The sequence below is a fragment of the Nicotiana attenuata genome, chromosome 1 (genome assembly GCF_001879085.1).
Source record: "Nicotiana attenuata strain UT chromosome 1, NIATTr2, whole genome shotgun sequence".
NCBI lineage: Eukaryota > Viridiplantae > Streptophyta > Magnoliopsida > Solanales > Solanaceae > Nicotiana > Nicotiana attenuata.
The window spans coordinates 104,482,402-104,545,311 of NC_031989.1; the positions used below are offsets into that span (position 1 = coordinate 104,482,402).

Here is a 62,910-nt window from a genome sequence, read left to right on the forward strand (position 1 = left end):
ATCCACTCAATCATTTTCTTCTGGATGGCAAGTCTTTCGGTTTAAAAACTGCTCCATCTTCATTTCAAAAGGCCATGATAAAAATATTTCATCCCATCCTCCACACATCACTTGTTTATATTGATGCTATTTTACTATTCAGTGATACTTGGGAGGAGCACATTAGTTTGCTCAATCATTTTGCATCTTTAGTGCAAAAAAAATGGCATCATGCTTTCAGCCAAAAAAAAGGCTTTTGCAAAAAAATGAAATTGAGTTTTTGGGGAATTTTTCCCATGGAAAATAAACTCCAGGTCCTCATACTTCTCAAGAACTTCTAAAGTTCGCCGATACTGGTTTCACGACGAAGCAAATCTAGCAGTTTTTGGGAATAATAAATTATGTGAGAAGAATGCCTCGCCATGGGGCAAGGAGCAAAGTGATGCATTTAGAAAAATAAAAGAGTTGTCCAAAAGTGCAAATCTTTTCACATTCCCTTAATAAAAAAAAACATTTGCAGACATACGCCAGCAATGAATATTGGAGCGTGATTTGTTAGTGGAAGAAAATGGTCAGAGAAAAGTATCTAGTTACGCCAGTGGAAGATTCAAGGATGCTGAACAACACTATCATTCCACATTCAAGGGGATTGTTGCATTAAAAAAAAGGGATTAAAAAGTTCAATTTTTTCCTAATTCATTCAGAGTTTCTTATTGAGATGGATATGAAAGCTTTTCCCAGGATGCTCCAACTGAATCCAAAGATCATTCCAAATTGGAAAATTCTTATATGGGCTCAGTGGTTATCTCCCTACAAGTTTTAGGTCAATCACTCGAAAGAAAAAGACAATTTTCTTGCTGATTTCCTTTTAAGTCCAGGTGAATGTTCCAAAAGGTTTCAAAAATAAAAACACAAGAAGAAGAATAAAACAGCATTTCAAATTTTCATGTTCTCACGTGTGCCACGGCCAGGTTCTTCATCATTACATCACCTGCTGGAGTTATTTTAGTTTCCGGATCCTCTTGATCCGTCCATCTTATTAGGGCAGAGGGTATTTTATGAACTCCAGGTTTTTTGAAACTACAGAGGTTCCATACTAGCACCATTCACTGTTAATCCGGAATATCCATTTTGTCAGGTGTTCATACCGCAGGCCAAGAATTTTCCAGCAAAATAAGTACCTTCCAGAGGAAATATAGCCAGGAGAGGAAGGAAGTTGGAATTATTCTTCCACGAAACCGTAAAGCCCCGTGAATTTCTATAGCTAAATCGAGCAATTTCGAATTTAGGAATACAATTTAATGTAGACCCGAACAGTGTCAGAAACTACTGGAGTGTATAAAGTTATTTGGATACTTGGGGATAATTATTTTATTAATCTTGAGTGTTGTAATAATGGGGAACACTTGGATGATATTTTCAAATCAATAAAACTAAAGAAAATACAGTGAGCTATCCCCCCATAGCGTAGCTATAGCAAAGGAGAGAAGCTGAAGATTTTAGCAAAGTAGTGAGCTAAAGGCTTATAGAACAGGGATAGCACTAGTGGAAAAATATTGTACCTAATTTTAGCTAAGCAGTGAGCTAAAGCCTTATAGCACAGAGATAGCATCACTAGAAAACTATTGTACCTAATTTTAGTAAACTAGTGAGCTAAAGCCTTATAGCATAGGGATAGCACCAATGGAAAAATATTGTGCCTGGGCCTATAAATACCTGAGCGGGGAGAGAGAAAAATAAAGGGATTTCAAGACTAGGGGTTTTCTCTCCATCACCCATCCGGCCAAGGCTTCCAATACACACTTAAGGTGAGTTTCTAAGTGTGTTTTTATGATGATCTCACTTCTCAATCACTAGTTACAACAAGGTTTTGATTGGATTCAATAGGATTTCTTCAAAATCTCAAGAACACCCCAAAAATTGACATTCAAGATTTGGTCTACAAGAGGTAATCTTTCACCCTTAAACCTACATGCATGGATTATTAGTGAATATATAAGAAGGAAATAAGTACTATCACTAATGAGATGGTGATTGGAAGCCATAAATACTTAAACTAGATTATTAGGTGTTGTAGAGATTTTGTAATGAGTTAATTAGTGAAATTTGGTGGATGTGAGTTCATTGGTTATTATAATGGCGCTAAAGAAGGCAATTAGTAGTCAGAGGATGTTGTGTTATATCTTGTTATTGGAAAGCAAGGATTGTTGGATGAAGGAACACCATTACTAGAGGTAGTAGAATGCTATGCACTATAGGTTTTTGATGAAATGCCAAAATGACCAAAACCCTGGAAAGTTTTACTAATATTGGTTCAATTGAATTATATTGATGTAGATTGAAGCTGTAAGAGTAGTAGGAGCTGTTAATAACACTAAAGGGCTGAATCCAGGTATGTTGGCTAAACTCCTTTCTTAGAATTGAATTCCACGGTGTTCGTGTAAGTTAAGTAAGACCCGAGTTGACCATTATGAAATTGGCTATTCTGAGTAAACTTGTGTTGAAAGATATAAATATGTGTTCCAAATGCTTTTATCATGCTATGTTATCAATTGAAAATATGTTCAAAATATGGGTTGTGTGTTTTAATTGTTACGACTTCGAGTCAAGTTTTGAATGAAGATTATCATGAAAAATTATGTGAAAAATCTATGTATGTCTAATACTCTTAATTGCTCACATGTTTACCTAAAGTCTTGAATTAAAAAGTCTTGTTGTTGATAATGATGATGATGTGTGAACGTGAAAAGAGGAGCATGAAATATGGAATACGTCCAAGTTGACATGAATGATATTATAATTGTGGCCACTAGTGCCAATGAATTGAAAAGATGTGAAAGAAGTAAGAAGTGAGATGATTGATAGAAAAGGATAATGTCTCCGGTGAGACGGCCTAGCCGATCGGGCCGTGATCAGACGCCATGCCAAACACATGGTGGTGATTGTGCTGGAAATTATAATTGAAATTGTGATTGTGGGTGATGTATCAAATGAGGCGGTCTAGATGATCGGGCCGTGATCGGACTCCGTTCAAAGGTACGGTGGTATTGTGAATGATGGTATATCGGTGCTAAAGATCTCCCAACCTAAAAACATGAAAATTTACTTGAAAACTTATGTGGTTCTTAACTTGATGTTTTGGTATTGTTTGAGGCTCCTATTGATTTCATGATTGTTCCTCCTTGTATTACTATTTATTCTATTGAGATGGTATTTAATTATACATACTAGTGTTATTCGACAGCACTAACGTCCCTTTTGCAGAGGCGCTGCATCTTTAATGGATGCAGGTGGTTCCACAGCAGGCAGCATCAATCAGTGATAGTGGTATACCCTCCTCCCAGCTGTCACAACCCAAATTTTCCACCGTCGGGACCGTGATGGCGCCTAACATTGAACCCGCTAGGCAAGCCAACATTATTGATTATTCACCCTTTCTACCTTTATATTTAACAATTTACTAGATTAAAACAAGTATACAGCGGAATTAGAAGTGTGGAAGAACAAAATTTAAAATTTAAGCTAATACCAATACGAATCCATAATAATAAACCACCTAGAACTGGTGTCACAATCTCATGGACTATCTAAGAAAACTACAAATAGGGTCTGAACAAAGAAAATACATGTCTGTCTCTGAAATAGAAAAGAACAGAAAGAAACAAGATACGAAGGGGACGCCAAGGCCTGCGGACGCCTGCAGGACTACCTCGGGGCTCCGATGGACTAACGGTAGCAACCCCTAGTTAAGGTCCGTATGCTCCAGTACCGGGATCTGCACAAAAAGAGTGCAGAGTGTAGCATCAGTACAACCGACCCCATGTACTTAGTAAGTGTCGAGCCTTACCTCAGCGAAGTAGTGACGAGGCTAGGACACAACAACAACATAACCTGCAGTTAAACAATATCTAACAGAATAACAGTAGTAGAAGCTAAACAGCGATTAACGCGAAAGGGCAACATGCTATAGGGGATAACAACATAAGGAAACACAGAGATAACGAAATGAAACAATTAAGGCGCTCGAACCAATAGCAACAAGAAATCACAACAAGTAAGCAATGAATGCACGGCATCACCCTTCGTGCTTTTACTCTGAATCCTCACTAAGCATTCAATAAAGAAAATGTGCACGGCATCACCCTTCGTGCTTTATCGCTCTTTCCTCACCAAATGAATATTAGAAATGTGCACGGCATCACCCTTCGTGCTTTATCTCTCTTCCTCACCAATCAATATCAATGTAAATGTGCACGGCATCACCCTTCGTGCTTTATCACTCTTTCCTCACCATATGCATAAGTATGAATGTGCACAGCATCACCCTTCGTGCTTTATCACTCTTTCCTCACCCAAACAATAGCAAAAATCAATATCCCGGCAAGGGAATCAACAATAAGAATAAATACATCCCGGAAAGGGAATCAACAATAAGAATTAAATACGTCCCGGCAAGGGAATCAACAATAAGAATTAAATACGTCCGGCAAGAAAATCAGCTATAACCAATCTTTTTCCAACAATTAACTTTACAATTGAACCTCAACTAGAGCCAATGCTCAACAATAGATAGATATTACGAAAAATCATCATAAGTCTTACTCAACACGTGTAACCGACAATTTAGGCTTTTGTAGTACTTATCAAGAATCAAAACGATCACAATTTAAGACTAACGGGCATGCTTGAAAGCAACGTATAGATACTCGTCACCACACCTATACGTCGTACACTACACTAGCACATAGCAAATAAGGCACAACACCTATTCCGTCAAGCTAAGGTTAGACCAAACACTTACCTCGATTCCACGGCCACAAATCAAGCCTCAACTATCGCTTTCCCTCTACAATTCACCTCCAATTCACTTGTATCTAGTCATAATTAGTTTAATAACATCAATAAAGGCTAAAGAACTCATACCCAATGTTTAATTATGGTTTTCCCAACATTTTCCCCCAAAACCCAAAAATTGACTCCGGGCCCGCTCGGTCAAAACTCGAGGTTCGGACCGAAGCCCGATTACCCATTCACCCCCGAGCCCGGATATCAAATTGATTTTGGAATCCGACCTCAATTGAGGTCTAAATCCCCAAATTTCGAAATACCCAATTTTCTCCCAAAAACACCCAAATTCCCATGAAAATCCCTAGATTTTGTGATGAAATCTTGTAAAATGATGATGTAGATTAAAAGAAATGAGTTAAAAGTTGTTTACCTATGATTTGGGGAAGAACCTTACTTTGAAAAATCGCCCAAGAGAGCTTAGGGTTTGAAAGAGTTTGAAAATGAGGAAAATCCTGTCTAAGTTTCAATTTACCCAGGCGCAGTTAACGCATTTGCGATGCCAGGTTCGCAAATGCGAACTCGCAAATGCGGCCAAGGCTTCGCAATTGCGAAGGTTGGACTGGCCTGATTTCTTCGCAAATGCGAACCATCGTTCGCAATTGCGATTACTGTTGGAGTCGCATTTGCGATATTGAGCTTCGCAAATGCGAAAGTCCCCCCCCCCCCTGCCCAGTCATCGCAAATGCGATGGTTATTTGCAAATGCGAGCTTGCATTTGCAAGCTAGGCTTCGCAATTGCGAAGCCTGCAGACCTGCAACACACCAGATGCTGCTCCTAAGTTCAAAACACTCTGCGGCCTATCCAAAACTCACCCGAGCCCTCGGGGCTCCAAACCAAACATGCACGCAAGTCCAAAAACATCATACGGACCTGCTCGTGCGATCAAATCATGAAAATAACATCAACAACTATGAATTTAGCATAAAAATTAATAAAATTCTCAAGAACACCTAAAGTTACTATTTTCACAACCGAGGGTCCAACTGAGGAGCCATCTACTCCAGAGTGCAAGTAGCGGGAGTCATTGCTCCTCCCCCAGCCTAAGAGACGCCTGGTGCAACAGGAAGTAAGCCTGCTTGGGCGACACTCTCCATAAGGCCCACTAGACGGACCAGAGCATCCTGGAGTACCGGGGTAGCAATGAACCCCTCTGGGACCTGAGTTGGGCCCACTGGAACTGTCTAGGCCGCAACCGCATCATCAAACTCTACCTGAGGCTCCGCCGCTGGTGCTGCTGCTCTGGGCTGAGCTTTGCCCTTGCCTCGGCCTCGGCTTCGTCTTCTGCCCCTCCTAGGAACTGCTGCCGGGGGCTCGGACTGCTGATCGGCTGATGAAGCGGTATGTGTTCTCGTCATCTGCGAAAGAACAGAGTAGATGTTAAATTAGCATTGAGAAACCAAACCGCACGACAGAGATGAATAAAAGTGAAACTATTCCTAACTTGGTAGCCTCTGGGGATAATCACAGACGTCTCCCTACCGATCCCTCAGACTCTACCAAGCTTGTCCGTGAATTGTGAGACCTAAGCAACCTATAGCTCTGATACCAACTTGTCATGACCCAAATTGCCCACCGTCGGGACCGTGATGGCGTCTAACATTGATCCCGCTAGGCAAGCCAACATTATTGATTATTCACCCTTTTTACCTTTATATTTAACAATTTACCCGATTAAAACAATTATACATCGGAATTAGAAGTGCGGAAGAACAGAATTAAACATTTAAGCTAATACCAATACGAATCCATAATAATAAACCACCCAGAACTGGTGTCACAATCTCACGGACTATCTAAGAAAACTACAAATAGGATCTGAACAAAGAAAATACATGTCTGTCTCTGAAATAGAAAAGAACATAAAGAAACAAGATAGGAAGGGGACGCCAAAGCCTGCGGACGCCTGCAGGACTACCTCGGGGATCCGATAGACTGAAGGTAGCAACCCCTAGCTAAGGTCCGTATGCTCCAGTACCCGGATCTGCAAAAAAGAGTGCAGAGTGTAGCATCTACAACCGACCCTATGTACTGAGTAAGTGTCGAGCCTTACCTCAGCGAAGTAGTGACGAGGCTAGAACACAACAACAACATAACTTGCAGTTAAACAATATCTAACAGAATAACAGTAATAGAAGCTAAACATTAACGCGAAGGGGCAACATGCTATAGGGGATAAAAACATAAGGAAACACGGAGATAACGGAATGAAACAATTAAGGCGCTTGAACCAATAGCAACAAGAAATCACAACAAGTAAGCAATGAATGCACGACATCACCCTTCGTGCTTATACTTTCAATCCTCACTATGCATTCAATAAAGAAAATGTGCACGGCATCACCCTTCGTGCTTTATCGCTCTTTCCTCACCAAATGAATATTAGAAATGTGCACGGCATCACCCTTAGTGCTTTATCTCTCTTCCTCACCATATGCATCAATATCAATGTAAATGTGCACGACATCACCCTTCGTTCTTTATCACTCTTTCCTCACCATATGCATAAGTATGAATGTGCACGGCATCACCCTTCGTGCTTTATCACTCTTTCCTCACCCAAACAATAGCAACAATCAATATCCTGGCAAGGGAATCAACAATAAGAATAAAATACAATTTTCAATAGAAAAGAATAGCCAAACCAACCCAGCTGGCTGGTCAATCTCAGAGATCTACCGGCAAGGGAATCAACAATAAGAATTAAATACATCCCGGCAAGGGAATACACAATAAGAATTAAATACGTCCCGGCAAGGGAATCAGCTATAACAAATCTTTTTCCAACAATTAACTTCACAATTGAACCTCAACTAGAGCCAATGCTCAACAATAGACAAATATTACGAAAAATGATCATAAGTCTTACTCAACACGTATAACCGACAATTTAGGCCTTTGTAGTACTTATCAAGAATCACAACAATCACAATTTAAGACTAAGGGGCATGCTTGACACCAACGTGTAGATACTCATCACCACACCTATACGTCATACACTACACTAGCACATAGCAAATAAGGCACAACACTTATTCCCTCAAGCTAAGGTTAGACCAAACACTTACCTCGATTCCACGGCCACAAATCAAGCCTCAACTATCGCTTTCCCTCTAGAATTCACCTCCAATTCACTTGTATCTAGTCATAATTAGTTTGATATCATCAATAAATGCTAAAGAACTCACACCCAATGCTTAATTATAGTTTTCCCAACATTTTCCCCAAAAACCCAAAAATTGACCCGGGCCCGCTTGGTCAAAACTCGAGGTTCGGACCAAAACCCGATTATCCATTCAACCCTGAGTCTGGATATATAATTGGTTTTAGAATCCGACCTCAATTGAGGTCTAAATCCCCAAATTTTGAAATTCCCAATTTTCTCCCAAAAACACCCAAATTCCCATGAAAATCCCTAAATTTTGTGATGAAATCTTGTAAAATGATGATATATTGAAAGAAATGAGTTAAAAGTTGTTTACCTATGATTTGGGGAAGAACCTTCCTTTGAAAAATCGCCCAAGAGAGCTTAGGGTTTGAAAGAATTTTAAAAAAGAGGAAAATCCCGTCTAAGTTTCAATTTACCCAGGCGCAGTTATCGTATTTGCGATGCTAGGTTCACAAATGCGAGCTCGCAAATACGGCCAAGGCTTCGCAATTATGAAGGTTGGCCTGGCCTGATTTCTTCGCAAATGCGAACCACCGTTCGCAATTGCGATTACTGTTGGAGTCGCATTTGCGACATGGAGCTTCGCAGATGCGAAGGTCCCCCCCCCCCCTGCCCAGTCATCGCACATGTGATGGTTATTCGCAAACGCGAGCTCGCATTTGCGAGCCAGGCTTCGCAATTTGCTCGTCCTAAGTTCAAAACACTCTGCGGCCTATCGAAAACTCACCCGAGCCCTCGGGGCTCCAAACCAAACATGCACGCAAGTCCAAAAATATCATACGGACTTGCTCGTGTGATAAAATCATCACAATAACATCAACAACTATGAATTTAGCATTAAAATCAATGAAATTCTCAAGAACACCTAAAGTTACTATTTTCACAACCGAGGGTCCAATTTATATAAAATCAAGTCCGTTTCCTACCAAATTTCATAGATTAGACTTAAACATTATTTTAGACCTGTACCGGGCTCCGAAACCAACATACGGGCCCGATACCATCACATTCAAGCATTATTCAATTTCCAAACTTTCTATTTTTAGTTAAACAATTTTCTTCAAAAATGCATTTCTCGAGCTAGGGACCTCGGAATTCAATTCTAGGCATACGCCCAAGTTCCATATTTCTACGGACCTCCCGGGACCGTCAAATCACGGTGTCCGGGTCCGTTTACCCAATATGTTGACCGAAGTCAACTTAAATTCAATTTTTTAAAGGCAAAATTAGCATTTTCTGAAATTTTTCACATAAGGGCTTTCCGGATATACTCCCGGACTGCGCACGCAAATCGAGGTGAGACAAGAGGAGGTTTTTAAGGCCTTGAAACATAAAATTGACTTTTAAATCAAGTGATGACCTTTTGGGTCATCACATCAGCAGACTTGGTAAGCCCCACTTCATTCCATGGTCATGTATCTTTGGTTTATTATATTATCACGTTTTAAGGTATAGCTGGAGACTTGTTGCTGGCACTGTCATTGTACTCTTCTGTATATATTAGAGGCTCCGTAGACATAGTGTGGGTTGTATGTCTGTGTTGGGGAAAGTCAAACAATTCATGTTATATTTGTATCACTTGTTCCACTTTAGACTATGAGAATGTGCGTATTTTTAGACTTTAGAAATGAAGTAATTAAATGGAAACGATTTGGTATTGTGCACATGATCTCCCTATTGTTTAATTAATGCGAATATGTCTTCTCTTTGTTCATGAGTGAGTTTGGGTAGAAAGTATCTAACAGGCTTGCTCCGCCGGATTCACTAGGTTGAGTGCCGGTCGCGCTCCCTGATTTGGGGCGTGACAAACTTGGTATCAGAGCCTAAGGTTTAAAGTGACCTAGGATGTCTCGGAGCCGTATCTAGTAGAGTCCTTCTTATCGGTGTGTTGTCGACCATATCTATAAGTTGGATGCTACATGGACATTTAGGAATGTTACCCTTCTTAAACACTCCAGATCATGCAATAAAGCTTGACTATAAGATTGTCTTCTAACTCATGCTTTAAGGTTCAAGGTAAGTTTAAACGCTCTTTCGTCTATTCCAACTAATGTTGTTATATGACATGACAAATGGGCAAAGGCCTAAATATTAAGGAGATGGCACATGTATCATGTTAAACGAATGGTATGGACATATAAGATAAGTACATAGTACCATGAGCATACTTTATATGAGGAAAGTGTTAAAAGTGATAACCCATCTCCAAAGAGACATTGACTTGATAAATGAGACATAAGCTTAAATATCACATGTGGGTAGTGTGGGAAGAATGTATATGATCCTAAGGTGTAAAAGAAAATTTGTTATATAAGCATGTGATATATGGAGGGCATGACCAGGAGATTAATGATGAGAGTGTAAGTCTCTCACGTGAAACAAGAAATTATGAAAGGAGAGCCAATTGAACCCACAATGAGAAGACCCTTGTACTTTGAATTTTATAAGAATCCAGAAATGTACAAAGTTGTGGTACACTCCTAAAGGATATTGACATGAGGAATTAGAATCCCAAGCCTGTGTGGCCGTATAAGACTAGAGCACTCATAGGATTAATACCATGGTGACTTAAATCTCCCTAATAGTCGAACATATACATGAGGGCTAGAGACATGAGACATATGTCCCTCATGTTGCTAAATTCAAAACTTGTGTCGAAATCCGGACATTCACCCTAAGTGGGAAGGAAGGGCCATAGTGAGGCTACTTAAATACAATGAAACAAGAGTAAGTCCATGTAGTTATGATGTTTGAATATTTTGTTGAAGACATGTGTAATCTAGAAAAGTGATAATGGGTAACGTGATTCTCTGAAAGGATATACTAATGATAGACCACTAGTATTCCAAATAGGTGGAGGGTTAATGAAGGTAAATTCTTCATACATGGAAATGTAAATGACATGTTCAACATCCTAGAAACTAAGAGTAAAGTATGTAAAGGGATTTTCTACTTGTTAGAGGGTCACGGACAATGGAACCCAAGGAAGTACTATAGGTCAAATATGAAAGGTTGCGAGTTTTTCGAATGGGCTAATCATGGATTTGTGATTTAACTAAAGTTCCAAGGCTTTAAGAAAGGTGGAACGAGTGGGAGAAATAAATGTGATGCTATAATAACCCAAGAGTGCATTTGGACTTGATGGAGATCCTCTTAAGAATCTTACAAGCAAGGAAGTGTTAAGTGATACCGGATGAACACACTTTCCCACGGATATCCCAACAAGTGCGAGAGGTGAGCAGGATGAATTCCCAACTAAGGGAAAAGACCATCTAACATACGGAAGAGTGCATAGCTATTCACTAAATAGGAAGAATGAGGCAAGAAGAAATGGGAAGGAAATCTATAAATTGAGATGGTCATGGTTATCGTAAAATAGTTCATATCAGAATGGTTGACTCGCCTAGAACACAAGAGTTACTAGAAGGTATAAAGGACTAATCGTAATGCAACCGACTTGGGTGATCCTGAATATCAACTAAAAGATCTAGAGGGAGTTCATGTCTACATATGATAATGGAAAGTGAGACTACTGGTGGTGAAGTGGTGGTATGTTAAGCTCACCAAACCAGGCACAATGATCCTACGAGTTCATGGGAGGCAGACAAGTGTGTGGCACAATAAGGCTATCAACTATGCACTATGAGCAAAATGGAATGGGAATGAATGTTTCAGTTAGAAAGAAAAGATGGTACCAGTATACTGTCCAGGCCAAAGGGCAATCAAAAAGGGAAAGACAACACAATCTACCCAAAGGGCAAAGGAAAAGGTTCAAAACAGATTGAGAGAGGATGAACACTTGTTACGGACGAGACATGTTTAACATGGTAGCTCTTAAGCCGCAATACCAGGAAACTCTATTGGTAGCTACAATACTGGGAATAAGGTGAGTTACTCATCGAGGATGGAATCAGGTGGACTAAGTCTTACACTTAAGAGGAAAACCAAAATTCGTTGTTGAAGAATTTAGGAGGATCTCAAGTTTGAGAGAATTCCCTGTTCGGGCCAGTGACTCTTCCTGAATTGTATATATATAAAGGGTGTTGATATGTGTTTTAGGAGGTGTTTAACAGTAAAGAGGGATCGCGAGAGTGTTCACAAGGGAAGTAGAGTGGTTTCTTAAATTCTATAAGGCACATAAGGGGGAAAGAGGTTGGCTAAGAAAGGTCTGAGCACAATGTTACCTTACATTTGATGCAATGTCATGCAGGTTGATGTTATCAGAGTGTGTGCGCAAGCTAGCAGATGTTATTCATTTGAAATGGAAGGTCCTATAAGAAAACTATCCAGTAATGTCTTTTTTTTGAAAATTGGGAAGAGCAAGTTGCAAGTATTCACAGAAGATTGTAACCATATCAGGGAAATTATTGTAGAACTCAATTCCTAGGAGGTCTTATGTAAGAGAAAAGTGATAAAGATGTTCCACTAATGATGCAACGTGGTAAGGTTATAGTTTATGCCTCTAGCCAAGTCAAGAATCATGAAAAGAACTATGTGGCACAAGACTTAGAACTTGCGGCGATGGTATTTGCATTGAAAAATTGGCGTCACTATTTATATGGGGTCCATGGGAATATATTGACGGACCATAAGAGCCTTCAATAAATTTTAAAAGAGAAGGAATTGAATTTGAGGGAGAGAAAATGGCTGGAGTTACTCAAAGATTATGACATTGATATTCTACATCACCCGGGAAAAGCCAATGTTAGGGTGGATGCTCTTTTCCAAAAATCTATGGGTAGTTTGGCTTAGTTGGAGGCATATCAAAGGCCGTTGGCCAAGGAGGTTCATCAGTTGGCTAGTTTGGGAGTTTGTCTTGCAAACTCTAGTGAAGGAGGGGTAATTGTTCAAAATAGGACTGAATCATCGCTTGTTGTGGAAGTCAAAGAGAAGCAATACAACGATCCATTGTTGGTACAATTGGAGGGTATTCATAAACATAAGACTATGGCTTTTTCTCTTGGCATGGATGATGGTACACTAATGTACCAAGGGTGGCTATGTGTTCCAAATGTAGATGGTCTCCGGGAAAGAATCATGATCGAGGCTCACACTTCTAGGTATTCCGTGCACCTAGACTCTACAAAGATGTATCATGATCTCAAGGAAGTCTATTGATAGAATGACATGAAGAGAAATGTGGTAGACTTTGTGGCAAGATGTCCGAGTTGTCAGCAAGTAAAGGTCGAACACCAACGGCCCGGTGGGTTGGCACAGAACATAGAAATTCCAATGTGGAAGTGGAAAATGATTAATATGGACTTTGTGGTAGGACTACCGTGCACTCCGCGCAAGTTTGACTCAATTTGGGTCATTTTGGATCGACTCACAAAATCAGCACACTTTTTGCCAGTTAAATCTACCGACACAGCGGAATAGTATGCTCAGTTGTATATCAAGGAAATAGTCAGGTTGCATGGTACTCCATTTTCTATCGTTTCTGATCAAGAGGCACAGTTCACGGCTAATTTTTGGAAGAAATTTCAGCAAGGTTTGGGTACTTAGGTGAATCTCAGTACAACCTTCCACCCACGGACTGATGGGCAAGTAGATCGAACTATTCAGACACTTGAGGATATGTTGCGCGCTTGTGTTCTTGACTTCAAAGGTAGCTGGGATGATCATTTTCCGCTCATAGAATTTGCCTACAACAACAATTACTATGCTAGTATTCAAATGGCAGCGTTCGAGGCTTTGTATGGTATAAGATGTAGATCTCCCATTGGGTGGTTTGAGATTGGGGAAGCAAAGTTGATAGGGCCAGACCTCGTACATCAAGCTATGGACAAGGTTAAGATCATTACAGAACGGTTGAAAACTGCTCAAAGTCGTCAAAAGTCCTATTCGGATATGCGTCGCAGGGATTGGAGTTCAAAAAGGATGATTGGGTATTCTTGAAGGTCTCTCCCGTGAAGTGTATAATGCGGTTTGGTAAGAAAGGGAAGTTGAGTCCGAGGTATGTCGGACCGTACAGAATCATTCAGAGGATTGGCCGGGTGGATTACAAGCTTGAACTACCTCCGGATATGTCTTTAGTGAACCTCGTGTTTCACGTATCCATGTTGAAGAAGGCTGGAGATCCATCACTTATTTTCCCAATTGAGGCTGTTGAGGTTAACGAGAACCGACTTATGAAGAAGTTCTAGTTGCCATTCTTGATAGGCAAATCCGAAAGCTGAGAAATACAGAGATTACCTCTGTGAAGGTGCTTGGCGAAAGCAGTAGGTTGAAGAGGCCACCTGGGAGGCCGAGGAAGAGATGAATAAGAAGTATCCTCATTTGTTTGAATAACCATGTAGTTGTGTTCTACGAAAATATAAATAGCTTATCTTCTATAAATTGTGTTCCACTTATGCAGTTTATGTTAAGGATGCTCTTTTTGGTAATATAACGCTTATGATGTTATGGTCGATGTTGTTTTCATATTGTAGTATATCATTGTGTTATGATATATTAGGACTGGTTTCTGGGATTCTCTGACAGGTGGATAGACCCAATTACAGGGGAAACTCTACCGAAATTTCTGGAGATTTGGGATTTAGCCAAAATTTAGGGGGCTTGAGATTTGTGAAACAAGATATGAATTATGTGGGGTAGGCGGACTCTAGTCCTAATTTGAGGAAGAATGATCCTAAGCAGGGGAGGATGTAAAGCCCTGTGAATTTCTATAGCTAAATCGAGCAATTTCGAGCTTAGGAATACAATTTAATGTAGACCCAAACTGTATGAGAAATTGCTGGAGTGGATAAAGTTATTTGGATACTTGGGGATAATTATTTTATTAATCTTGAGTGTTGTGCTAATGGGGAACACTTGGATGCTATTTTCAAAGCAATAAAACTAAAGCAAATACAGTGAGCTATCTCCCCAGAGCATAGCTATAACACATAAGGGAAGCTGAGAAATTTAGAAAAGCAGTAAGCTAAAGCCTTACAGCACAAGGATAGCACTAGTGGAAAAATATTTTACCTAATTTTGGCAAAGCAGTGAGCTAAAGCCTTATAGCATAGGGATAGCATCAGTGAAAAAATATTGTACCTGCTTTTAGCAAATTAGTGAGCTAAAGTCTCATAGCACAGGGATAGCACCAGTTGAAAAATATTGTGCCTGGGCCTATAAATACCTGAGCGGGGAGAGAGAAAAATAAAGGAATTTCAAGACTAGGGCTTTTCTCTCCATTACCAATCCGGCAAAGGTTTCCAATACACACTAAAGGTGAGTTTCTAAGTGCGTTTTTATGATGATCTCACTTCTCAATCACTAGTTACAACAAGGTTTTGATTGGATTCCATAGGATTTCTTCAAAATCTCAAGAACACCCCAAAAGTTGACTTTCAAGATTTGGTCTACAAGAGGTAATCTTCCACCCTTAAACCTACATGCATGGATTTTAGTGAATATATGGTCAAGAAATAAGTACTATCACTTATGAGATGGTGATTAGAAGCCATACATACTTAAACTAGATTATTAGGTGTTGTAGAGATTTTGTAATGAGTTAATTAGTAAAATTTGGTGGATGTGAGTTCATTCGTTATTATAATGGTGCTAAAGAAGAAAATTAGTAGTCAGAGGATATTGTATTATATCTTGTTTGTGTGAAGGAAGGATTGTTGGATGAAAGAACACCATTACTAGAGGTAGTAGGAATCTATGCACTATAGGTGTTTGATGAAATGCCAAAATGACCAAAAACCTGGAAATCTTTACTAATATTGGTCCAATTGAATTATGTTGATGTAGATAGAAGTTGTATGAGTAGTGGGAGGTTTTAATAACACTAAAGGGCTGAATCTAGGTATGTTGGCTAAACTCCATTCTTACAATTGAATTTCATGGTGTTCATGTAAGTTATGTAAGACCCGAGTTGACCATTATGAAATTGGCTATTCCAAGTAAACTTGTGTTGAAAGATATATGTTCAATATATCTTCCAAATACTTTTATCATGCTATGTTATCAATTGAAAATATGTTCAAATTATGGGTTGTGTGTTATAACTGTTACAACTTCCAGTCAAGTTTTGAGTGAAGGTTATCATGCCAAATTATGTTAAAAATCTCTGTATGTCTAAGACTCTTAATTGCTCACATGTGTACCAAAAGTCTTGAATTGAAATGTCTAGTTGATTATAACGATGATGATGTGTGAACGTGAAAAGGGGAGCATGAAATATGAAATACGTCAAAGTGCCAAGAATAATATTATAATTGTGGTCACTAGTGCCAATGAATTGAAAAGATGTGAAAGAATTATGAAGTGATTTGATTGATACAAAAGGGTAATGTCTCGGACGAGACGGCCTAGCCGATTCGGCCGTAATTGGATGCCATGCTGCACACATGGTGGTGATTGTGCTGAAAATTACAATTGATATTGTAATTGTGGGTGATGTCTCAAATGAGGGGGCCTAGCCGATTGTTCCTCCTTGTATTACTATTCATTCTATTGAGATGGTGTTTAGTTATACATACTAGTACTATTCGACAGTACTAACAACTCTTTTTCCGGGGGCGCTGCATCTTTAATGGATGCAGGTGGTTCCACAGCAGGCAGCATCGATCAGGGATAGTGGTACACCCTCCTCCCAGCAGACTTGGTGAGCCCCACTTCTTTCCGGGTTCATGTATCTTTTGTTCATTATATTATCACGTTTTGAGGTATAGCCGGAGCCTTGTTTCCAGCACTGTTATTGTACTCTTTTGCATCTATTAGAGACTCCGTAGACATAGCATGAGTTGTATGTCGGTGTTGGGGAAAGTCAAACAGTTCATGTTATGTTTGTATCACTTGTTCCACTTCAGACTATGAGAATGTGTGTAGTTTGAGACTTTAAAAATGAAGTAATTAAATGGAAATGATTTGATATTGTACACATGATCTCCCTATTGTTTAATTAATCTGAATATGTCTTCTCTTTATTCATGTGTGAGTTTTAGTAGAAAGTATCTAACAGGCTTGCTCGGCATCGCGTTCACTCTGTTGAGCGCCAGTCGCGCTCCCCGATTTGGGGCGTGACAGCACCCCCATTGGCAAATTGTTAAGGCAGCACATAAGGAATAAAGGGAAATTGTCGAAGACTCACCAGACCCTTATGACATTCATCCAACAGAAATTGCGAAGATCAATTTAAATGTGGCTACTGGCCCTTCGTCGCAGAAGAAGAAAGGTAAAAGAGTAGGGATTATAGAGGAAGATCATTCGCAGACAAAGAGATATTTCACAAGATCTAAAAAGCGAAGGCTAGAAGGGTTCAAGATAAGCATAATGCGTAATCACGAGCCAAGAAATAATTTGCATAAGTCTTCTAAACCATTTTAGCCAACTACCCTCCCATAATTCCCCTTTTACCTAAAAATAAAAATCTGCACAAGTGTCTTAAACCATTTTCAACCTCTTAAGTACCCATTTGAAAAAATAAAATTATGCACACCTTCTTTTCCCTTTTCACCACTCTACCCCACAAGAAATTACAATGGAAAAAAATTCTTCCTGAACTACTAGAGCAATCTTCCTCAACTACTAGTGCAATCTTCGTTAACTACTAAAGTATTTCGAGACTCGGCATCAAGAAAACTCATTCACGGCCATAGCACCAATCATTTGATCAATGTTTGGGAATGGGAAAGAGTCTTATGGGCACGATTTATTCAAATCCTTATAGTCTACGCACACCTGAATTCGTTATTCTTCTTAAGCACTACTACTATGATAGCTAGTCAATCCGATTACTTTACCTCTCAAATTGAATTGATGTTAAGTAATTGGGTTACCTTTTCCTTAACAAACCTGTTTCTAACCTCTACTATCGGTCATTGCTTCTGCCTTACCGAAGGCAAGTTTGGATACAGACTCAATTTGTGGACCGCCATCTCCAATGGAATACATGTCATATATGAATGCGGCAAAGCAAAGCAATCAACTTTAGATTTAAGAAAATCTATAATTTTTAACCTGAGAATACCTGAAAATACCTCGGCACCTAATATAATTCTGATGACTCCTCGTCTTTATCATCTTCAATTGGAAAGGCAGAAGGCATCGGTTCCTATAATAAGTATTTGCTGGTTTCTTTGCCACTGCTACTGGAAACTGTTACTGCATTCATCTCCCTTGCAGTCGGTTGATCACTTTTGATCTGCTTAATCCCTTATAGTGTCGGAAACTTCAACAGTTGATGGTAGGTTGAAGGCACGGACTTCATTTCATGTATCCACGGCCTCCCGAGGATTAGATTATAACCCATGTCACCATATACCACTTTGAACAGGGTAGCCTTTGTTACACCTTCGACATGGGTGACAACACAATTTCTCCTCGGGTTGTCACACTTGTTAGATTGACGCCAGCTAGGAGCTTTGTTGACGGAATTATGTTTCTGATTAACTTCGCTTGCTCCAGGACTCTCCATTGTATGATGTTGGCTGAACTTCTTCGATCAACAAAAACATGGTTAATTTTGAAACCTAAAACATTAAGAGAAATTACAAGAGCATCATTGTGCGGTAGAAGAAGTCCGTCAGCATCTTCCTCAGTGAAGGTGATGTCATCCTCTGAGATTTCTTGGATCCTCTTGCCATGAGTCAATGATATCATCATCTTCTTTGCTGCCAAAATTGTCACCCCATTGGCTTCATTTCCTCCGAAAATAATGTTGAATGTCATGCTGGGTGACCCTGCTACCGGTTTTGATGGCTCTACATTATGTGGTTTCTCCCGTAGTTGTTTTTGGCGCTGTCTCTTAAGAACTCTCTATGGTTACCACTCTTACGCAACATTGCCACTTCTTCTCGAAGATGTCGGTAGTCCCCAGTCCTATGGCCGTGAGTCCCGTGGAATTCACACTATAGATTAGGAGCTCTTTGGGTAGAATCCGAAAGGATAGGTTTCGGGAACCTATCTTCTTTAATATTCCTCATTGCCGACACCATTCATACAAAATGGTGAGCATCCTTGTCAAACTTCTAGCCTACCAAATAACAGGTGACATGCATCTATGTCTACCACGTTGCAGTACACTTCATCTTTGTAGTTTGAGAAAGAAAATATGCATCTTTCTGTTACTTGGATATTTCCTACTGTTTTGATCCATCCAATGTTGTAAGGATTTGGATGCTTCTCCACTGGTAATTGTAGCATCTATACTCTTTCCAGTGATAATCTTTTTACTACCACCATCAATTATAAAGTTACAACTGTTGTCGTTGATTGTACACCTAGTGTGAAAGAGTAAGTGGCGCTGAGTCATCTCTTCCTTCTTTGGGACTAGCATCGTATTTTGAACTACATAGATCTGTCTTTCATCAAAATCCTGGCCATCATTGTCACAATCAGGCCTACATATGAATTCTTCACCATCTTCTATATGTTCTCCTCGCTCTATTATGTTGATTTCCTTCCTCTGTGGACAATCACTAGAGTTATGCCCAGTTTGATGACAACCGTAGAACTTTCCAGTAGTTGGTCTAGCATATGGATTCACTTGTGTTTGCTTGTGTGCACCATTCACTGGTCTTTTCCCAGCAGCTCTATCATTAGCAAATTTTTCTGCTTGTTTCTGGGAATTATAGGCGGGAGCATCCTGGTCAACAAACATTGGTGCGGACGTAAAGTGATTCCTCCTGCTCCAATCTTATTCTTCTCTTGCATCATCAGCTCAGCCTTGAATGCCATATTTCGTTCTACAGCAACATTTGCCAACATCTGTACACCAATCCTTTCTTGGATTGCGGGCTTTAATCGATTAATATAACTAGCTACTTGTTGGTTATCAAACTCTATCAGATTGTTGCATTTAGCAAGCCTCGTGAATTTAGTAGTATAATCATGTACAGATCTGTCACCTTGGCTGCACTGTTGATATTGCAGGAAAAAATATTGCTCATAATCTGGGGGCGAAAATCGGCCCTTGAGCAGTTTCTTCATTAGATACCAAGTACGAACTTGACCCTTTCTGTTACGCGCAAGGATCGAAGTAATTTGAGAAAATAAAGGGATGAACCCTATTCACGAAGAGAGAGAGAAAGATGAAGTCTTCTTTCTGATATTTTCTAATATGTTCATTACAGATAAAAAATCTAAATCTTCTAGAACTATATACTTTGTATATCACTAATAAAGAATGGCTATCTCTATCAAAGAAAGTGGCTACACATGTAAGTTAACTTATATGTACAACTGAGTAGTTCAAGTTGGGCCTTCAGCTTTGTGTTGGGCCGCTGAACCATTTGTAACTTCAACACCCCCCCGCAAGCTGGAATGGGAAACCAGGCCAAGCTTGGACAGGAAAGTACAATGTTGAACCCCTGGCAAAGACTTAGTAAACACATCAGCCAATTGAGAAGTAGAAGAAATAGCATGCAGACTGATGAGACCAGAGTGAAGCTGCTCAGGCACAAAGTGACAATCTATTTCAATGTGCTTGGTGCGTTCATGAAATACAGGATTTCGAGAAATATGTATGGCAGAATGATTATCACATAAAACAGGAACAGGAGACAGAGAAGAGACCCCAAACTCTCCAAGTAATCTAACAATCCAAACAATTTCAGCAACCAATTGTCGGAGGGCTCTGTATTCTGCTTCAGCAGAAGATAGAGCAATAGTGGCTTGTTTCTTGGACTTCCAGGATAGAGGACACCCGCCTAATAATAAAACATAGCCACTGACGGACTTCCGTGAATTAGAGCAACTTGCCCAATCAGAATCACAATAACCAGTCAAAGCAAAGGAAGGAGAATCATTAAACAACAGCCCCAAATCAGGTGTACCAACAAGGTACCGCAACACATGCAAAGCTGCCTCAAAATATGGGACCCTCGGCTGTGCCATGAATTGACTAAGGTGTTGCACACTATAAGAAATGTCAAGGCGAGTGTGTTGAAGGAAATTTAATTTCCCAACTAACTTTCTGAACAAAGAAGGGTCAGGTAGAATATCACCAGAATCAGCAGAGAGTTTGAAATGAGCATCCAAAGGAGAGACCACAGAAGTAACATGAAGACAATTGAAGTCAGCAAGTAAATCCAAGAGAAACTTTTGTTGAGTGACAAGGAGACCTTGAGGCTGCTTGATGATCTGTAGTCCCAGGAAGTAATGAGCCTCCCCTAGGTCATTAATTTTGAATTGCTCATCCAGAAATTGTTTTAAGGCTTGTATTGCAGACAGATCATCACCAGTTAAAAGAATGTCATCCACATATACGGCTACAATGGTAAGAGAAGACCCACACTCTTTAACAAACAAGGAATAATCATTTTTGCTAGAAACATAACCTCTAGATTGCAAGGCGGTGGACAGCTTGGCATACCACTGCCGGGAAGCTTGTCTAAGTCCATAAAGAGACTTGTTAAGCTTACAAACTAGAGTGGAAGAAGAAGCAGAAACTTGCAACCCAAGAGGAATTTTCATATATACCTCCTCCTTTAAATCACCATGCAAAAATGCATTATTGACATCCGGTTGGAAAATAGGCCAGTGTCTCTTAACAGCAACACTAAACATACACTTAATGGTGGTGAGTTTCACAACTGGGGAAAAGTTTCAGTGAAATCTATACCTTCCTATTGGGTGTCCCCCCTTATGACCAACCTAGCTTTATATCTCTCGATACTACCATCGGCTCTCTGTTTGATCTTATAAACCCACTTAGAAGATATAGCTTTCTTACCCGGAGGCAAAGGGACAATCGTCCAGGTATTATTAGCCTCCAATGCTTGAATCTCTTTCATTATAGCATCCTGCCAGGTAGGGTTAGAAACTGCCTGATGATAGAATTGTGGTTCAGGCAAGCAACCTTCAGGAACAAAGGTAGTATCCTTAGAAACAGAAACATTGGTACAAACATAATCTTTGAGAAAAGATGGGGGATTGGTAGGTCTAGATGACCTCCTCAAAGGTACAGGAACAACAGGAACAAAGGAAGAAGTGGTAGAAGCAGAAACTGGAGCAAAAGTAGCTTGAGGAGAGGGAGCTTGAGGAGAGGGAACAGAGAAATCAGCATATATATGCGTAATAGAAGGGAAAAGGCAAGTAGGAGAGGGAGAAGAATAGGGAAATATAGACTCATGAAATTGAACATCTCTAGAAAAGAAAACATTGTGTTTGGTCAGATTCAATAACTTAAAGGCCTTTTTAGTCATGCTATATCCAAGAAACACACAAGAAATAGTCCTTGAATGAAATTTATCCCTATGTGGCTTAGGCACAGCAGCAAAGCATAGACAACCAAAAACTCTAAGGTGTGAGTATATAGGAGGAATACCAAAAAAGTAGACTCAAAGGGTGTTTTATGATTTAAAAGAGGTGAAGGAAACATATTGATCAAATAAGTGGCAGTAAGTACACATTCCCCCCAATATTTTAGTAGGAAGTTTAGACTGAAAAAGTAAGGATCTAGCTGTTTCTAACAAATGTTTGTGTTTCCTTTCCACAACTCCATTCTGTTGAGGAGTATGTGGACATGAAGTTTGGTGAATGATTCCCTAATTAGAGAAGAATGAGGTGGCTTCAGCACTGGATCCTAACTCAAAAGCATTATCAGACCTGAGAGTCTTGACAGATGAATGGAACTGATTTTGGACTAGAAATATGAAGGATTTTAACAAAGTAAAAGCATTAGACTTGGTAGACAACAGATGAGTCCAAGTAGCCCTAGTAAAGTCATCTACAATGGTCAAAAAATACCTAAAACCATTGTAAGTTAGTGTGTGGTAAGGACCCCGTAAATCCACATGAATAAGTTGAAAAGGCTTGGTAGTCTTAATGGAACTTTCAGGGAAGGGAAGTCTTTGCTGCCTAGCCATTGGACAAACTTCACAAACAAAAGACTGTTTCTTAGATAGTTTATCCTTAATACGAGTAACAGACTTCATCTTATGGAAAGTCATGTGACCAAGTCGAAGATGCCAAAACATATCAAAACAAAAAACAGGAACAGAATCATTTGTAGAAGGCACAGAAGTAGAAACAGTTTTATTAGCATCAATGGTATCTACAGTGTTGTTAGGTACATAATCATTTGTAGAAGGCACAGAAGTAGAAGCAGTCGTATTAGCATCAATGGTATTTACAATGTTGACAGGAGCAAAACAAGATGAAGAAGCAATAGAGTCAGCAGTCTTAGCACTGACAGCTTTACCAATTGAAGTAGCAGAAATTGAGGTAGGAGTGGATTGTAGCAGATAAAGTCCATTTGAAATTTTACCAAGAACCAGTGGCCTCTTCAGAGAAAGGCCCTGTAAGATACAATCGTAGGGAGAAAACAAAGCATTACAACGAAGTTGTAACAAGAGCTGATGTAGGGAAACTAAATTGTAGTGGAAAGAAGGTACAAGTAAAACATTTTCCAAAATCAAGTCATTAGATAAAGGAAGTGTGCCAGAACAAGTTACCTTCACTCTATAACCATTGGGAAGGATGACAAGGTAAGGGATTGCTAGTGGTTTAATATTTATTAAGAGAGATTTTTTTAGGAGTCATATGATTTGTAGCACCGGAATCTATTATCCAAGGATTACCAACTAAGCGAGAAAGCTTGCAAGCAAACACACAATAATTTCTAGTATCAACACAATGTAGCAAACCTGCAAAGTAGGCAGATCCAGAGGCAGTAGCATCATGAGAGACCTTGGACTGATGAAACATGTTCAGCAAGTGTTCATACTGTTCCTTTGTGAAACCATGGTTCTGAGAATCATAATGTTCAATCCTATTATCAGAAGTACACCCATCTGTTGGTCCCAGACTCTGAGCCTCTGAAACATGAGCATAACCAGCGGGCTTCTTAAACCTATTGGACTGGACGGAGTTCTGAAAAGTGTTGGGATACCCATGAAGTTTGTAACATTTTTCTATGGTGTGGCCAGGCTTTTTGCAGTACTTGCATATGACACTTGCCCTTTTAGAATCGAAATTAACCTTTTGTGAATAGGTTTTCTGCATGCCAACAGGGGAAGAACCAGTATATGGTTTCTGAACACCAGTGGAGAAAGAAGCAGACTCGGAAGAGAAAGATGGGACTAAAGCTTGTGCCTCACATTGACTTTCATCATTAACCAGCATAGCATACGCAGTGTCTATGTCTAGAAGAGGTTTCATGGCCAGAATGTTCCTCCTGATGGTGGAATAATTGTCGTTCAAACCAATAAGGAACTGGTGAAGCTTCTGATCTTCTTCCAATTTTTGGAAAGCCTCTTTACATCCACACACACAATCAGGATATGTTATGGAATATGCTAGCTCATCCCACAACTTCTTAGTTCTGGAAAAATAGGAAGCAATGTTCGAAGCTCCTTGAGAAATAGATGATAGAGCCTTACGGATCTGATACACTTTGCTGCCATTGGGCTGTCCATATCGTTTCTCAATGTCCTTCCATAGCTTTGCAGCTGACTCTGTATACATAACACTTTCCCTAATTTCAGCTTCCAAACTGTTCAGTATCCAAGCAATTACCATGTCGTTACATCGACACCAAGGCTCATAGAATGGAGATGTAGCATTAGGTTTGGAAATAGTCCCATTGATTATGCCGAGCTTATTCTTACATGACAAACCGATCAACATTCCCCTTCTCCAACTTCCATATCCCATACCGTTGAATCGATCGGCAACAATGACAGTACCAGGGTTGTCAGTAGGATAGAGGTACAGTGGGTTTGAGGGCTCAACAGTAATCGAATTATTAGGTAAGGTAGAAGTAGAAGTATCAGATGAGGTTTCTGATGGAGCCATAGCAGATTTAAGAAACTAGGGTTTCAAATTCAAATTGAACAACAAAAATTGATAGCAAAATTGAAAAAAATACCAGCCTTCTCTACCAAATCAGCAGCTTTCTCCAGCAAATCGAAGGAGCAAAACCTTTAAATTTGTAGAACTAAGAGTTTATAGGTAACAACCACAAATGTTACCAAATTCTACACTGGGAAACCAAAAAAAAAACTTTAAAATTGTCCGTCAAGGGTAACATCGGACGACGGACGATGCTCCGATTCACCCAAATCCGGGCTCTGATACCATGTTAGCGCAAGGATCGAAGTAATTTGAGGAAATAAAGGGATGAACCCTATTCATGAAGAGAGAGAGAGAAAGATGAAGTCTTCTTTCTGATATTTTCTGATATGTTCATTACAGAGAAAAAGTCTAAATCTTCTCGAACTATATACTTTGTATATCACTAATAAAGAATGGCTATCTCTATCAAAGAAAGTGGCTACACATGTAAGTTAACTTATATGTACAACTGAGTAGTTCAAGTTGGGCCTTCAGCTTTGTGTTGGGCCGCTGAACCATTTGTAACTTCAACACCCCCCCGCAAGCTGGAATGGGGAACCAGGCCAAGCTTGGACAGGAAAGTACAATGTTGAACCCCTGGCAAAGACTTAGTAAACACATCAGCCAATTGAGAAGTAGAAGAAATAGCATGCAGACTGATGAGACCAGAGTGAAGCTGCTCAGGCACAAAGTGACAATCTATTTCAATGTGCTTGGTGCGTTCATGAAATACAGGATTTCGAGAATGTATGGCAGAATGATTATCACAAAAAACAGGAACAGGAGACAGAGAAGAGACCCCGAAAACTCTCCAAGTAATCTAAACAATCCAAACAATTTCAAGCAACCAATGTACGAGGGACTCTGTATTCTGCTTCAGCAGAAGATAGAGCAATAGTGGCTTGTTTCTTGGACNAATCGTTTGGCCACCCCTTTTATTTCCGTGTAGGGCTACCTAGTTTTGACCCCTATTCGCTTCCCCTCACGGGAAATCTCCCATATAGTCGAAGAATTTACTCTATTCAACTACCAATGTGGACTTTGTTGGCACAGTACCCAACAATCTCTCACTCAAAATAAGTTCTTCGTGGCTCTCTATCACGATTCACGGTTCTTCCCCTTGAACTAAGTTCCATGTGTCCCATTGCCACAATCAACAAGTCAATATTTTAAATTCACTGTGTGCCACTCACATTGTTAGAATATTTATGGCGGCCGAAGCCACAACTAGCTTCTTATTGTATGAGAGTATCCAAATCGAGTCTCGCACCATTACTTTATCATTATCATACCCGTCCCGTTGAACCCGGGCTCAGATACCAGAAATAATGTAGGACGAATAAACAAGAAAACAATTAGATGAATAGAAGACTATTTCACGAATAGCCTTATCAAAGAAATCTTGCTCACGACAAAGCCAACCGAAAGAAACAAGTGTCTAGTAATCGTAAGGAGAAAATTGTTATTCTCTTCAAGATAATTTACAATGAGTTCTAAAGTGTTACTTATTGGCCACCCCTAATACTAGAATCTTCTTATTATTAAAATCAAATGCAATAAAAACCAAGATCCACAAAATCCTTTCAACCAAGATTATTGCAATACCAATCAAGAGGTAATCTTTTAGAATCTCAAATGGAAATCATTGGATCTGATTCTCTCACTGATTTATATGATTTTTTACCTAATTTTCTACTCGTAGTATCTCAGAATTCTCTACATAAATCAATGTTAAAAAGATGGTTTATTTCATACGTACTCAACACGTGCACATCTCTTTTAGAATAAGATATAGCTTAGGTATCAATTTCCAAACATCCCCATGATTAAAATATAAGTTCACTTTATCATCATTCTTTAGATACATCCACATGCAACAACAAAAAATAAGTGAATAAGGGATCACATGAACGGTATCCTAAGGCATGTCTAGATATATCAAGCAGTAAAGAAAAAATGAAACCCCTAATAACAAATATACAAATCACAAAAAACTCATAGTTGTTACATATCGGACAAAGAGGACATGGACAACCACAAACAAGAGTGTAATACAAATCTACAAATGTACAGAAAATAAATCAGATAACTTATTAAACCCCAAGAAAGAGACAATAGTTGCAGGTTCCCAAATATTAACAAACCCTATAATTTTTAAACTTAAAGTTGTAAACACTTACATTAATAGAAGAAAGATTGCAAGATAATACTAAAAATGAAAGATTCTTCAGTTTCGTCCACCAAATCAAAGCGACCAACTAACCTTACTAGAACACTAAAATTGGGGCAAATTGCACAGACACCCTATTTTACTGACACTGTTTAACTTATACCTAGTTCTTAAAAATTATTTAATGTTTACCCAGTTTATAGTAAGTAAAAATTGTATAGACAAAAATACCCCTAAACTACTGTGAAGCTGTTTGCTTCGTTACCATCCATATATCGTCGGATCCTTTCAAGTTCAATCGCATAAAACGAACAAAACACAGCAGAATTCCTGTAGCATTAAGAAAAAAAGTATTTTCTAACCAAAAAAAAGAACAAAAATTAATTCATTGTCATCTGAAGTTCACTTACAGCTGTGCAAATTTCAGACACTCGAATCTGAATGTTTAGCAACGCAACAAGTCAATTACACATTTTTTTATAAAGTTAACATCTTACGTCCACATCTTTTCTTCATTTTTTCCCCTTTAACTCTTCGATAGAGAGAACTATGCATTTATTTAAGGAAGCAGTATAGTTTGACAATATTTACAGAAGCATCCTACTAGCTACAGCTGAAAGATAAGTTTCATAAAACTTAGTTTGCTATGAAAAGGCAAGTTCACGCGGCGCAGAGGCGGCTCAACAAAATCGTGGCCTAATGAGTGGCCTTAAGTAGTTTTTTCTTTAAAAAAAAAAAATTAATCCATTTTACCTCTTTATGATTAACATTATTATATAAATAATATAGGCATTTAGAAAAGAAGCAAGTCTTTTATTATAATTGAGTATATTGATAAGAGTATTATCTTTTACTTGTTTTATCTTTCTTTAATACTTTTAATTCAAAAAATAAGTCTAAACCATCAATATTTTTGATCGTTAAGGCAATGTATTTCCAAATCTCGCCACCTAGTTATATCAAATTCTTATACCTCTAAATATGAAATCAAAAATATTTTCATACGCTGCACACGTTGGTTATGCATGACGAGAAGCAAGATGATGTAGGATGGGTTTGAAGGACAAAAAGGTCTATTAAATTCTGTTTAAAACAAAAACGGATATAGCTGCAAAACAGTTTGAAAAGTGGGTACAGGATAAACATCACTACACAAAGTGGTTGTCCCGTATAATTTTTTACGTAAAATTGCCATCTCAACCACCTCAAACCAAACGAGAAGAGAAATGGTAAGAGAGGAGTTTGGTTGGTGGGGTTAAGGGTTATTTTTAACACGGGTAACAAAAAACAAGGTCGAAGTCGGTTAATGGGGCGAATATTATACTCAAATTTGGTTAGACAAAGGAGCCGCGTGGCCCAGTTAAAAAGTGATAACGCATCAATTTGTGGCCCACATGCCGCACCATTAAAATGTGGTAGCTTTAGGTTTAAAAATAATGTCGTATGTATTTTTAGATCAATATGGACGGAAGGTAAATATTAACTTTAATCAAACGATATGGGTAATTTTGACTTTTTTCGATCATTAATTGTCATTTTGAGATCGTAGAGAACGAGTATTAATACATGTTTGATTTGGATTATGAAATCTACTAGATTCTACTTTTAACTATCTAAATAAGTTAATTAATCAATTATCTTGAGGCAATAGACAGCGCTCCAAAAGTTGATTTGTTTTCATGACAATCAAAACACTGACTGATGAAACTAACTTAATAAACACATACAATAAGCAAATTAATCTAAAATCATTCATATTATATTTAATTACTTGAAGCTATTCCCTCGTCAATGTATCCGATAGTTCAAAGCTAACATATACTGATTGGATACAGCAAAATCATTTGATCCACTATTGCACAATCTCCACGCCTGAAGGATTTTTGCGGCATCGTGTGACGACCCAAAGGGTCATCACCGGTTTTCTCTCTTTTTCCGTGCTTCCGAGGCCTTGAAAACCTCGCTTTTAGTTGCCTCGATTTGCGTGCGCAGTCCGGGCGCGTAGCCGGAAAGCTTTTATGTTGAAACATGTGAATTCTGTGAAAAATTTGTAGAATTTTGATATTAATATGATTAAAGTTGACTTCGGTCAACAATTTTGGTAAACGGACCCGGACCCGTGATTTGACGTCCCGGAGAGTCCGTAGAAAAATATGGGACTCGGGCATGTGCCCGGAGTTGAAATCCGAGGTGTAGAACCCGAGAAAAAGAATTTTTCTGTGAAATTATTTTTCTAAAATTTTTAAGGAAAATTGATTAAAAGACTGAGGTATCGGGCTCGTATGTTGGTTCCGACGCCCGGAACAAGTCTTAAATATGTGTTTAGCGCTTTCTGTAAAGTTTGGTCGAAATCGGACGTCGTTTGACGTGTTTCGGACCTAAATATCTAAAATTTGAAGTTTATGAAGTTAGAATGAAAAATAATGATTTTGGGGTTTGATTCATTGATTTTGATGTTGTTATGGCGATTTGATCGCTAGGTTAAGTTCGTATGAGGTTGTTGAGTTAGTGTGTGGGTTTGGTTAGGAGCCCCGAGGGCTCGGGAGTGTTTTCGGAGGTGTTCGGGGTGGTTTTGGACTTAGGATGATATCAGATTTTCTGCAATTTTTACATAGGGATTTCTTCGTCGCGTTCGCATTAGTTCCCCCGCGTTTGCATAGCTTCAGGTTGGTCTCCTTCGTGTTCACGTCCCCATCATCGCGATCGCGTAAGCAAAATTCAGGGCCCCAGTAATTCCTTCTTCGCATTCGCATTTCACCGTTCGCGAACGCGTAGATTTGCCATTTCCCTAATCGCGTTCGCATGATCCTTCTCGCGTTCGCGTAGAACAATGCTTGGACCCCCCTCAGTTTTCCCATTCGCGTTCGCATTCCCCCATCGCGAACGCGAGGCCCTGCCCTGTTGCCCATCGCGAACGCGTCTTCCCTCTCGCGAACGCGTAGGGCAAATTCGCCCAGTTATATTTTTAATTTCCAGAATCATAACACACGGGATTTCTTCACTTTTCTCACGAGCTCTCTTCTCCCCACTCTTCAAGACCTCTTGGGTAAGTAATTCCTCGCTCATTTCCTTCACTTTTCCTTCATTAATTAGCAAATTTCTAAGCCTAAATCATGAAATCAAAGTAGAAATTAGGGGTTTTGGGTAGAGTTAGGGTTTTGAGAATTTTGGGTGATTCAACCTCAATTTGGGGTCGAATCTTAAAACAAATTGCATATTCGAACTCGTGGGGTTATGGGTGATTGGGTTTTGGTCCGAGCCTCGTGTTTGGACCATGTGGGCCCGGTGTCGAATTTTGGTATTTTTGGAAGAATGCTAGGAAATTCATTTCTAGGCTATGGGATTATGTTTTTGAGCCATTATTGATATTATTGAATTAATTATGCCTAGATACCATTGTTTCGGAGTCGGATTGTAGAGGAAAGGCGGTATTAGAGAGTTGATTGCTATTCTCGGACCGAGGTAAGTATTTGTTCTAACTTTGGCTTGAGGGAATAAGACTAGGATGTTATTTGCTATCTGCTAAATGTCTAGTACGGTGTATAGGCATGGTGACGGTTATCTATGCACCGGAGTCTATCATGACCGTGAGTCCTAATTGTGTTTGATTCGGATTTTTGTGATACATCTTCCTTGTTTAATTGATAAGTTTCATATAATGTGAATGGTTGAGGAAGAAATGTGGTTGGTATATTGTTGGAGCGTTGGCTCGAACTGGAAATTGATAATTGAGAAAGAAGTGACTAAAAGAGGAAGTGTTGTGATTATTCCCTTGCCGGGACGCGTAGTCTATTATTGTTGTTGCTCCCTTGCCGGGATTTAAGCATTATATGTATTCTCCCTTGCCGGGATATTTGGGCTGTTAGTTGTACCCTTGCCGGGTTAAATCGTTATGTTGTTGAATTCCCTTATTGGGGCCTTCTCTAGAAAGATTATATGTATTATTAATTATGAAATGGGATCGTGTGGCACGCCGTCCACTTATGAATTATGAAATGGGATCGTGTGGCACCCCGTCCACTTATGAATTATGAAATAGGATCGTGTGGCATGCAGTCCACTTATGAATTATGAAATGGGATCGTGTGGCGCGCCGACCACTTATAAATACATACTACGGGATCGTGTGGCACGCCGACCACTTATATGAGTTATAGTATTGATGTAGTTTCGTTGTTATATCTGTTGATCTGTTTTCACTGTATCCCCCCGAGCATGCCCCTTCCCAGTTTTATTTGGTGTTTTTCTGCTGTTATTTCCGTTGCCTCTGTATATATACATCTGCACAGGTTGTTTTTGGTAGGTCCTGTCTAGCCTTGTCACTACTTCGCCGGGGTTAGGCCAGGCACTTACCAGCACATGGGGTCGGTTGTGCTGATGCTACACTCTGTGCATCTTTTTGCACAGATCCAGGAGCAGCTTTTGGACAACAACAGTAGGATTGCCTGGGAGCTGTCTTCAGTCCAGGGACTCACGAGGTAGCCTAGCTGGCGTTCGCAGGCCGAAGTCCCTTCTATGTTTTAGTTTGTTTTCTTTATTTCGAGACAAACAGTATGTAATATCATTTCAGACTTGTTTTTAGTACTCTATAGCAGTCCGTGAGCTAGTGACACCAGACTCTGGGTAGAAATGTGTTTCAACTTCCGCAAATTTTTTTGGGTTTTCAGTTATCTATATTTTAAAGACTCCCGCTTTTATTTAAATGACCCGTTATATTTATATTGTTATTGTAAAAATGTCATCAGTGAAAAGTTTTGCATATTTGGCTTGCCTAGCTCCGACAGTAGGCGCCATCACGACTCCCAATGGTGGAAAATCCGGATCGTGACACATCGTAAGGTCCCAAAGAGTCCATGAAGCAAGACCTCTCTTCTTCTGTGTCCTTTTTTCCTGTTAATATTTCCGTAAGCCTCATTTACACCAAGCTAGCACCTTTATATTCTACTGTTGCTTTCAATGATGCCTTTGACTAATGGTTGTAATCAAAACTTAAAATTGGACAGATAGCTTTCAAGGTCCACATAGACACACTGGATAACAAATAAAATTTACATTTTCTATTCATCGGACTATCCGAAACAACAACTCATAAGAGAAACCAGAAGCTGTCATGCCATAGATGTAACCCGAACCGAGTGATCTGCAGATCCAGTCAAGAAGATGGGCGACGTCGGATGCCAGTCTACAGTTGTTATAGATGCACTGTGAGGAAGACTTCTCATCCCATATGCATGACCGCGGACCTAAGACAATTAAGAGGAATTATTTATAGTCAAAAAATATTTAAACTGAAGCAAACCAGCAAGGCAAGAAATAACAGTAACTGGAAATGAAGAGGGGGCATAGCAAGGACCGATGAAACTACATCTTATCAGACTGCTCCTAGGCCTTCTGACACCATATGTGCAGTGCTATTCCCAACAGTACTTGTTAAATACTCATAAACAACTATTAAAAGAGAGATCCAAATGGTTTACTGATGGGAAAATTCAGTGACCCCCACAAGTGATCTCCATTTTCAGATAGCGGCCAACCTAGAGCTTATGAACAAATAGTTAAGCTCTGAGACAATCAAGGCAAAGGGACCTAAACACATCTATCAGCGTGAAACAAATTTACCTGGTAAATAGGCGCTCTCAGGGAGTTCGATGTCACCAGAAGTCTTCTTCCATCAGCATCGAGAGCCATTTCATGCTTATAGTGTAACGAATTCTGAAGGTTACATAATCTGCAACAGGGGAAGAATAGATGTCAAGAGTCTTATTCTACAACACAGGGAAAGAAAACATCTTTCAACTTAGAGAACAATTTAATGGGGAAAAGGAAGAAATTTTAACAGATATTACCCTGCTACTTGATAGAAAGTATATTCAAGCACAATGCAGTCCGTACGAGCAAAAAGATTCATGTATATTTCTTTTATTCTTTCCACAGTTAGTATACAGTCCGAAGGTCCAAACAACCTATTTATGCAGTTTTATAGAAAACAAAGGAATTTATGGCTGAATCATCCCACAGAGCTAGTATGAACAGTTTGAAGGAGACTTCATGTCAATCTAACCATGTCGTTCTCTTCATTGCCTATTGAATAGAGAGAATTGATCTATACTCATCAAAACCTTCATAAAGTGTCCTAGCACCATGCCAAAATGAGATGGATATGAGTTTTCACTGCTTGCCAATGAAACCTACTAAATATTCGTACATCCTTCACAAGCACCACAAGATTCCCCTTAAGGTAAATGTCACTATCCTAAAAATTTTAAAGCCTGCATTATGATGAGCGTAGATGAGTTAGCTGCTTTGACAATAGTAACTCTCAGGGATCGTTTGGTAAGCGACTAAGTTATCCTGGGATAATATTCCCTGGACTATTTTATCCCACCTGGGAGGTGGGATAAAATAATCCCAAGTTTGATGGGATAAGGGAGGATAATGTGGGATATCCAGTATTAAGTCTGGGATTAAATTTATACCATGTTTGGTTGATGGTATAAATTTATGGGATAAAGTTATACCATCAACCAAACATGATATAAATCTAATCCCTTACCTTATCCCACCTTAACCCGCGTACCAAACAACCCCTCAGTGCATGACCAGTTTTTTAGTAAAAAGACATAACTCCACCCACAACTATACAATTATCCATGCAAGTGGAGAAGCCTTTGAAGAAAGGTACTTGTGAAATAATGAAAAAAATTACATTATTGATGTCTTAAGTGTTTTTACAATAGCCCTACTCATATACAGTCAAATTTCTCTATAACAGCCTCGTTTGTTCCGAATAATTTTGGATGCTATAGCGAAGTGCTGTTATATAGAACATATATTAAAACATAACATGAAAATAGGTTCCGGAAAAGCTTTGCTTTTATAATTATGGATGATGTTATAGAGAGGTCTGACTCTATATTATTTAAATAGTATTATATAGCTAGTTTTCTGCTAACTATCTAACACTCCCCCTTAAGCTGGTGCATATAAATCATATGTACCGAGCATGTTACAAATATAACTAATATGAGGACCAGTAAGGGACTTGATGAAAATATCTGCAAGTTGATCACTCGAATTCACAAACTTTGTAACAATATTTCCTGAGAGTATCTTTTCTCTTACAAAGTGACAATCAATTTCAATGTGTTTAGTCTTTGTTAGATAGTTATGTGTAAATAGACATAATCTCATATGTAGTAGGAGTAGATGTATTATATATAGCACTCATTGTATCATTGTTAATAGGTCAATAATATAATTTTCCCGTGTATTATTTTTCACTAGGTATCACAGCGTGAGTGAGACACATCTGGGAAAGTCGAACGATCATCGCGCGTCAATTTCCGACGACTTTCTAGGGCAGGTTTACGACAAATCAATTTCTCCTGGTATTGTGCAAAAACAAACAGCACCACAAGGTCCCCCAACCCCTGGCGACCAAACCCCAACAAAAATCTCCGGCAGCTGACAGCTCACGCGCCGTTCGGAGGTCAGATTTCCTAGCGACATCTACTCCATACGTCGGCGCGTGGAAATAGCCCATCAATTCAAAGCCAACCCATACCATTTTCTTTTTATTCCGATCACTTTGAAACTTTTCCGGCAATTACAGTTCTTTTTCCCCGGCAGGAACGGTGTTCTGAAATTTTCTAGTTATTTTGCTGACTAGTTGAAGCTGGTTATTGATTTGGTTGATTAGAACTCACTTCAATCCAATAATGTCTCTCAATTTAGATGTTTTTGGCTCCAAAAATAGCGGAGCTGGAAATTCAGTCTTTATGATTATTTCTGAACCCTTACTTGGGAGATCAATTTATTTATCTTGGGCTTCGTCTGTTAAGTTGTGGTGTAAAGGTCAAGGTGTTCAAGTTCACTTAAACAAAAAGGCCAGTGAGGGAGATGAAAAGGCCACGGCGCAGTGGGAAAAGATCGATGCTCAGTTATGTAGTATCTTGTGGCGATCTATTGATTCCAAGTTGATGCCTTTGTTTCGTCCATTCCAGGCATGTCATTTAGTTTGGGAAAAGTCTCGTACTTTATACACTAATGACATTCTCGTTTTTTTTTCTTTTTTCCTGTTCGTAGAGCTATATTTTTGTCTGTTATTTCTTTTGCTTCAGTTATTTACTATATCACTGTTGTTTATATATATCGATGTTGTTACTTCTTATTGCTACTGCTCCTTTTCATTTTGTCCTTGAGTCGAGGGTCTTCGGAAACAGCATCTCTACCTCCACGAGGTAGGGGTAAGGTCTGGGTACACACTACCCTCCCAAGACCCCACTTGTGGGATTATAATGGGTATGTTGTTGTTGTTGATTATAGTGACACTTTCTCTCCCGTGGCTAAAGTAGTATTTGTTCGCCTTTTTCTGTCCATGGTAGTTCTTCATTGGCCTCTTTATCAATTGAACATTAAGAATGCCTTTTTCCATCGTGATGTTGAGGATGAAGTCTATATGGAGCAACCACCTTGTTTTGTTGCTCACTGGGGAGTCTAGTAGTCTTGTATGTCGATTACACAGGTCACTCTATGGTTTCAAATAATCTACTCAAGCCTGTTTGGTAAGTTCGGCACAGTTATTTAGGAGTTTGGCATGACTCGTACTAAAGCTGATCACTCTGTGTTTTATCGGCATTTTGCTCCTAATCTGTGTATTTATCTAGTGGTTACTGGCAATGATCGGGATGGTATTACAAAGCTGAAGCAACATCTCTTTCAGCACTTCAAGACTAAGGATCTAGGTAGATTGAAGTACTTTCTAGGTATTAAGGTCGCTCAGTCTAGCTCAGATATTGTTATTTTACAAAAGAAATATACTTTAGATATTCTTGAGGACAAAGCAATGATGGGCTGCAGACCTGTCGACACTCCTAAAGATTTGAATGCTAAGCTTCTACCATGACAGGGGGAACCTCTTAGCGATCCTTCGAGAAATAGACGATTGGTTGGAAAATTGAATTACCTCACACTGACTAGACTTGACATTTCATTTCCTATGAGTGTTGCGAGTCTCGCAATCTTCGGTATACAAAACCAACTCCAGGCAAAGGATTACGATTTGAGGACCGCGGCCACGAGCATATTATTGGATACACAGATGCTGATTGGTCAGGATCAGCTTCTAATAGACGTTCTACATCTGGATATTGTGGTTTAGTAGAAGGTAGTTTGGTCTCTAGAAGAATTAAGAAACAGAATATAGTTGCTCGATCGAGCGCATAAGCAGAATACTGAGTCATGGTTATGACAACATGTGAGCTAGTTTGAATCAAACAGTTGCTCAAAGAATTAAAATTTGAAGAAATCAGCCAGATGAAATTCGTGTATGATAAGATAATCAAGCTGCCTCATATTGCATCAAATCCAATGTTTCATACGAGGACTAGATTGACTTTCGCTTCATCAGAGAAACTCGGGGAGATGTTATTACAAAGTTCTTGAAGTCAAATGATCAACTTGCAGATATTTTCACCATGTCCCTCCAGGGTCCTCGTATTAGTATGTAACAAGCTTAGTACATATAATTTATATGCACCAGCTTGAGGGGAATATTAGAGTTAGTCCATGTAAATATAATCCCACATGGAATAGGAGTAATATATATATTGTGTATTGTTATAAATAAGGTCCTTGTATTATAGTTTAAACACATCAATAATATATTTTTCCCGTGTCAATGTTTCTCAAAAATAGCATGTGAGATGCACATGCATGAGGCCAGGGCTAGAAAAACCTTGCTAGTTAAGTGGAATTGTCATACAAGAATGAAAAACCAAAACTAAAGGATTAAACAATCCTATTTACCTGCTGCAATCTGTTGACCAAAGTACTTTGCCTTGATTCTGCAAACTCCACTCAAATATCTGCTTCACAAGCTACTGAGTTAGATTCTTCACAATGCAGCTAACAAAGCAAAGCTTTCAGCAAGGAGATAACCGTACATATATGAAAGAAAAATAAAGTGGATTTGGTGACTGCTGAATAACTTGCCTTTCCATCTATACCCAAAGTGAAAATGCTTGTCTCATCAGAACCAAACAAAACAGAACTAATTGCAGAATCATGTGCCGGCCATCCGGTAATTTGCAAGCCAACAGACATATCTATCACCTTGTTAAGGTTATGCTGGCTATGGAGGCCAGCGAAGTTATGAACGCATCTCAACTAACTGAACAGGTTCGTTCCCTAAATACCATTACTCACAATCATCCAGAGAGAGAATAGGCAGAGACAATGCAAAATAAATTCAAAGGCTTCTAATGCAAGGTATAAGAGAGGGCATCGACACACTATATTCACTAGTTCAGACAAGGATACCAAACATGTGTATCATTCCATCAGTAGCTGCAGCTGCTAAAAGTTTTCCATTGTGATTGAAGCATACTGAAGTAATTGCAGGTGGATCTTCGCCAAGAGGAAGGACCGTCTTCAATAAAGTTCGAAGAAAGTTAGGCTTGAGAATCCTCTTGCTGAAAGGGAAAGAAATAGTATTGAAAATTCAGCATTGGATACAACTGGGACCCAGAATATGAACATACCATAGCCTTCCACGTCCTCATGTTCCAGACAGTTAAAGAAGCACAGCCCAATTTGCCAATGTCACTCGAACCACGCCTACAAAACTGCCATTTAGGATCGGTTCTTGAGGCTAACAAGAACTACCAAATACATGTTAATTAAGCATATCAGAACTCTCACATAGGTCCCCTAATAATTCTTTAACCAGAATAAATAAATAAACTACAAAGTAAAACAAGTGAATATTTTAACTGAAAAAGAATCTTGCTTCCATTAGCAGAACAGTTTTTTTTAGAAAGGTAACAGGTATTTACAATTGCAAAAGGCATTGTTCATCTTACAAAGGCTTCAAAAAATTCAAAAAAAGTTTCTATATCCTCTACATAATTTTCTTTACACCAGAAAAGGAAGGACAAAAAGCACTTCATCTTGATTTTCTGTATAGATCAAGAATTGTCTTCAAAACACTAGCGATCCTTTCTTGTCATACAGTCCACCAAATGCAGGCAGGAACCACATTCCACCATTTCTTCTGTCTGATACTACCTGCTGCATTCTTTCAGCTCCCCAACAGATCCTTTGTATCTCTAGGCATTACACAATTGATCCCAGCCAAGGACAAAAACCATTGCCATAAGATACAAGTGACCCTACGATGAAGGAATAAATAGCTATTGTTTTCTGCTTGCTCTCGACATCAAAGAGAAGATGCCTTCAGAAGATATTATTACAAAGTTTGTGAAGTCAAATGATCAACTTGCAGATATTTTCACCAAGCCCCTCACTGGTCCTCGTATTAGTTATATATGTAACAAGCTCGGTACATACGATTTATGTGCACCAACTTGTGGGGCAGTATTAAAGTTAGTTCATGTATAGAGTGTGTTGTTTGTATAGGTGTCCAACATTGATAGTGAAAATTTTAGGTATATGTACACACCATATATAAATAAGGCTCCTTGTTTTATACTCCCTTCGTTTCAATTTAGATGACGTAGTTTGACTTGGCACAAGGTTTAACGAAAAAAAAAATATTTGAAACATGTGGTCCTAAAAGCTTAAGGGCAAAAGCTTTATCGGGCCATGATATTTGTGTGGCTAGAAAAGCTTCTCATTAAGGGTAAAGTAGGTAAAATGAAATGTTTAAAGTTAAATTGTTTTCAAATTTAGAAATATATCATTTTTTAAAATGGACTAATAAGGAAAATGTGATATTTAAGTTGAAACAGAGGGACTAGTAAATTAATTTCAATATTATAATTTTCCTGTGCTATCCTCACATGACCCTTATGGGTTATTAGGGTTTTTAGAATCAAACCATGTTTTTTCATGCTTCCTCTTTAGATTGAAGGAGATATTGAAGTAGCTAATTCATTTGAATAAGGCAAGTCATGGTAAAAGCATTAAGGTGACTGGTAACCTTCCCATAATGGTTTTCTGATATCTAGCATGTTTTCTATTGAATTATGCATGTTTTAAAGGGAAAAAAGGATAGATTTCAGATTTTTTTTTCTTTTTTTTTTTTTAGAGAAACAAAACTATAGATTTTGAGAAAGATAAAATTTCAGATTTTTAAGAATGTCTTTTTGCATATACAATGCAACTTGCATGAGGTGAGAACAAGTGAACGCTTGTGTTGAAGAGTTATCAGTTTTGGCTAATGTTTTAAGTGCTTAAATTAATCTATGCCTATGATAAAATGCATGATGTGTTTTCTTATGTGTATATGCTAAAGCATGTTTCAAATTACTATATGTTTGTTTTTGACTTGCTAATTTGTTTCAAGTGAAGCTTTTCAGTTATGTTCTAATGCATTGAGATACATTATGCATTCTATACAAGTTTGGCTATATGGCTAAAGTAGAAGTATGGTTTGGAGGAACCTCTAGTAGGGCTAAGATGATATTCCCTTTAGGAAGGGGGTATATCATATAATGCTACACGTCAGTGTTATGGTTCTATAACACTTACGCTACTCAATCTCACACAGTAGCGACAAAATCAGATGTGCTACCACCCTTAGCTGACGAGGTGGCATCATACTTTCGTGATGTACACATGATGTACCAGGATGCCTAGCTGATTGGGTTAGGATCGGATCGCCATGTATGTATGCATGGTCACAAGGATACTTTGCTGACCGATACTAATCACAAAAAGAATAAGAGCGACTTCACTGAACATTTTGGGACGACGCAAGGTGGTCAGACTCTAAAGATGTGTACTTTCAAAGTAAAGGAATAAGTATCAATTTTCAGCATTCAGATGGTATACTAAAGAGGATTACTCACGAGTTACAGGCCATGAGCACAATGTACAGATATTCACATTACCGTTTCAAAGACTATTTTTATATTCAAAAAGGTAGAGCTTTCAATTATGTTAACAGCATTTAGCTCATTATATTATCTTTGACGGATCAGTGTTTTCAACTCTGTACATAGCATGTATTTTGTATAACTTTTTGTCCAAAGGGTTAACACAATTTAAATTTAACGCCCTCAATTAATTAAATAAATAGATTTTAACATAAAAGATTTATAGAAAAATAAGTTAAACAAATTTAATAGAAAAATAAGTTAACTTTCTCTCATATCAAGTACTCCCTTCGTTCCAATTTATGTGAACCTATTTGACTGGGCACGAAGTTTAAGAAAGAAATGAAGACTTTTAAAACTTGTGGTCCTAAATAAGCCATAACATTTGTGTGGCTATAATTCTTTTGAAATGTGTGGTGTTAAACATGTCAGAGTGTTCATGTGGCTATAAAAGCTTCTCATCGAGAGTAAAATTGAAACTTCAAATTAAATTGTTTCATATATAGAAAGGGGTCATTCTTTTTGGAACGTAACAAAAAGGAAATAGCTTCACATAAACTGGAACGTAGGGAGTAACTACTTGGCATATATGCTATAGTTATACATTTCTTAGTCATGTTGCAACACACTTGATTATACTTATGTTTATGTACCATACTTATGTTTGTCTCCCATACTAATGTTTGCCTCCCATACTAATGTTTGTCTCCCATACTAATGTTTGCCTCCCATACTAATGTTTGTCTCCCTGAATCCTAAAATTTAGGAGATCCCGAATTTGATTCTTAGATCCGTACACTAGTAGGATATTTGCACCCATATCCTTGCAACATAGTCGGAGACAATATGATACTTGAAGGTGTTGAAAAGGGAGGACGATATAAGGATGTCAAGAAATGGGTCTTAGGACTAACTCAGCCCCAAAAGCCAGGTCATGAGATGAGCATTGCCCAAGACCGTATATGAGGAGACAACAACCCATTTTTTCTACCAACATGGATTCCCCTTCCCCCCCCCCCCCCCCCCCCAAAAAAAACACAAAGACTAGACATCTGGAGGGGGGACAATATAATTTGAGGGTCTAACATTGGGCAAACCCATATATGAATGAATCCGGCTCTAATACCATGTTGAATTGTGTAACCAACTCGTTTAAAAGCTCAAACAAATGGTCACACACACGTCAACATGTTACCAAAGCAGTTAGAGGTCTTCATTTCAAGTCTTACTACCACCCATTATCAAAAAGAACTTTTACGAAGGTGCCTGATTCTTTATGTCCAAGCATGTGGAAATTCTTTTTGATAATGGATAGCAATGAGACACGAACAGCACCTCTGTCTGCTCTGGTACCATAAAAAGAAACAGACTTTGGGCCTAACTCAACCCCTAAATCAAGACGTGAGGATTTGCCCAAGATAATATAAGAAGACAACATCCTATTTTCTCCACCAATGTGGGACACTTAACACCCCTTCATGCCTAAGACTGGACATCTAGAGCATGGATAATATAACATGGGGCCCAATATTGGGTAAACCAAAATAGAAATGGGTGTCGCTTTGATATCATGTTGAATTGTATAACCAACTCGTTTAAAATCTTAAGCGTTTAGATGAGATGGTCACACATACTGCAACATGGTATTAGAGCAAGTAGAGGTATCTTAGGTTCGAGTCTCAACACCTCCCATTATCGAAAAGAATTTTCACGTGTTTAACCCGTGAAAAAAGAACCATGCCTGCACGTGGGCGTGTTGAAGACACAATTAAGAAAAATAAGTGTTCTCTTTCTAACGGCATAAGCATTTAGATGAGATGGTTATACACACTTCAACCAAAAAATTGTCTTACAAGACCTAGAATCTCCGGAAAAATCAGCACGGACTTAACTAAGAATAGAAGACAATGAAAGTAAAAAATACATATAAGCAATACGTACTAATTGGGTTAAGCCTTAACTGTTGTTGTACTTATATTGAGTACATTGTTTGTGAGGAATTTTTCAATCTTTTTTATATGGTTAGGGATTTGTATGGTAATGTAGGAATAAGTATGTGATTTGAAGGAACCTCTAATTAGAAAACCTCTTAATTTGTACTAAAAGATGACTATTTACTAGTATTGGGATGAAATGGACCCGAATTAAGGAAAAATAAATATTGAGAACTGCTGGTACTAGTTATTAGTATTAGTATTTTCACTAGACAAGTATATATCTACAATAGCTCAACGTAGAGAAATTATAAGAAAAACATTCTTAAGCTATTACCTTCACATAACAAGACATCAAAGTAATAACATTCTTAAGCTATAACTTTTAAGTAACAGGACATCAAGATAATAGATAGAGAACTTTAGATCAAAAAAGTACATCGAGAAAGTAGAAGAACAGGTAGAAGCAGAAGTTACCCTCCCGATGCTGCAGCAGACACAAAAATTGGCTCCACAGGGCTGCATTTTAAGTCTAGCACACTACTTCCAGGAAACATGAAATAGGAATGAGAAAAAGAACAAGTAAAATAGTGTCCAAGTATTTCATTTTTTTCCCCAAAGAAGAGAGTAAATCAATGTGTGTGAGGAACCTCGGGAATGCTTCAGTGCAGCTAAGATCACAGACAACACGCTTAGCATCGACATTCCATACTTTGATTCCTCCATCGGATGTGCCTATGAGAAGCTTTTTCAAGATGAACATTAGTTCCAGAAGCATTAGAGTTCAATCCAGTATTGAAACTAGCAACTATACTAATTTTCATGAAAAAGAAACAAGAATCATGGAAACATAATGTATGTATATAATATTGGCAGTGTCTATACCAAACGGTCAGATTTGCACTCCCACTCAAGTGACATGATCTCTGCCCCACAATAGATGGTTGCATTTCTTGATGCTGGTGCTGATGAGTCATATGTCCATATCCTTCATAAGAATACATAAACATCAATACAAGTACCGGATTCAGATATTTTTGGGCAAGTCAAAAAGTTTCATCGATAATACACCAAGATGGTGTCACTCTACAGAGTGTGGATATACATCAAACCCCACAAAGTCCAACCATATATATATATATATATATATAAAATCCTTTTACACCAAAGAATTGATCTCAGGAAAAAGAATAAATGAAACAAAAGGGAGCTCTTAAATCTCCAGAAAGAGTTTTCTACACCCTTGAAATTCTATTATTCTCTCTCTAAATTACCCAAAAAATACAATGAGAAATATCCTTGCATAGTTCTTTTTTCTGGTCTCCAGCGTTTTCATCCCCCAGCTCCATAACCTCTGCCGCCGTTCTAGGCAGCTCTCTATCAATTAGACATGGAGAAAACTAGAGCTCAAAACTGTCAGGAAATGCAATTTAGTAAAAGATGATTCACCTCCCATATGCTTCTTACACCAACACCAATTTACTATGCATTTTCACTCCTTCAGATAATCTGCCATCAGAATGGCATCCCAGCCGTAAAACATGTAAGAAATGTTAGTGCTATCCTCATGCACTCGCGTCTCTTGTGCTACACAAACAATTATAATATGATTTAACTGAAAATTGTTGTGAAGCTTCTCCTTCTCGCAATCTCTCGACCTCCCCAAACTGTTTACATCAATAGACGTTCTGTAAGAAATGGTTCAATTAATCCCATTCTAAATCTATTGTGGGTCTTTGAACAGGTCTCCTGAAAGAGAAGTCACAGGATACAATCTCCTTCCTTGAAATCTTGACCATCATAGCCTCCTTATCCATCTTTATACAGTTATTTTGGAGTGATAAATTCATGTTTTTAGGAGTTGTACCACTATACCAAACATCCAACCAAAATAAAACATGCCTACTATTACCACTTGCAAAATTAATGAATTAAAAAAACTTTTTCCTTATCTTTCACAGTTCCTGTTAGATAGTTATGTAAATAACCCTAGTCTCACATGGAATAGGAGTAGAATGTGTATTGTGTATAGTTATAAATAGGGCTACTGTAAAACACTTAATAGAATATCAATAATATATTTTTCTTCCGTGCTTTCTCACATGGTAGCAGAGCGGTAGTGAGAAACTACTCGTGCAATCTACCAACGATTCCAGGAAGAAACAGTCGTCGTGCAACTTTTCCGGTGGTTGTTTGCGTCAACACCATTTGTTACCGTTGTTGTGCATAAACCAATACCACCACAGTGTGGTGAGTTAGTTTATGGATTCTCACTGTGATAGTCATTGGGATGCAGTTGACGCATTCTTCGATAAATAAAATCAGCTCAAGACAAAGGATTATTGTTTGAAGACCGAGGCCATGAGTAAATTGTTGGATACTCAGATGGGCAAGATAACCTCTGACAGACGTTCTACGTCTAGATATTGTGTTTTAATAGGGGTAATTTGGTCTTGGAAGAGCAAGAAACAAAATGTGGTTGCTCGGTCTAGTGCAGAAGCATAATATCGAGCAATAGTTGTGGCAACATGTGAGCTAGTTTGGATCAAACATTTGCTCAAGGAGTTGAAATTTGGTGAGATCACTAAGATGGAACTTGTGTGTGATAATTAAGCTGTCATTCATATTGCATCAAATCCAGTGTTCCATGAAAGAACTGAACACATTGAGATTGACTGTCACTTCGTCAGAAGAAAGATACTCTCAGGATATATTGCTACAAAGTTTGTGAAGTCAAATGATCAACTTGCAGATATTTTTACCAAGTCCTCACTAGTCCTCGTATTAGTTATATATGTAACAAGCTCCGTACATATGATTTGTATGCACCGGCTTAAGCGAGAGTATTAGATAGTTATGTAAATAACTCTGGTCTCACATGGAATAGGAGCAGAATATGTATTGTGTATAGTTATAAATAAGGCTACTGGAAAACACTTAAGAGGATATCAATAATATATTGTTTTCCCGTGTTTTCTCACAATTCCCTTCCACACACTAGTTTCATACGAGTTGGTAATCCCCTCGGAGAATCACTTGTATCGCCTACCCCCATATTTTTCCTGAACATCATTATTCACGTGACTTGGTTCATGCTTTAATTGAGCCGATGGTCTATCGAAAACAGTCTCTCTACCTTCACAAAGGCAGGAGTAAAGTCTGCGTACACACTACTCTCCCAGACCCCGCTTGTGGGATTTCACTGGGTATATTGTTGTTGTTATTGTGGTCTTCATGTGCAAACCTCCATAATTGCTGGCCTAAAAAAGTTTGGCAAAGTACATGTGTAAATTTACAATCCTCCTACTCCATATATAGCATGTTTGGCCAAGTTTCTCCAAGGCCAAAAGCATTTTTTTTCCAAAGTTGAGGTGTTTGGCCAAGCTTCTAGGAAGAAAAGGAGTGTTATTGAGTAGAAGCAGAAAAAAGTAAATTTTCCCAGAAGTACTTTTTTTTTTTTTTATTTTGCACCGGGTGTCCGAGTCTCTAAGAGCCCCGACTAATCCCGGGGGTGCACAGGCCCTCGGCAAGGAGTTTCCCGCAAGTGCACCACGGTTAATTCAGGTTTTACCCAATCCGATGGCCCTCAGAAATTGTTTGCACCCAGTGGGTTTCGAACTTGAGACCTTGAAAGGGAGCAAACCCCAAGGCTCAAGTTACTTTTTTGAAAAGCGTTATTGGGAAAAATACACTTAGAAGCATTTTCTAAAAGCTTGGCCAAACGCTAATTGCTACTCAAAAGTGCTTTCACAGTGATTAGCCAAACACAATCTGATTTTCACAAAAAGTACTTTTCTGAAATGCACTTTTAGAAAAAAGCATTTTTCAAAATAAGATAATTTTAGAAGCTTGGCCAAACAGGCTATTAGTGTTGTAACGTTTATCTTACCTACCAAATGGAATCATCCTTCTCCCTCTGTCCCATTTGATAAAATATCTCTCATCAACTATTCAAGCATTTACTGACATATGACGCAATGGAAAACAATAACATGAAGAATGTAGGAAATATTAAGTGTATACAATTTGGTAAGTGCATAATTACAAAATTAAATCAAATCAAAAACTTTAAGTGCATAATTACAATATTAAATCAAACAAAATCCTAATCAAATCTCTGATAAGGTACTTCAAACCTGTTTTCAGCTTTACTTTATCACTTTAGATAAGGTACTTCAAACAATTTTGTCATTTTTTTCAGCAACATTTATACGAGGATGCATGTAAGTTAGGGGAACATACCTAACTGTCCCATCCACAGAAGCACTGGCAACATTGTCCCCAGTAGCAGAAAAACGGCAACGACTTATTGGACTTGTGTGGCCCAAGAATGTCTCCTGTAAAATATGATTGCAGAGTTATCAATTAACCCCACCTCAGTGTCCAAAGGAAGAATAAATACAGCTTATATGCCTATTATGTTATAATAAGCATCAATCGAAAATGAAGACAGGAGGTGCTGAAGTAATTAGAGAGAAAAGAACTGAAACTCAGCCTATTAAACTCAAATTTGTCTCTTAAAAGAGTCTACCTGGAAGTCTACTCTCACTTCAGAGAATTCTTCTTCTCTTTGCGCTCCATTTCCAGTGTCTGTCGAAAGATCACGTAATAGCTCATTTCAGAATGAATCATCAGAAGAAGAAGGAGGACGAGGAGGAGGAGGAGGAGGAGGAGGAGGAGGGGGAGGAGGAGGAGGAGGCATCACTTCTCTCACCCTGACTTTGACTACTAATTTTAGAAGTTGAAACTTGAGTATCATCAGGCCTGATATCATCAATGTGTTTAGGTTCTCTTTCACCTGCTTGTGAAGTTGCAGAAACACAAATATCACGAGATGCCATAGGTCTGAAAACTGTAGGTTCCCCAGAACCAGGATGAGGATTCAATGAGCTGTTTGTCCCGACAATGACTTCTGTTGCTAACAAAGCATTACTGAGATCAAACAATGCAGTTAGTAGCCTTTAAATTTTCAGTAAGAACCCAATGTAACTGCTCTCACCTCCTAAACTGACGTAGCTGAGCCTCTTTCTCCTCCAACAATGCTTGAAGTTGTGCAAGTTTGAAATTAAGTTGCTTGATATCTCCTTTGAGGCGACTCACCATGTTCCTTTCAGAACTGATCTTCATTAACGCAGGGATACGTGACATGGCTAAGGAGAAACTCAATGAAAGCACAGTGGTAAAGAAAACATATGGTTAACAATTAAAAAGCAAACATCTGCAACATGGTAGACTGCCCATCATCGATGACATGCATCAGGGTGAGTGAATCTACTTCCTAAACAACCAAGTCCAAAGATATCAACAGAACTATAATTAATATCACCTGTAGGGCAACTACTCGAATTAAAAGCTAGAAAATTTATGTGATAAATCGGATAAAAAATGTGACAATATATACTTAAGGATATGAGTACCGTTAAACATCTTGCTTACAAAATTTCTAAGAGATAGATGTAGCGCATTGGACCACTCCTTAGAAAAGTACACCCGAAACTGGGGATCTGATTGAGGAGTTTTAATATATGGAATTGCTGCATGAAATGTTTACATGTCAATTTAATATGAGAAGAAAGTTTCATAATTTAGTAAGATAGAAAACTGAAAGAGGACCCACCAAACCACGAGGCCCACTCTTGGTCTTTTTGCAGCAATTCACTCCCATGTATGTCAAACAACTCTATCACTTTGTCCTTTCTGCCAGCTTGTATGGCATAAACGATATAATACCGTAAAATAGAGACATCTAAGTTTGATATGATAGAAATAAGTTCTGTCTCATAAGAAGAAAAGCACTGCTTGAAAAAGCGAAGGAGTTCAATCAGGTTTTCAGCTTGGAATTTGGGCACATAAATGGAAAAAATTAAGTCTAATATCTTATCAACTTGAAATACTTTGCCAATATCAGTACCCAACTCTTTGTCAAAATCCTGCAGGGTGTTCGTAAAGCCTCTGAATACTAGAAATTCCCTGACAAGCTCCTCTGCATACAGCATATTCTCCATCTTGTCTTGAGCACTTACAAGGACAGGCATGCCTTCAGAACCTGGGAAAGACAAAAAGATGCTTACTCCCCTCATAAGACAAGTACCCACGAGCACACAGCCATTAGATATGGCAATACGAAACACTCTGTAACTTCACAAGTACTTTGAATTGTAAATATGGTGGCAATCTGCTGAGTCCTTACCACAGGACAATAGAAAATTTACCCTTTGAGCTTATATGGAATAAAAAGAAATCCAGGAATCAATAACCACTGCTTAACTCCAGCTGCTCCAGAAACAGGCTGGCAAGCTCTGCAAACATAGGCATAAATTGGTTCCATGATTATTCTGAAAATAGAGAGAAAAAAGGACCCAAAATAAAAAGAAGAATTTATCTTGAATTGAGTGCTGGTCGAGTTTACTATTAGAGAAAAGGTAAGTTAGACTACATGGAATAAGAAAATTACTTAAATACCGAGATTTCTAAGTATGACAAAATTAGGAAGAATTTTCTATACTACTAACCTGAAACAGAATGAATCTAGAACATTCTGTTATATAACTAAATTAATTTTCTTTGACTTTCAACATGTCCCACTCAAGGTAAGTAAACAATTTGAATTAGCAAATCTAAACAAGAAAGCCGATCCGAGTATGCCGGAAAAAGTTATTGTTGAACAGTCATCTGTGAGAAAGCACGGGAGAAAAATATATTATTGATATTTTATTCAATTATAATACAAGGAACCATATTTATACAATACATATCCTACTCCTATTCTATGTGGGACGAGGATCAGTGAGGCACTTGGTGAAAATATCTGCAAGTTGATCATTCGACTTCACAAAATTTATAGTAATATCTCCTTAGAGTACCTTTTCTCTAACAAAGTGACAGTCAATCTCAATATATTTAGTTCTCTCAAGGAACACCGAATTTGATGCAATATGAAAGGTAGCTTGATTATCACACACAAGTTCCATCTTGTTGATCTCACCAAATTTCAACTCCTTGAGCAACTGTTTGATCCAAACTAGCTCACATGTTGCCATAACCATTGCCCGATACTCTGCTTTTGCACTAGATCGAACAACAACATTCTGTTTCTTACTCTTCCAAGATACCAAATTACCTCCTACTAAAACACAATATCCAAACATAGAACATCTATTAGAAGGTGATCCTGCCCAATCAGCATCTGAGTATCCAACGATCTGCTCATGGCCTCGTCCTCAAACAATAATCTTTGCCTGGAGCTGATTTTATATACCGAACAATGTGGACAACTGCATCTCAATGACTATCACAAGAAGAATCCATAAACTGACTCACAACACTCACCGGAAAGGAAATGTCAAGTCTGGTTACTGTGAGGTAATTTAATTTAAACCCAGCCGCTTATATCTTGCAGGATCACTAAGCGGCTCCCCCTGTCCTGGCAGAAGTTTAGAATTGGTTGGATCCATAAGAGTGTCAACAGGTCTACAACCTGTCATTCTTGTCTCCTCAAGAATGTCCAAGGCATACTTTCATTGTGAGATCACAATACCTGAGCTAGACTGAGCAACGTCAATACCCAGAAAATACTTTAATTTGCCCAGATCCTTAGTCTGAAAGTGCTAAAAGAGACGGTTTTCAACCTAGTAATATCATCCTGATCATTGCCGGTAATAACAATATCGTCAACATAAACTACCAGATAAATACAGAAATTTGGAGCAAAATGCCGATAAAATATAGAGTGATCAGCTTCACTAGGAGTCATGCCAAACTCCTGAATCACTGTGTTGAACTTACCAAACCAGGCTCGAGGAGACTGCTTTAGACCATAGAGGGACTGACACAACCGACATATAAGGCCACTAGACTCCCCTGAGTACAAATCCAGGTGGTTGCTCCTTATAAACCTCATCCTCAAGACCACCATGAAGAAAAGCATTCATAGTGTCCAACTAATAGAGAGGCCAATGGCAGACAGCAGCAATGGATAGAAAAAGGCGGACTAATGCTATTTTAGCCACGGGAGAGAAAGTATAATTATAATCGAGCCCAAATATCTGAGTATACCCATTGGCAACAAGACGAGCCTTAAGTTGATCAACCTGGCCATCTGGACCAACTTTGACTGCATACACCCAACGACAACCAATAGTAGATTTACCTGAAGGAAGAGGAACAAGCTCCCAAATACCACTCGTATGTAAAGCAGACATCTCGTCAATCATAGCCTGTCGCCATCCTGGATTAGACAGTGCTTCACCTGTAGACTTATGGATGGAAACCGAGGACAAAGACGATATAAACACATAATGGGGTGATGACAGACGATGATAACTTAAACCGACATAGTGGGGATTAGGATTAAGTGTGGACCGTATACCTTTGCGAAGTGCAATCGGTTGACTAAGAGGAGACAAGTCCGCAAAAGGCGCAGGGTCAGGTGCTGGACGTGAATCAGCTAGGCCTGATGCTAGGCGCGGACGACGATGATAAGTCAGGCGTGGTGGAGTTGTAGGTGGTGTAGCTGAAACTCGAATTGTAGGTGGGGGAGCTGGAACTCGAACTATAGGTGGTGGAGCTGGGACTGGAACTGTAGGTGGTAGAGCTGGAGTTGTAGAGGAAGATGAATGGGAAATAGTGACTGAATCTCCAAAAGACGGAACTGGTAGCACCTCAGAAATATCTAAGTAATCACCTGGACCTGTGAAGTATGACTGGGTTTCAAAGAAGGTAACATCAGTGGACATAAGGTACCACTGGAGGTCAGGTGAATAGCATCGATATCCCTTTTGCGTTCTCAAGTAACCCAGAAATACGCACTTAAAAGCGCGAGGAGCTAACTTATCTTTTCCTGGAGTAAGGTTATGAACAAAATACGTGCTCCCAAAGATACGGGGTGGAAGAGAGAACAAAGGTGAGCGGGAAAATAAGACAAAGAATGGAACCTGATTTTGGATAGCTGAGGATGGCATATGATTAATAAGATAACAAGAAGTGAGAACGCATCCCCCCAAAGGCACAACGGAAAGATGAGATTGCATGAGTAGGGCACGAGCAGTTTCACAACACCCAACATAAGAAAGGTGTGAGGATACTTATACTTTAAATTAATTTAAAATAAAATAAATTAAATAATATTCTAAAATATTATTGAAAGATCTAGATAGTAAAAGAATTCTGAATAATAGGATAAAAGCGTAGAAAACATTAAATTTCAAGAATAAAACTAACTATTTATCGATGATTATTAAGAGGAAGATATATTACAACTATAACCAAAGAACCAAATTACAACTATAACCAAAGAACCAAAAATTTGTGAAAAAATTCAAAATAATAACTTATTTGAGTTGAGAGGAAAAATAAAGTGATAGTAAATTTTTTATTAAAATAGTATGATCTAATATGCTCAAACAAGATAAATCACCGCATGATATATATAATATTTTTTAATATTAATAACGAAATGAAATGCAAATACTAATATTAAGGTGTTGGATTATTATAAATATAGAAAAAGAAAACAGGTTATCCACTATGAGATTTGCAAAATGATTTCATGTCCTGATTCTTATTAATCTAATAATTATCTATAGTTTTTATCTGGAATGTTTATATTTTAAGATTATTTACATATAATTCAAATCACAATTTGATATGATTTGTGTCAACGCATCCGAGGGTAGTAATAAATTTAATGATATGACGCAATCAATTTTAAATAAAGAATCAAAATACATGTACAAACCATCCAAACAAGTGACGATTGCAGCTCCTTCGGCTCCATCAAGCCACTTCTGTTTTTCCACACTCCCATCCTCACCATCCGGATATTCCCTCCACCTTTCAACTTCTCCTTTCACTCCCTCATCTCTTTTGCTTACAAGGCGTAGTCGATTGATCCAAAATCAAGTCTCGGATTCTGCATTCCATACACAGCAGCCAACTTAAGAAGGTAATTTCCCACGAATCGTCGAACTTACACAATACGCCATTTTCTGTTTCTTTCCAACCTTGTTTTTTTAATTGATGGCGGTGATGTTCGGACCGACTTGGGTGTTGCACCTGACTATTCCAATCTTGCTTTTTTCATCCGCCCCCTCCCTCATTAATTTTTATTTTTATTAATTTTATTATAATCAAAAGCAAATAAAAAAGATGACAAAGTTATATATGAAGTGGCAAAGTTCTATTTTTGCTTCTGTATTCTTTTTATATACTAGCTAGCAGTGTTGTCAAAAGTGCGCTTAAGCCCTGAAGTGAGGCTCAAAACATATTGAGCGCTTCGCCTCGCTTTGTGTGCGCTTTAGTATCTCATCAAGGCTCTAAGGCATACTTTTCTTTGCCAATGAGTGTAATCCTGAAAAGGCGACATTAAACAATTGATATTTCACTTTCTCGTAATTTTTTTCCAATTTCTTTGTCCATATATTTGTTATTCATGCTTATAATTATTATTGTTGGACTACATATACATATTTTTACTTTTTCTCCAGCTGCGCCTTTTTTTATTAAAGCCCATGCTTTATTTGCGCTTTACGCTTAAAGCCCCAACTGATCTTAGAGCTTTTTTGCATTTTTCGCCTTTGATAATACTGCTAGCTATGACACATAAACCTTGCAGGACATCTTTAGCTAACTAAAAAACACTGCATTTTTGTACTCCAATAAATTTATAAACTAGAGTCATGAACTTTAGAATATTAGGACTACAAACAGCAGTTTCCACTTCCTAAATGATTGAGCAATGAGCAGTAGTCTAGCAGGATTGAAATTAAGATATAGATTATGTATCCCTTAAGTGAACTATGCTAACACCATTTAAGTTATAGCTAGATAAACTGACAAGAGGCCACAAACAAATTAAAGACTAGAAGTGGTTCAAATCTTCTTTGTCAACTTTAATGGGATAGATTCCACTTTAGAACTAGCTAGCCTAATTTGTAATCCCCAGTAGACCATCTGGTATACTTCATTATTACATAGACCTCATATGATCTCAGAACCTCATGCTCCTAGATGTATAATGCAGCAAGCCACAGGCAAAGAAAATCGCACCGTAGTAAAAATTCGACTTATCTAGAAAATCATCACAACGAATTCTCGACGAAGCTTCAATCACAAATTCGAAAGTCGACCATGCACATAACCACTTTGCAACCAGAAAGTTGAATATAGCTCAATTTATCTATATTTGAACTCTTAACCGAAATTAAACACCCAAATTTCGGTGCATTTAACATCTGTATGCTCTATTATGCGAGCTGGTAAAAAAAAACTCAAGTACCAAACACCAAGCACTACATTCTGAAAGAATGTACACAACATTGAGTGTGCTAACATACATATTTAAAGCATTTCACCTCTGCTAAACTTGTCACCAACTCAGCAGCTATGTTACTCGGACACTTCAAAAATGTTGTTGGATGCGTGTCGGATCCTCCAAATTTAGTGCATTTTTGGAGGATCCGACACGGGTGCGGCATCACTTTTGGAGAGTCCGAGCAACACAGCTCAGCAGCACAAAGATTCACTACACTCGCAGGAGAGAAGCAACTAAGATGTATGTAAATAGGACATCCGTAAAATGCTAAACATTATCATACCATACTCCAGGAAACAAGCGGCTTTGGCGTGCTTATATGACCAAATGAGATCAGCAAGTAAATGAAATACCAAGGAATGGATATGACTAATGCCAGGTGGTACTTACACCAGTGAAGACAGATCATCTGAATATATCGAATCTAAAGATATGGCTATCCCCAATTTAAAGTGCATAGAATATATTTCACAGAAAAAAGAAATATATATTAATATCAAAGAGGCAAACTCACGTATTAAAAATGCCTAAGAGGCACAACTAAAAGAAGAGGAGACCTTTGAACCATGCCAAACAAATAGTATTGGAATACTATAATCTCACAAACAGTCACAAGATCATCAGAACAGTAAAAAAAACTCAAGCAGCGGTTCATTTTATAAAATAAAAAGATGGGTCGAAAAGGGGATTATGAGTTTGAGATGAAAAAAAAAGTGTGATTTTTTTCTAAGAGATCAATAATAAACAAGAGTTCTATCTAAGATGATTTTCATCCATCGGGAAAGAAGAAGGAATATTTTTTTTAAACTGTTAAAACTAACCTGCCAGACAAACTCAATGCACAATTCTTAAACAATATTCATAAACTGATTCATTAGCAACTAGGCAGTAGAATACCATCAATGTACAACAATCAACAAATGAAACAGGGATTTGAGACATGCTTTTGCACGATATAACAAAGGATAATTCATAGAATCGCCAAAAGGGTGCAGTAACAACCAACAAAAAATCAATTTCAGCTGAAGAACCTCACAAATATTAACAGACCGCAGACAAGAAAGCCACGGCAAGTCGCGATAACATCCAAAGCCGGCAAGGCTGATATTATAAAATACATAGTAACAACGCCACAAGGCAATGACTAGAAAAGATTGTACCTGGATAATAAAGCAGCATCAAGCGGATCCAGTCGCAACTTCAAATCGGCGTCTCAGTCACAGTAGTAGAGCCTCGAATGTGCATTTAGGGCGAGAGAGACGGTCTGGTAACAGATCTTCCAAAGCTCGCTGGTGGAGCCTACCTTTTTGTTTAGCCTCAAAATCAAATAACAATTTAATTTATAAGTGGTTTAATTTGTAAGGGGTCGTTTGGTAAGAGGTATTAGGAAAAATAATGCAAGCATTAGCTATATGCATTACTAATACCTTGTTTGGTACATTTTTTCAACCTGTGTATAACTAATATCATCATACTTGGTATTATACTATGTATAAGTAATGCACAGAAAACCATGGCATTAGAAATACCAAGGCTATTAATGCATGCATTAGTATGGTTAAATATAAAATTGTCCTTAAAGTCTCTTAAAGCTAGAGAATATGGATGGTATTTTTTGTAAACAACTATTTTTCTTAAAAATTATGCAATGCATTATAATTTTAATACACCACACCAAACAGTAGATAAGAAATAATATTTGCATAACTAATGCTTACATTATTAACTGATGCATTAGTAATCCATGCATTACTAATACACCTTATTCCGCATTATTCTTATACACCCTACCAAACGCCCCCTAAGTGGTTTTAAGGACATGTGTATTAACTTGACACAAAATGACAAGTCAGATTGTAATTGAAATAAATAATGATAAAGTAAATGCAAACCACACAAATTAAATAGTTTCATTCTTGAATGGTTAGCCACACTCGAGATGAACGTATTTCGATGGATATCAGGGCAGAAGAATAAAAATTTAAAGAGAGTAACAATATATTGCTTTGGAATGTGTGTTAACATGTGCTTTACAAGTAATCAGACCTCTTTTATATAGTAGTGGAGTCCATTAGGTACAGCTCTATAAAAGGTAAAAATCCCTTGATTTGCTAATTGACGGTTGCTTATTGATACGCGCCGAGATACCCGCCGTAATGTCCAACCGGTCACGGATATTTCGGCATTCTATTGGTTATGCTAACAAGTTTCTTCGAGCTCGTTCAAGACTAAGGTCGACTCCGGACTCAATGTTCTCGAAGGCAGGTGTCCTGACCCCGGGTTCTAACTCAGTGGGACTCGAGATCGATCTTCAGTCCTTGGTTGTCACCTTCCGAGCCTAACCTACATGTCGTAATCGAGCTCGATTTCGACCGTATACAGATAGTCCCTTCGTTTTTCGCAGAGTATACGATGAGAAATGACATGAGCTTCCAATCCTGACTTCGATACCCCGTGACAGAAACGACAAAACGGACGAAACGTCTCGTCAGTCAAGTCTTTAATGGCATTAAATGCTTGTCAATTGCTTGTAGGACACTCCTAGATGTGAATCGTCATTGAAAAACTATAAATACCCCCTCATTTATTCATTCAAACCTTCTGCCCTCGTACTTTAGGAATCTTAATATTTTTAGGCACTTATATTTCGGTTACTTGAGATCTTTTTATAAGAACTTTTGTTCTGTCTTCATCCCAAACCATCAAGTGTACTCTCTAACTTCCTCGTTTTCCTCCTTTTTCCCTTCACTTTCAAAGAAATGGCGAAGACTTCAAAAATAGTTCCCCAAAAAGAAACTTCTTCTGGCTCGCGGTCGGTACCGAGGAGACCGTTTCGCGTACTGTAGTCGAGGAACCAGTACCGGAACCTCCTTTGAAAATGTTCATCCCTGAGGGGTGCCTAGTCAATGCCAATTTTAAGGTCAAAAAGACCTCCTCCGTACTAGGACATTCTCTCCGAAGTCAAAAAGGATTGCAACTAGGTTGATAAACATATGGTGTTTCCCGAACCTGACGAAGCCATCACCACCCACGTTGAGGGATTTTAAAGTGTTTTCACTTATCCCTTCACGTTGGTCCCCTTGGACCCGGTTATAATCGACTTTTGCAAAAGATACGAGGTAACCCTTGGTGAGATTCACCCTTCTTTCTAGAGGATCGTAATCCTCATCCATTTCTTTGTAAGCAAGATCGAAGGGTGCCCTTTCACTATCGACCACCTCATGCGATTGTACAGTCCCCGACTCTATCGGGGGGACTGATCAAGCTCGTCCGTCGGGCCAGTAAAGCCCCATTCTCGAGTATCGATGAAGATGAAGATCGAGGTTGGCTAGGCCGTTTCGTCCCATTGAGGACCTCGGACTTGATCCCGGCCGAGCACATATGTCGTTCCCTGAGAAGTGGAACATGTCACGTAAGTATAAGATTTAATTTATCGTTTTTTCCTTTCTTCTTATCGGTGTGGTGGTGCAGTTGTTGCACGGATCCCGTATGCAGCTCCTCGACTCAAGGAGTGGGTCTAGGGCATCGTATTACAAAGGCCTTATTCCAAGCGTTCGTGGTGCGAGCTTTCAAAGGGCCGATGGGAGGCCCGCTCGCACGGTGAGATCTCTTTCATGAATAATATTTGGTTTCCCTTTTGCATCATTAAGTCCTTACTTGTTTTATTTCTTTTTTTCAGGTTTGTCCAAGGATGTCAAACTGACGCCTTCGGCAGGTGAGGAGGACTTGCCCATCGAGTCTCCTACTCCGGGTCAGGCCAGAGAAAAGAAGAGGAGGAGGGTTTCGAGCTCCCCCGATCTCGGAGAAGAAGAAACCAAGGAGGAGGCTGATCCGCAAGCCAAAAGAAACCTTTAGTACCCGAATACTTGATTCGGACTCCCTCTGTCAGCTCATGGACGAGTCTGAAGAGGATGAAATTTTAGTGGAAACCATCGGTCCCCGAAGAATGGGCATCAACCGAATGGGGGACGACAGAGGCCAACCCCTCCCAAACTCAAGAGGCCGATGCATCCGTGAGGGTCGAGGACCATCAAGACGCCGGTTCCACTCCACTCGGTGTCATCGATATAACGGGATCGCCTTCGTTCACTGACTCAATGTTCGGTGAAGCTCAGGCAGCGAAGGAGCGTTCAAACGAGGGTGTCCAAGGAGCGAACGATCCCTTCCAAAGCCTTTTTTGTGGCGTGGATTCTATTGCCACGGAGGATATCACCGGATTGGGTGATTTAGAAGTACCAAGAAAAAGTCCGCCCTCGGGGACAAGTGGGTCTAGTTCGAGCCCGAGATTAGTCAACCGATTCCCTGTCCCGAGTGCCGATCCCGGTCGGAAGCGGTCGATCGTTATCTCCATTCTGGAGAACGCCCGAATCCTTTCTGCGTCTGTTGGGGTAGCTAGTTACCTCCGGTGCCTGGTGACAGAAGAAGACCAGGCAAAGATGAACGAGGTGGAATCTCCATGCTTGTTCAATGAAGCATAGCAGGCGTTGAATCGGGTAAGGTGTTACCAAACATTCTCATTTTCCATCTTTGGTTACTTAATGATCTTAATATTTTTCCTTGAATTCGCAGGCCTTGGTGCTTCACCACGAGACCTTCCTCCAATACCGAGAAGAGTTGAGTCTCCTCGAGGCCCAAGCCAAAAAGCTTACTGAGAAGAGAGATATGTACAAACTTCTCAGTGAGCAACGCGAGGAAGAAGCTAAGGGTCTTCGGGCCGAGTTAGACGCAGCTCAGAAAGAACGTGTCGTCCTGGTAGAAAAGGTAAAAGTCTTTTGAAGTTAGTGATAAAAACTAGACTTGGTGACTAACGGTCGGAATCCGCAGGTCCAACAAAAAATTGATCGGGTCCATCAACTGCGAGCTGAGATGGAAGCTGTCAAGGTCGACACCGACGAATGGAGGGGCAGGATGGACCGCCTGGCCTCGAAAAAGGAGACTGCTCGGGCGCAGCTGGCTTCAGCTAAGGCCCAGCTTCGAGCGGCAAAAGAAAAGGTTAAGGTGCAGGCCAAAAAGGTTAAAGAGCTCTAGTCCCGGCTAAGTTCGGCCGCCTCTGAGCGAGAAATTATGGCCAAGGAGCTTGATACGGCCAAGTCAACGGCCGCGGTGGTTAAATCTAATGCCGACGAGATAGTGGCCCAGTATAAGGCTGATGCCAAGGCGGCCCAAGACCGCTTGAAAGACGTTGTTGAATATGAGAAACGGTAGTTGCGAAGAGAGTCCCTCGAGGAAATTAATGCTCGAGGTTTCGATCTATCGACCGAGATCGAAACCGCTAAGGGGCTCGAGGTCGAGGCCAAGAGTTGGCCTACCTCGAGGAGAGGAAGAAGAACAAGAAGAAGACTCTGAGGGTTCCGATGGATCCGGGGTGGAGAAGACTAGTCTATTTAGATGCCTTTGTAGAAGTTTTTTTGTTTTTTTTGTCTCTTGTACTTGTGTACTTTTGTATTTTTTGTCAAGGCCATTTGGCCTTTGTAAAGACTGTATATATAATATAAGGCATATTTTTCCCTTCGATAATTTATGAGTTTTGTTTCGCTTTGCTTTATTCTTTGTCTTTGTAAAGATCGAAATTCCTTAGCATAAAACAGTTAGGTCATGTTTGGAGGTTCAAACAGGCCTTGCCTGTGACATTATTTTGTTTAAGGCACCGTGGATGTTCGGTATGACAAGAATTTTTTCCCTAAAGTATTTATGATTTTTTAGATTATAGTTTGTCGAAGGTAGCCTTTAGAAACGGTTATGAAATTTTGAAGGCCTTATTTTTTGTCACGAGTCTCGGACGTCTCCGAGCCATTTTAATATGGTCGTAGCCTTTTTAGTTCGGTTGTTGCCCAGTGGGATTGTTTCCCCGAGTTATCCGGGCTTGCCTAAGATAACAGTCCCCGAATAGGGATGTCTGTGGCCTTTAAGGTTCGCGTGCTGCCTAATAGGTCTTGTGCCCCCGGCTCCGATAGCCCGAGCCATCCAAGTTTGTTTTAGGGCGGCAGTCCCTGATTGGGAGTGATGATTTGAACCCAGATAAGGCGGCCCTTGGGCTCGATACCTTTAGGGGATCGTATGTAGGAAATTTATTTAAGAAAGAACAGAAATAATTTAAGGGACAAGATATTTATCCGCAAAGTAGAGAGTTCTTTTTATTATTGTGTGTAATAGTTACACATATGTACATGCTTTGTGCCAGGGCTCGAGCAATCTACTCGGGCACGGTTCAATTGACCGTTTGTCCCTTACAGTAAATCCTATCGATCGAGCCGAGACTATTTAATCATAAAGTTTCCTTCCTTGCTAAAATCGTTATCCGAGGATAATGCCCCCAGTGTTCGGGGCCGATCATAGAGAGGCCTCGAATACTGTTGTCGTGATCTTCGATACCGGTTCATAACTGGCCTTCAATTCTATGTTAGCACGATTTACTGTTGCCTCGTTAAAAACCTTGCTGGAAAACCCATTTAGGACAAAACCATTCAAGGGAAAAAGAGTGCAACGCGTGCTTTCAGGCCTAAAGATTGTATCGTCCTTTGATGATTACATGCAGGTGTTAGTTTGAAATATAAATAAATAAATAAAAGAAAATGAATGGGGTCGTACCTTAACAGTTGTATCACTTCAAGTGAGCTATGTTCCAGTTGTTCGGTAGTTGCTCACCGGTCATTGTTCCGAGTCTGTACGATCCTTTACTGATGATCTCGATAATCCGATAAGGTCCTTCCTAGTTTGGCCCCAATTTCCCTCATTTTGGGTTCCGGGTGTTTAGTGTGACCTTCCTTAAGACTAAGTCTCTGACATTAAAGTGTTGAAGGTTGGCCATTCGATTGTAATATCTCTCGATCCGCTGCTTTTGGGCGGCTATCTGGATAAGGGTGGCTTCGCTCCTTTCATCTAATAGGTTAAGGCTTGTATTCATGGCCTCGTCGTTTGATTCCTTGGTTGCATATCTGATAAGTAGGGATTTTAACATATTATTTGCTCTCTTTTACTTGCGCTTTAGGCCAAAAATGCGTAAAGGTATTCCCGAAAACTAATGTAATATGCTTTCTTGTAGGAATTGTTTAGAATGAGCCAAAGGAGTAATAATCAACTCATAAAGGGGTCAAAACTTGAACAAAAACCAAGACTGGTCCAAGAGATCTGAAACGCGGACCGCACAAATATTGTGCGGCCGCGGAAGCCACAACGCGGCCGCGATCAGAAATATGCGGTCCGCGAAAGGGAGATTCAGAGAGTTGCATTTTTAGGCCAAATGATAAGTGAGGTCCATGCCCGAAATGTGCGGCCGCGAAAGTCTCACCGCGACCGCGATGGAAATTGTGCGGACCGCGGTGCATGAAGTTCAGAGAGCTCACAACTTGAGCAAAAGAAGGAAGTGCGGTCCGCGTCAGAATTACGCAGCCGCGGAAGTCCATTATGCGGCCGCGATGGAAATTTTGCGGCCCGCGAAACTCACCTCTACCCAGATCCAGATTTGAAGAATGCGGAACGCGGTCAGAATTACGCGACCGCGAAAGCTAGAATGCGGCCGCGCTCAAAATTACGCGGCCGCACAACCTCCGTAGGAGGATTTTTGTCCGGAAATTCAGCTTAGTATAAATAGATCTTTTTGACATTTTTAGGTCAAATTATGTTTTATCTAAGCACGTGAGACGGCTGGAAATTCCGTTTTGGGCAACTTTGTACTAGAATTATCTCTCAACATTAGATTTTCATCTTTTAATCTAGTATTATGAATTTTATCTTCATTTCATCTTTGATTTCTGTTATTTTCATGAGTAGCTAAACCCATAGCTAGGGTTGTGACCCAACCCTAGTGTGGGTATTTGATGGGTATTGAATTTTAGTGATTGAATGTGTATGAGTTAGTGATATTTAGCTTAGTTCTTGCTAAAACTATAAAATTAGTGGTTGCAAATACTGATTCATGCCTTTATGACTTAGTCTCTACTTGAGAAAGAGGGACTAAGTCTAGGAAAACTAGGCTAAAAAGGAACTGGGGTGAACTCAAGAAATTGATAGCCCAAATTAAACCCGACTTGAGCTAAAATCACTTGAATTGCATGAATACCCATTTGGACTTGAGAAAGCCAAATTGGGCAAAATCACTCAAACTACCGAGAGGTATAGAGTGAGTGCCCGGGTGTGATAGCTATATTGCGACCCAACTAATCACACGATTGCCCTAGATTCTTGCTACCCGTTAGATATCCACCTAGGTGGAAGTCACTACTCTAATCCCTTTAAACCGTTGAAAATCAACAACAAAAACATTGTACTTAGTTTCAAATATTGCATGCAATAGAATAGAAGTAGAAGTAGAAATCAAACCAAACATTTGTGGAAGTGTAATTAAGAGCAAAACCCGCATATACACTTAGATATAAACCTAATTCTAATTATTAACTCCCTGTGGATTCGATCGCGACCTAGTTGGGTTAAAACTGCATCGACCATCCTCTCTACTCAATAGTAGTGTAGGCTTGGACTCGATCAATTTTTGGCGCCGTTGCCGGGGAGTTAGAAGGTTTTAGCTATCTATCTGAGTATTTGTGTGTTTTGTTTTTCTTTCCTTCCGTTTTTCTAATTTGTGTGTGATTTGCTTTTATGTACCAAATGGCTCTTAAAAGCGAAGCCCTCGTAAATTTGCCATTGGGGGAGGAGGTAGATGATGATAACGGGGATAAGATACAACCCGAACCTCAAGTACAAAAGAGAGGCCGACCGCCTCATGATAATATTCCAAACCCTCCCCCACCTCCTCCAAAGGCAGCACACCGGGTGTTGCCCAACGAAGGCTATGCAAGTGCAATAGTCCCGGCCTGGATTAGGGCAGGCAACTTTCAAATAACCAATGTCATGCTTACACTCTTGGAACAGAGGGGTTTCTTTACCGGAGCTCCAGACCAAAATGCCTACAAGCATCTCAAAGGTTTTGTTGACACGTGTTGGGGAAGCAAGCAAACTAATGTCTCCGAGGACGCATTGAGGTTAAGGCTTTTCCCATTTTCTATAAGGAGGAAGGCTTTGGATTGGCTAGAAAGGTTACCCAACCATCCCATCACCATTTGGGATGAGTTGGCCGAGAAGTTCATCGCAAAGTTCTTTTCTCCGGGACATATGGCGACGCTAAGAGATGAGATACTTGCTTTTAAACAAGAGCCAAATGAATCATTACATGAGATTTGGTAGAGGTACCGGACAATGGTAAAGGAGTGCCCAAACAACGATATGACTGAGGCCATGATCCAACAGACCTTGTACAGGGGGATCAACACTACAAACCAATATGTAGTTAACCAATTCGTCTGGGGAAGGGGGGGGGGACTTCATGAACACGCCATATGCCGAAGCGTGTGAAATATTTGATGAGATGGCGGATACCTCTTCGGTGTGGCAAAGTAGAGCTAATGTGCCACAAGGTGACCCTAATGTTATTCACCTACACAAGGAGCTCCATGACCACAACCAAGCTATAGCCGAATTGACTACTACCATGAACCAATTGGCCAAAGCTCAGTTGCAACAAGTTCAAGGGACAAAATAAGTGAATGCCATGGAAGGAGTGAATATGATGATCAACAAGAGAAGGCAACGAGGTCAACAAGTTTAAAACAATCCAGACCAGTTTGAGCAAAGTGGTAGTGGGTACAATCAAGATGATTCATATAATGATCAAAGTGAAGAGGTTCAATATGTGAACAATTATCAGGGTCAACGGGGAAATGCTCCGAATCAACAACAGTGGAGATCACAAGGAAATTAGGAAAATCAAGGTCAACAAGGAAATTAGAATAATGGCAACAACAACAACCAAGGCAATTGGGGGAATAATAACAATCAAGGAAACCAACGCAATTGGGGTGGCAATAATAATAGTAATTGGGGGGGGGGGCAATAA

At 39.2% G+C, this 62,910-nt stretch overlaps 2 protein-coding genes across 5 annotated transcripts; both read right to left on the reverse strand.

The window, feature by feature from the left end:
- LOC109239298 lies at positions 22,478-24,728 on the reverse strand. The gene is made up of 2 exons (XM_019405845.1): positions 23,517-24,728; positions 22,478-23,230 (listed from the first exon to the last, which is right to left on the reverse strand). The coding sequence occupies exons 1-2, from the start codon at positions 24,726-24,728 to the stop codon at positions 22,478-22,480; spliced, it is 1,965 nt and encodes a 654-aa protein (XP_019261390.1).
- Positions 31,792-54,331, reverse strand: LOC109231586 (WD repeat-containing protein 91 homolog). 4 transcript variants are annotated; one of them, XM_019397244.1, is made up of 18 exons: positions 54,182-54,331; positions 51,447-51,620; positions 47,901-48,009; positions 47,328-47,756; positions 47,122-47,244; positions 46,710-46,851; positions 46,425-46,642; positions 46,242-46,300; positions 45,953-46,047; positions 42,596-42,698; positions 42,361-42,455; positions 42,188-42,250; positions 37,479-37,554; positions 37,258-37,366; positions 36,931-37,043; positions 36,745-36,803; positions 32,557-32,665; positions 31,792-32,180 (listed from the first exon to the last, which is right to left on the reverse strand). In XM_019397244.1, exons 4-18 carry the CDS (start codon positions 47,743-47,745, stop codon positions 32,046-32,048), a joined length of 1,917 nt encoding a protein of 638 aa, XP_019252789.1. In that variant the 5' UTR covers positions 47,746-47,756; positions 47,901-48,009; positions 51,447-51,620; positions 54,182-54,331; the 3' UTR covers positions 31,792-32,045. The 4 variants fall into 4 exon arrangements, 3 of the variants coding, with proteins under 3 accessions (XP_019252789.1, XP_019252793.1, XP_019252785.1); XR_002068812.1 differs by lacking the exon at positions 51,447-51,620 and adding an exon at positions 32,303-32,471 and having other exon boundaries at positions 32,099-32,180; XM_019397248.1 differs by lacking the exon at positions 51,447-51,620 and having other exon boundaries at positions 47,923-48,009.

Bases quoted from the DNA above. Each gene is read 5' to 3' on its own strand.
- LOC109231586 (XM_019397248.1), bottom strand. From the start codon at position 47,745: ATGCCTGTCCTTGTAAGTGCTCAAGACAAGATGGAGAATATGCTGTAT. The intron at 42,699-45,952 runs GTATGTTCCCCT...ATTCTTATGAAG, and splicing joins TCTGTGGATGGGACAGTTAG to GATATGGACATATGACTCAT. The intron at 36,804-36,930 runs GCAAGTTATTCA...CTTGTGAAGCAG, and splicing joins CTTTGGGTATAGATGGAAAG to ATATTTGAGTGGAGTTTGCA.
- LOC109239298 (XM_019405845.1), bottom strand. From the start codon at position 24,728: ATGGCTCCATCAGAAACCTCATCTGATACTTCTACTTCTACCTTACCT. The intron at 23,231-23,516 runs GTTGGTAATCCT...TGTATCTTACAG, and splicing joins CTTGCAAGCTTTCTCGCTTA to GGCCTTTCTCTGAAGAGGCC.